This window comes from Lactuca saligna, chromosome 4 (assembly GCF_052625555.1).
Source record: "Lactuca saligna cultivar CGN05327 chromosome 4, ASM5262555v1, whole genome shotgun sequence".
Classification (NCBI taxonomy): Eukaryota; Viridiplantae; Streptophyta; class Magnoliopsida; order Asterales; family Asteraceae; genus Lactuca; species Lactuca saligna.
In genome coordinates, this window is record NC_136420.1 from 15,167,015 (window position 1) to 15,239,103 (window position 72,089).

Genomic DNA, 72,089 nt, shown 5'->3' on the forward strand with positions numbered 1-72,089 from the left:
GGGCTGTTATGTATATTCCTTTTTCCCTATATATATATATATATATATATATATATATATATATATATATATATATATATATATATATATATATGTGTGTGTGTGTGTGTGTGTGTGTGTGTATACATGCATGTGTATATATGTATCAACATGTGTATATGGTTTAAGGTTTGGTATGTATATGTGTGCGTGTGCAAGTGAGTATAAGGTTTAATCACAACAAAGTTAAATAATAAAATAATAATAATATGTGTATATACATGAGCATGTGTATTATATGTATATGTATCTATGAGCATGTGTGTATGATTTAGGTGCATATGTATGTGTGTTTATGTGCATTGCTTTGTATCTATGTCGTACGGGCGGATCTTATATAGGGCTACGAAAGATTGTGGCCCCCTGGTTTTCTTCGCAGAATTAGTCTCAATACTTTAGTTTTAACATATTATGCCCAAAATATAAAATTTTGACTATGACCCCCTCTGTTCACCATTTTTTATACGAATTATATCCCCCCCCCCCCCAACCCAATGAAAGATTGAAGCTTCGTCACCGGTATGTCGGATATGAAAAGTGGGAGTGGTACGTTAATGGATTAGGATAATATTAACGAGTTTAGGACATGTTGGTTCCCTGTTAAACCTTCTTCCCATTTTTTGTATATTTACATGTGTTGGGATTTTGTATGTTTGTATCTTATTTACATATCAAAGTATATCAAAGTATGACCTTATGGAAATACAAAGTAATTTGTGGGTCAAACCACAAACCATTTTGGTTGTAGACAATTTAGATACATGGATATATATTATATTCATAAAATATTTTTTTGTTTTATAATGTTTTTTATCATCATCAACTCTTTACTCATGGAGATTTTATATATATATATATATATATATATATATATATATATATATATATATATATATATATGGAAAGATACACGTAATTAAATATGTTTAGCAATTGATACGGTGGAGGATACAAAATATAAACCGAAATAAATAGATAAGAAAACAATAGTGATATGTACAAATAAGAAAAGGATATGATAGTGTATAATGTCCATAAACAAATGTGTGTTTTCAAGGTAAACCTACTTTAAATTAATGATTTATAGGTTTACTAAAACGGTAATCGGCTGGTTAATGTTTGTTATTGTATGATTTCATAGATTTCGATATAGAAGATGTTTTACAAAATAGTTATTGAGTTCACAAGACTAATTAACGAGCTTATATTAAGTGTTGTACTGTGGCAACAACATATTGAACTTTGGTGGGAGCCATGTTGACATTTATATGTCCATCTAAGGTACTTTCGATATTGACATTAATTATAAATACTACATAATTTTTAATCACAAAATAGTTAGTAGTCACATTTTTTAGGAACTCATTGGTACACGAGAAGATGTAGTTATCCCCATCGGTCTTGGTTTATATGGGGAGGGTGTAACAAAGATCATATTGATGCCATAATATTGGATTAGGCACCATTATAGCCACAATGTTGCCATGTAGGTTGAGCTAAATATGAAAATAAATATGAAAAGGTTTTCCCGAATAAGGGAGATGAGATCATTTATGGGTTGAGGAAGCACAGGTTGAGGTTGAGGATGATGATGACAATGCGGACACGAAAAAGTATGTAAAGATGGTAGGTACCACATACGATAATTTTTTAGTTATCATTCCACTTAATAGTAATATATTATATTTTATATTTTAAGATAAGGATTTGATGTATGAGACAAGATTGCAATGTATTTGTTTGTAGAAGGACAACAGTGTTAAGTAATGATAAATTCACGGTGGCAATGAAATCATTAGTACCAGCTAACATAAATGTTGAACGTTTTTTATATCATAAGCAAATAACTAAGATGTTCTATGCACATCATGAACAATTATGATGTGTTTGTGTGTGTGTGTATTTGCACCTTTTATTGTATAAAGGAAACTAAGTTAGATATTGTTGAATCTATATGTTCAAGAGTTAGTTTTCAATGATGTTTGCCAATAATATATGATTCTATAGCGTCACACATTTAGCAAGTTGTCACTTATTTATTATTTATTGAGAATTCGATTATTAATAAATATATTCAATTCTTGTTTCTAATTTTGAAGTAAAATTATCATTTTGTGAAAATAATTTTAGGAAACTATTATTTTATGAAAAATAATATTTTAAAGAGTATAATTAGTTATTTAATCATATGCTATGATTAAATATGTTATGCACAAGTTTTTGAAAACTTAGGATTCCACTAAACTTCTATATACACTAGTTTAATAAGATGTGTGTAAGACACTTAACCATCTTATCTCTCTCCTTATTTTCAGCCATAACTCACCAAGGGTGGGTGTGTGTTGTTTATAAGACACTTAACCATCTTATCTCTCTCCTCATTTTCAGCCATAACTCGCCAAAAATGGGTGTGTGTTGTTTGTTTGACTAGTTTTTACATGCATCATGCTTCTAAGTTGAAACCCTTTTACATTAGTTGAAAGCATGGGTCTTAGATAGCAAGTGTAAAAGTATAAAAGATAGAGTAAGGCCTCCATTTTGGATTTGGTGTTTAATTTTTCTCTATTTTTTCTTATAAAATTCGTAGCTTTCCCTATCAATCCCCTTCTTGCTCTCTTTGAAGCTAGTAAAGAGTTTTGTTGTTGTGGAAGTGCTTCTTCTTTAGTACTTAATTGTAATAAATACTTAAAAGCTTGAGAAGTATTTTTACAAGAAGAAAACTAACATTCTTTGTGACTTAATCTTATTGGTGGATAAATTACAGAGAAGCTCTATTTTGGGCTTTTGTCATCTTGATCAGCTTCTTAATTGCTATGAGGAATCAAAATCTTAAAATGGTGTATTCTAAAAATCTTATGTGTTGTTTACAATCTTTATATAATCATGCAGTTGGATTTTTTGTGGTTTTGTTTAAAATGGTATTAAAATAATAATTATTTCAAAATTGTTTTATAAAAAAATATATATATAAAAATCGTTTTTAACTTCTCAAAACTCATCAGAAATATTACACCGCATGTTACATTAATTAGAATATAATATTTTACCACCAATGAAATCTTGGCATTTTCTATATCATTTTCAATATTGTCTTGGGCTTCAATAATTTTAAAGTAGTATATAATGGCATTAGAAATTCGCTTTGCTCCAATATTTTTTTAATATCTTCAGCTCATTTCATCATTTTGGAACTCTACTATGAGAGCATTTTTACTTGCCTTAATTGCCCAAGATCGTTTTGCATTCCCTCTTTTTGTTTTCTTTACTACCCTTCATTACTTCAAAAATATAATTGGGCATCTTAGGTTGATATGGTCCACCACGATAAAAGTCTAGATAATCTAAGCTGACATTAGGAAATGAGTTAAGATCAGAACAATAGTATTCTTCGTTTTTATTTTAATACCTTTCTTAGATTATGTTGATAGTTTAATACAAATTGTCATTGTCTCCCTGACTTTTTTGTTTTTAATGTTCTTTGTTGTTTATATAAACCTTTGAACAACACTTTATATTCACATATGTTTTTTTATACTTGTTATTTCATCTTTAGAGTGTTCTTTTTCTAGTAGCGTTTTTCTAGTTTTGCAATGAACTTTCTATCGCTCCAAAAAGAAAATAAAAAAGTAAGTTTTTGTGGCCGAAATTAGGTTACTGTTAGAGGTTGTTTATTTTTTTAGAAAATTTTCTTCAAACCATTATCTGTTGTGCGACACAGCGTATGTTCAATACTTGTCATTTCGTAATAATTTGTTTTTTGGAATGATTCAAACTACAAAACATCTACAGGTATTCAAACCTCTTCAACTTTCATTTTTTTCCAAGTGATTTTTTTAGAAATTTGGTATAACTTTTAACTTCGAAAAAATAAACATGTATCTTAATATTGTTTAATATTCACTGAAATATTCTAAACAACAAATGCCAAGATTTCCTACAACATGTTTCAGTTAATTAAAGGAAGATCTCGTAGCATATTATTATTACAAACATACCCAGAAAAAGTATGCATACTAAAATGTGCATATAATTCCACTGTTAAGATCAAAGAGATCTCAAAACTATGATACATATAGGGGCTCAGGATCCACATTCCTTCTAATCCTGAAATCAAAAACCTCATCATCACATTCAAGATTTTCATCCTACATAAAAACTTCACAAAAATGTCGTATTTATAAAATTTTAAAGATTTATTCTAAAGAAAAAAAAACACAAACCAGTTATCTGCAGCCCATTTGCAATCTTCTGTATCGATTACATGCAAACTATAAGCATGCCTTGATTTTGAGGATTGATTCTCAAAGCTGTTGACAAACAGCAATAACAACAACCAAGATTAAGAGGTTATATACATAAACCATAAATGCTTTTTATTAAGCTCAATAAGTTTTAAAAAAAAAAAAATATCTTCTTGTAATTATTAAAAAAAAACAACCTTTGATGAATAAGATCACCATGAATGAGCACCAAAGATCCAGCTTTCACTTCAATGGAAACAAAGTCATTTTGGTCATAAGATGGGGAGGGCTTGTCAAAGTGAACGCCTTTATCATCTCTCAAAAATCGTCTCACAAGGCCATCTGGAATTTTTTTTTTTTTTTTTTTTAACATTAAAATATTACGAATCGATTTTAAAAAAGATTTTAAAAAAATACGCACTTTTGTGGGACCCGGGAATTGCCCATAAACAACCGTTAACAATGGTGGCATCTTCTAGAGCCAGCCATAGCCCTGTGCAAGTTTGTGGATCGGTGTATAGAAATGAATTGTCCTGGTGAGGAACCACTTCACCACCTATACCTGGTTGCTGAAATCACAAAAAATTAAAAAATTAAAAAATTAAATACTAAATGTGTAGAAAAAGTTCTTAATGGATAATATACCTTGAATATGTACATCGACTGAATGATTACTGGCCTTTTGTATCCCAATGATTGTAATATGCCTGACATTTTATCTGAGCAAGAGACTTTTTTGAAAACGGGATCATGATCGTGTAGAGCTACATAAAGGGAGATTAAGAAACATGATATTTAGATTAAAAGTGGTGAATTTACATGTTTGTTTAAAAAAAAAATTTTTTTTTTTTTTTTTTTTTTTTTTGCGGATACCATGGCCGACTTTGTTTATAGAGAGCTGCTTTGGTTGCTTTAACTTTCCATCGTCATCGAATGCTTTTTCTGTCAAAGAGAAACATGTTTAGATGATTTGATTAATAGTTAGAAAGATCAATTGAATCATGTATATACCTTCAAAGAAAAAGGAGATCTTATCAGCGCTGTCATAGAAGTAGTCATCGCTTGTCCTTTGCTGAAGGACAAATAAACAGCGAAAGGTTATTCAATTGGGGAGAATACGGTTTTATCGAATAAGTCATGTTGACCCAAAATTCAATAGGGTTTTATCATGATTTGAATCAGAAACATTGTTAATTTTTGGAATATTCCCTAATTCAACATAGCATGAAGAAAGTGGAAGTTAACAATGAATGTTTTTTTAATCTATGACGTCAATCAAACATGTTGATAAGTTTTGAAAAACTTGAAGCAATAAAATGGACCTGGTTCTTGGTGGAGAAAATTGAGGCGGAGGAAGAGCAATCAAAGCCGTCAAGCAATTGGTCCATCCTCTTTCGTAACGCTTCAACCTCTTCAGTACTCGAGAAAGATTCGATAACAAGATACCCTGCGATATTAGCGCATATTGAAGTTAAAATCCAACAAGGGAAAAGAAGTTAGGGTTTGGGGGAGGAAGAAGAAGAAGCAGCTAGTACCTTGAGAATTGAAGAACTGAAGCTGGTCAGAACTCAGATTTCCGACGATTCCCATAGTTGACTCTCTTATTGTTCTTGTCTAAGCAATCCGAAATCGAGATGTAAACGGAAGTATCAAAGATTCGGATATCAATTCAAGCCGCAGTTTTCTCAATTTTGTTTCTCAAGATGAGTTTATGCCTTTATGGCTGACGATTGCTTCTTGAGTAGAAAAATATATGCCTTAAGTTCTAAGTTTTTTAACATTAAATAAATCGTAATTTGCATAACGAACTATCGTTATATGTTTATCACGCTTATTAATAAACAGTTAGAAATTAATATTCACACACATTAAATAATAAATTTAATATCAACAAGATTTTTATAAGGCTAAGGGGAATACTGATCTTTCCACTCTAGCAAAGAAGATGAATATCCAAGAGACAAAGAAGTGAGGGGGTGGGCTACCCAACGGGGGACAAGAAGCAGGTATTAGAAAGACTTGGCTAGCTGAGAGCTGTTTAGATTAAAAATTTTCAAGGGTATATTCAAAAATCTCAATATTACAAGAACAGAGAATGAGGATCGAAGAAGATGATATGATATTATGTGTATCAGAAAATTGATAAAAAAAAATAAAAAAAAAAAAAAAAAAAAAAAAATCAGGCATATAACCCTTGGTTGAAAACTGGCAAGCAAAATTATCATAAAAGTGTCATAAAACAGTTTCACGACCACCATAACCTGTCAGGGCTCTGCCCCTTAGACCTACCTCATCAGGGATTGCTACCCCTTGGACCTCGCTCCTAGGGTGTTGCTTCCAGACCCCCATTAGTTTAAAGGTTTCGTTCCTAAATAGCAGTGTACTTTCAACCAAAACAAAATTAAACAAATATGTACTTTGCACCAACCTAACTTGTTTAATATTTATCATGCAACATTAATCAACAAATTAATCACATTACACTTAAATAATACTAGTGATACAAATCACCAACGGTAGTCGTGTAAATTAGGTTCAAAACCGAAAACTAAATAAATCATAAACTAAGAATTGAGAATCGAACCAAATACCAATATTTGGTTCTGGTTCGGTTTGATTCTACTAAGAAATGTGCTATCTAACAAGGTGTTCGGAACCAAAAAAGCCAAAAACCAAATTGAATACCACTGTTCGATTCTAGTTCGGTTCGATTTTTCAGTTAAAAAATTCATCCCTAAGAAGAAATCAAAGAGGAAAAAGACTCGATAATTGGTCAACAATAAGGGCTTCTCACCTCATCATGTCGAGGTCAAGGGGGGGCGGTGTGCACAGAGGCCACCTTAGCCATGTCGAGGCCATAATGCCACACCCCCAGCACAATGACATCCTATATTAAAACCTATAGTACATTAAATTTTTAGTTTTTGTCGTTGGTAGTTTTTAACATTCTTGGTCTTTATATTGAGTTTTAACACCGATGGACCCTATTGAAAGTATTTGTAACAATCAGATATTTGGGGACTTAATCTTGTCATTTTCCATCGTTAAAATGCATGTGAAATTACCACTACACCCTTTTTTAATTTCTTTGCTTTATTTTTCATAACTTCGGGGGTCATTCTATAAAATTGTTAACAAATGCCCTAGCAATGTTAGGTCATTGTCTGTTTCCACCTCCATTGTTCAATCTCCATTAAGATCACCACCACCCTTGTACCTCCTACCACAAGTAATGGGTATGCTCCTAACAAGGCGATCACCCATCATTGTTGGTAGTTGAGCAGGAGGCTACCAGTAAAGGGTATGCTCTATCGTCGTCTTATCTTCTTTCCCCCAATCGTTTCCGACTCCAACATTCACCTACAGACATCCCAAACCCCTACCCCACCTGCTTCTCTGGGCTCTGGAAAAGCCCAAACCCCAAAAGTTTCTTTGATATGTCAATGACTTTAGGCTCTTTTTCTTCTTTTGTTTATGTTTCTCATTCTGATAGCAGAATATCTACACATCTTAATCATTGCACAACAATGTTAGATGTCGGAACGAATATGGTGTTTTGTTGTTCAAATCTTTCTTCAGAAGAAAAAGATTATAATTAGGGTTATTTCCATAAAAAGCCCCCAACTAAATAAATAATAATAATAATAATAATAATTAAAAAAAAAACATTATGCCCAATGTCTTTTGTTTTACACAGATGCCTCACGTTTTCCTCTTTTAGTCATTTAATGATTTTCATCGGTTTCCCTTTACCAACCTACATTGATCCTAATTTAAAACCCCTATCACACATCCATTTACATTGATCCCAAATTCACACCCCCTTTTTGTAACGCCCGTAGATCCGGGCTAGTCAATTTAGGGACGATAGGTGTCAAAAATGAATTTTTGATGAAATATTATTTAGAATGAATAATCTTAACTAAGTTATAGTATATGTTACAAGGTTTCTGTGCATATAAAGAACGCCAAAATCTGAGTTATAACGAAGAAGTTATGACCTATCGAAGTTTCGCGACAAAACCGGCACGAAGCTGAATGACGTAAAAAGTGAATTTACGTTAGAGTGATATTTAGCCTTAGCAATCTAAACGAAATTCGTAGAGTTCGTTAAACCATGAGCGTGCATAAAAAGAACGTCCAAATCTGACTTCGTATGAGGATGTTATGATTTTTCTAAGTTTCGACTTTGCGGTATGCAGCCTGAATACTCGATTTGAGACCAAGCGGTTTTTAGCCGAAACAATCTAAATGACAATCTAAGATCTCGTTAATAGTAATGAAACGATAAAAAGATAGGCGAAAACGGACATCGGATGAAGAAGTTATGAATTTATAACGGAGTTTTCCTGGCCTACTAAAAATAAATAATAAAAATAAAGTCAAAATTAGCCGACGGAGTCTAAACGAAAGTTATAGATCGTAGTCTCGCCTACACGGGGATATAAATAACATTGAAAACGGAGCTCGTATGAGGAAGACATGAATTTTTGAAGTTTATTAAATAATTAAGGTATTTAATTTAAATAAAAAATCCGGATATTATCCAAAGGGAGGGAGTCACCGGGCTTATCTAGGTTACGCCGAGCGTAATCGAAGGTTCTAGTCCCTATAAAAGGAAGTCGAGGCTGTCGAGTTTCTTTGCTCATTTATTCCCTTTCTCTCGCGTTTTTGCATCGTTCTTCATGCAAGAAATATCCCGAAGCCCTAGTATCATTCCCGAGACCCAAATCAAGTCCCGAAGCCCCGAAGATCCCGAGAAGTGCGATTCCTGAGTCGAAGCTCTGCCCTCAAAGAGCCTGGTTTTTGTGAAGATCTTCCATATCTACCGAAGAATATTACTTTTACAAGTCGTAATATTGTCTAGTCATCTTCTAATCAAGTGAGTGTGTGGTTATATTCTTCTAACACATAAATATGAAGTATTTGTTATAAAATACGTGTTATGTGTTTATATATTGTTGTATTTTATTTGAGATTAGTGTGGAATGGATGTTTTATATAATTTTTAAATGAGTTAAACTGTATATGTATTTTTTATCTACAAATATGTTGGGTAGAACATGGGTAGATGAGATAGTTGGTGTGTGATAAAAGGATGAGTTGGATAATGAGATCAAGAGGCTAGTTTTAGATCCGTGAGTATGGATTAGACCAAGAGTTTAGTTTTAGATCCGGGAGTATGGATCAGGTAAAGAGATAAAACTTGTTATTAGTCCGGGAGTATGGATTAAGACTAAGTTAATTGTCCCTAGTCTGGGAGTATGGATTGGGCACAGTTATTGATCCGGGAGTATGGATCAGATCAGGATTAAGGTATAGTTAATTGTCCCTATTCCGGGAGTATGGAGTGGGTACAATTATTGATCCGGGAGTATGGATCAGATCAGGAGGTTAGTTTTAGATCCGTGAGTATGGATCAGGGGAAAAGGTTAGTTTTAGATCCGTGGGTATGGATCAGGTGAAAAGGTTAGTTTTAGATCCATGAGTATGGATCGGGTGAAGATAATAGTTTTAGATCCGTGAGTAGGGATCGGGTAAAGAGGAAAATTTTAGATACGAGAGTTTAGATCGTGTAGTTGTGAGGATCGATGGGGTGGGATAAGAGTTGCCTTTATATGGTGAAATTGTACAATTTTGGATGTTCTATATTTATAAATATATGATATAACATTGTGGGATGAAAACCCTATATGCTCACCAGGCTCCCAAGTCTGACCCACTCAGTTTTCTTTGTATTACAGGTATCGATATGAAGACATATTTCACAGAAAGATTTAAAGGAGATATAAATCATTAGTGTAATTGAATGTAAGTTCTGTTTATGCTTATATGTTTGTATCGGAACATGATATCCCGAGGTTTTATTATTAAATAAAAATACATTCTCTTTGAGAAATGTTTTGATAAGTTATTATCATATCTTGTTTTGTGAACAAATTCCGCAACTGTTTTCTTTAAAAGATTACTTTGATTTTAAAAACAAGCATAAACAAATCGGTCTTTTCTGGCCGTGAAATTGGGGATGTCACAGTTGGTATTAGAGCATTAGTTTAAGTGAACTAGGAATTTTGTAGGAAATTTCTAGACTTAAACTTAGAATGCTCAGTAATGATTCTGAGGAGTGTGTCTAAAAAAAAATGTTAGGTAATACACCTAAATTGACAAAAGCACTAGTTTATTTTAGGAATGATGCCTAAGATGTTTTTATGTGCTAAATGTTTTGTGAGATAGCTATATCAATGCTATTATTTGTTCAGATCCATAGTTTGTTGCCGACCAGATCTGGAAACCTTGTGTGTTTAGGATTCTAAGCTTACGACTACGATATTAGAACTAGTATGTAAACGTTTCGGGGTGATAAGGAGGAATTAATTATCTATCGTGATTTAGGATCCGAATTCACCATATTCGGTGTGTAGATCAAAAATGGTAAGAACCAGAAGTGGAGTTGGAAACGTGAACGAAGACAGGAATCAACCACCTGTGATTAAGCAAGCACCTGTTGTAGCAACAACACCAGAGCCAATGATGATGGCTGGGGTGCAAGCGATGATGCAGATGATGTTGGATCGCCAAATGGAGGAGACAAGGAGATTACTCCAACATAATGTCACTTCAAGTGGAAGAGCCCGAAGTGAATGGAGGGCCATCGAAGGGAGGTAACTACAGCGGGACTGTTGGACAAGCAGAACCCCTAGTGGCAGAAAGGAATGACCCGGAAAGGGAAAGAAACAGGGATGGACGTATGTATAAAAATTTCTTGGGCGCCAAGCCGCCAAGTCTTTCTGGAAGCCCAAAGCCTGTTGAGATTATGGACTGGATCTCCGAAATGGAGATTGTGTTTGAGAGTTGCGACTGTAGTAACAAATAGAAGACTATCTTTGCAGTTAGACAATTGAAGACCGTAGTCTTGAGCTGGTGGAAGTTACTGGCAGATATGATGCCTCGAGGGGAAGCCCTGAGGATGTCTTGGGAATCATTACTGGAGAAGTTAAAGATGCAATACTGCTCAGAGATAGATCTGATTGATCTGAATAATGAATTCCAGAACCTTAAGAAAGGTAAATTGAGCATTGATGATTATGCTATTGCATTTACCGAAAAGATGAAGTTATTTCCATACTTAGTGCCAACTGAACTCTCAAAAATTGAGAGGTTCTCAAATGGACTGCCTGCCGACTTTGGCCCAACAGTCAAGATGGCAACTACTTTGAAGACAGCAGTCCGAGCAGCTAAAAATGTGGAGACCCAGTTAAAGGAAAGGGGTCTGGAGAGAAACGAGGTGGGCGAGAAAAGAAAGATTGAAGGATCTTCAAGGTATGATGAGAAGAGAAAATTTTCGAAGTTTGATTTGAAGAAGCTCGAAGACGGAGCACAATGGTATAACAAGTGCAAAAGGAAGCACATTGGGGAATGCTCTAAAGAAATGACTTGCTTCAAATACGGGAAGACTGGTCATTACGCCAACAAATGCCCAACCAAAAGAGAAGTCTGCTTTAAGTGTGGCGAAGAAGGGCACTTCAAGCAAAACTGCCCAAGAAAAGAAGAGGCTATAAGGCCAAATGCACCACCATAGCCAAGAGCATTCCACATGATCCTCGACAAATCAGAAAACAATGCGAGGATTCAAGGATGAAGAATTCATATCAATATATAAAGTCTGTATCAGGAAGTGTAGCCTACTAGAGGCATAGTATAGGGTGAACTTGAACCTTTGTGTAATCGTTTCAAGAAATAATATAAACCCTAGTTTTGCTATCTGATGTGTTGAATGATTATGTGGTTTTCTTGTATGGTGACTTGGTTGACTGCAAGACAATACTTGGGACGAGTATGAGTAGGTGTGAAAGGTAGTAGATGCATATACTACAAGAAGCACAGGACTCGTACTTGGATCAGGGAGAGTCACAAGGTTACCAAGAAGCTGGTGATTGATTCCATTTTATTTTGGTATGTCATTACCATTGTTTCGGTAATGACTAATAAGATGGTTCTTGTTCCGACCCTAGTGGTCATATCTAATTGGAGTCCGACTACGGTGAGTATGTTACGTGGTTCGGAGAACCTAGTTCGAAGTAACATCGGACGTAAGTCAGAAGATTGAAGTTAATGCGATCATTGGTATCACACTCATTGTTCATAAAGTTTGTAGCTAGAAATGCTACATGCTGAAATGTGATTATATCACATTAGAATATGAAGGGAGGTATATTCCATTCTGGAATATAACTTTAAAAAGACCGAGTCTAAGCATCGCATCATGCGATGAAGGGTTAGTAGAGCACAACCCATCGGTCTGTTACAATAGATAAAGGAAAGTATTTATCCTAAGAAGAAAGAGGAGTCCACAATAAGGACTTATTTGGTAACTTGAAGGTTACGATTGAAAGTACAACATAGTACGATAAGCAGATGCAAGATTGAGCATCATCTGCGGTCAAGAAAGTCATAGAGGTAAATACCCTTTTTGGGAAACATAGAAGTTACGGTAATTACCTAGGATGAAGAAATAACGAGTGGAATCATTATGCAAGTCCTATTTCTTTGATGATTTCGGGCTAGTCACTTTAGAGACGATAGGTGTTAAAAATGAATTTTTGATGAAAGATTATTTAGAATGAATAATCTTAACTAAGTTATAGTATATGCTACAAGGTTTCCGTGCATATAAAGAACGCCGAAATCCGAGTTATAACGAAGAAGTTATGACCTGTCGAAGTTTCGCGTCAGAACCGACACGATACTGAATGACGTAAAAAGTAAATTTACGTTAGAGTGATATTTAGCCTTAGAAATCTAAACGAAAGTCGTAGACTTCGTTAAACCATGAGCGTGCATAAAAAGAACGCCTAAATCTGACTTCGTATGAGGAAGTTATGATTTTTCTAAGTTTCGACTTAGCGGTATGCAACCCGAATACTCGATTTGATACCAAGCGGTTTTTAGTCGAAACAATCTAAATGAGAATCGAAGATCTCGTTAATAGTAGTGAAAGAAATATACCAAAGCCCCAGTATCATTCCCGAGACCCAAATCAAGTCCCGAAGCCCCGAAGATCCCGAGAAGTGCGATTCCCGAGCCGAAGCTCTGCCCTCAAAGAGCCTGGTTTTTGTGAAGATCTTCCATATCTACCGAAGAATACTACTTCTACAAGTCGTAATGTTGTCTGATCATCTTCTAATCAAGTGAGTGTGTGGTTATATTCTTCTAACACATAAATATGAAGTATTTGTTATAAAATATGTGCTATATGTTTGTATATATTGTTGTGTTTTATTTGAGATGAGTGTGGAATGGATGTTTTATATAATTTTTAAATGAGTTAAACTGTATATGTATTTTTTATCTACAAATATGTTGGGTAGAACATGGGTAGATGAGATAGTTGGTGTGTGATAAAAGGATGAGTTGGATAATGAGATCAAGAGGCTAGTTTTAGATCCGTGAGTATGGATTAGACCAAGAGTTTAGTTTTAGATTCGGGAATATGGATCAGGTAAAGAGATAAAACTTGTTATTAGTCCGGGAGTATGGATTAAGACTAAGTTAATTGTCCCTAGTCTGGGAGTATGGATTGGGCACAGTTATTGATCCGGGAGTATGGATCAGATCAGGATTAAGGTATAGTTAATTGTCCCTATTCCGGGAGTATGGAGTGGGTACAATTATTGATCCGGGAGTATGGATCAGATCAGGAGGTTAGTTTTAGATCCGTGAGTATGGATCAGGGGAAAAGGTTAGTTTTAGATCCGTGGGTATGGATCAGGTGAAAAGGTTAGTTTTAGATCCATGAGTATGGATCGGGTGAAGATAATAGTTTTAGATCCGTGAGTAGGGATCGGGTAAAGAGGAAAATTTTAGATACGAGAGTTTAGATCGTGTAGTTGTGAGGATCGATGGGGTGGGATAAGATTTGCCTTTATATGGTGAAATTGTACAATTTTGGATGTTCTATATTTATAAATATATGATATAACATTGTGGGATGAAAACCCTATATGCTCACCAAGCTCCCAAGTCTGACCCACTCAGTTTTCTTTGTATTACAGGTATCGATATGAAGACATATTTCACAGAAAGATTTAAAGGAGATATAAATCATTAGTGTAATTGAATGTAAGTTCTGTTTATGCTTATATGTTTGTATCGGAACATGATATCCCGAGGTTTTATTATTAAATAAAAATACATTCTCTTTGAGAAATGTTTTGATAAGTTATTATCATATCTTGTTTTGTGAACAAATTCCGCAACTGTTTTCTTTAAAAGATTACTTTGATTTTAAAAACAAGCATAAACAAATCGGTCTTTTCTGGCCGTGAAATTGGGGATGTCACACTTTTCTTCCACCCTCTCTCTTTTTGTCAAATGTCAAGTTCTTCTGCCAAATCGAGCTTCCAAGGTGGTTCAATATCAAGAAACAAAAGAGTAGTTAGATGTAGTTGTGGAGATTTGTTTAAGGTATATGTTGCATGAACGCCTAAGAACTATGGGAAAAAATTTACGGGTGCCCTAATTTTTTAAATTTCTTGAGAAACCCTGATAAAATGTATGTAATTTATCCCAACTATGTTTTTCCTATGTAGAAGGAGAGGACTTTTGTTTTTTTCAAATGGTACAATGAAGAAGATGGTCATATTAATAACGACCTATCTCATACAGAGTGTGGACAGATGAAGACATTGATAGAAAATTGTAGGGCTGTTAGTTCTTATTTTTTTCATGTTGACAATAGTTGTTATGAAGATGTAAAACATTTGGGAATGTTTAGATTGACTATGAAAATGAGCTTATGCTTATGTAATTGTTGTTTTGGTATGTAGTTGTTACTTGCAGAAGTTATTTATGTAACACCTGTCTCCTTTAATGGATCAGTGTATGGCATTAAGGAGTCAACGGTATGATTTTTTAGAAAAACCATATGTCACAGCGTGACAAGAAGGTTGTCACGACGTGACATATCAGATATGAGAATGCGTTTTAGGATGGCTCTCACAATGTGACGAGGGTATGGTCACGACATATTTAGGGCATCATTTCCAGCCACTATCACCTTCTATAACCTTGAGGCAAACCCTAATACCCTCTTCTCCATTTTTTAGCTCATCTTGGTGCTTTTGGTTGCTTTTGAAGAAAAAAGAAGGATTTGGTAGTGTTGGGTGCATCTTGGCAAGCTTTGGACTTCATTTGGGCATCTTTAAACCTATGTAAGTGTTCAAGATCCAAACTTTATTGTTCTAGGTTTCTAGATCTAAGTTTTTGTCCCTTTATCTTCATGTTTGAGAAAGTTGGAATGGTGGGATTCTTGAGAAACACCTAAGAACTATGGGAAAAAATTTACGGGTGCCCTAATTTTTAAATTTCTTCAGAAAACCTGATAAAATGTATGTAATTTATCCCAACTATGTTTTTCCTATGTAGAAGGAGAGGACTTTTGTTTTTTTCAAATGGTAAAATGAAGAAGATGGTCATATTAATAACGACCTATCTCATACAGAGTATGGACAGATGAAGACATTGATAGAAAATTGTAGGGTTGTTAGTTCTTATTTTTTTCATGTTGACAATAGTGGTTATGAAGATATAAAACATTTGGGAATGTTTAGATTGACTATGAAAATGAGCTTATGCTTATGTAATTGTTGTTTTGGTATGTAGTTGTTACTTGCAGAAGTTATTTATGTGACACTGTCTCCTTTAATGGATCAGTGTATGGCATTAAGGAGTCAACGGTATGATTTTTTAGAAAAACCATATGTCACAGTGTGACAAGAAGGTTGTCACGACGTGACATATCAGATATGAGAATGTGTTTTAGGATGGCTCTCACAATGTGACAAGGGTATGGTCACGACATATTTAGGGCATCATTTCCAGCCACTATCACCCTCTATAACCTTGAGGCAAACCCTAATACCCTCTTCTCCATTTTTTTAGCTCATCTTGGTGCTTTTGGTTGCTTTTGAAGAAAGAAGAAGGATTTGGTAGTGTTGGGTGCATCTTGGCAAGCTTTGGACTTCATTTGGGCATCTTTGGACCTATGTAAGTGTTCAAGATCCAAACTTTATTGTTTTAGGTTTCTAGATCTAAGTTTTTGTCCCTTTATCTTCATGTTTGAGAAAGTTGGAATGGTGGGATTCCATAAAGTTGGTAATTTTATGGGTCCTTGAGGTCCTTTAAGGGTTGTATATGTTGGATTTGAAGTCTGGCTAAGTTTTGAAGACATTCATGGGATTGTGGTTCCATTTTCATCATTTTGACTTGATAAGAGATCAAGCCATGCATTGGACATGCATGTCTATAAAGAATTGATTTTTAGAATGTTTTTGAAGTAACAAGGCTCAATGAAAAGTTGGAATGGATGGCTTAAAGGATTAAGGATTGAATGCATTAAGTTGTCCCAAATTGCAGTAGTCACGACGTGACCATATGGACATCACGACATGACGATAAGATTTCCCGCTTGATTTAGACGGACTCTCTCACGATGTGAGGCATGATCATTACGACGTGACAATGGTTTTGAGCACAACTGAGCTGTTCAAATCTAGAGTTTTGGATCGGGGTTGAGTTTGTTAGCCACGATGTGACCATAGGTTGGTCACAATGTGAGTATCAGCTATTTGTGATGTTGACTATTGACTTTGACCTTGACCGTTAACTTTTGGCATGGGTTGACTTTTGGTTAAATTTCTAGTTTTAGAAGGTAGACTAAGGGTTTACCTTGTGTGGTTTATTAGGAGGTGTATAGCACCCATTCGTTGGCTGTGAGAGCTGTTAGTTAATGATTACCTCGACAAGGTGAGTCTTCTCATTATATTGTATAGGATACTAGTTGTCTTTGTGACTTTTTCATTGTATGATGGGTTGGGCCCGTTTGTATGCTAGGGTAGGCTCATTTATATGTTGGGCAGGGCCCGATGTTATGTATGGTATGTGGTATTTTGGAAACTCACTAAGCTTTATGCTTATAGTTTTTTGGTTAAACATTTTCAGGTACTTCTAGTTCCAAAGGGAATGGACCAGCTTGACTGCATAGCTTCCCCTGATGGCTTTTTCCGTACTGATTATTATTGTTTTACTTTGATGTTTGAAAGATACATTTTACTCTCATTGGTTTTGGAACAAATGGTTGTATGGATTTGATGGTTTAAAAATAAAAATTTTATTCATATTTTCAGAATGTTACAATCTATGAAATATTTATGAAATTATTATGCATATGGTATAGTTTATTACTATAATGGTAAAGTACAATGCTGAAATTAGTTAAATGTAAATGCAAATGGTATCGTTGATTACTCTAATGGTAAAGTACAATGCTGAAATTTGTTAAATGTAAATGGAAAATGGTCTGATGGAAAGTATAATATTGTAATGATAAAGGCAAATGACCAATACAAAGTATAATGCTGAAATGGTAAATTATACCATCGATAATATAAACATAAAAAGCATACCATAATGTAAAGATAACATACCATAATAGGGGATTCATCACATCATCCAAGGTCCATTACAAAATATTAAATAACAAAAAATCAACTAGCATGTATCATCTGTCCATTTATATCAAATTCCCTGAAATATATCCCAAAAAAGAAACACCCAAAGGTACATGAGAAGAACCGGATGAAAGGTGCACTTAGTGGGTTTATAAAGTAAGATGTACAAAATGTACCAAAAAAGGCTTCATATACAAATACCCAACTATACCAAGAAACATGAACCAGTTGTCTGCAATTGATTTGCAATCTTCTATATCTATTAAATGCAAGTTATAGCCATGACTTGATCTTTGAAACTGTTGAACTAAAGATTAAAGGGTTGTTTCTATTTTTTTCTCCATTAAGTCATGTATGAGTACAGTGATTGAATGTGTAATGATATACATCAGGTTTTTTTCTTTTCTAGACTGAATAAACTAAATAACCATTTTACCTTTATATTTCAAAAAACATTTTTTCACAATAGTCATCAGTTTTAATGTGAGGAGAAAAGAAGAAAGGCAAAATGTAAAGGGTTAGTGTCTTAATAGTTTGTCACTCTCTTCAGAACAAATGCTTAAACCATTAAGTTCATTAGGTTAAATAAATAAATAAAAACCTTCAGGTAGGCTTAGTGTGGGACTTGATTGTTATCTAAACCTCCGATAAAGACCGGTGGTGTTAAAATCGCAATAGAAAGACCAAAAGCGTTAAAACTGAAAAACCATAAGGACCAAGAATGTAATTTCCTCTAAAATCTATCTTTAGCCATTATATTTATCTAGATGTAATTTTTATGGAAAAATGAATTTAAAATGTAACATTTTTTTGTGTTGTATATGTTAGTCATTAATATTTTTTATTTTTATTTTTATTTTATTTTATTATTATTATTAATTATTGTTTTTTTTGCAAAATAAATCCATTAACTTGTTAGGTTTGTCCATAAGATTGATTTTCTACACGACTTTCGTTTTGTAGGTTTCCAACCAAAAGATTGATTTTCTAGGGGACTTTGGCATCTCCGACGAGCCTCCGGTCATCTTCGCTAACATTTTTCCGGTCACCGAGCTCGCATAGACATGTGCACCTATACTAGCATCGGTGTGTGTTCCATCATTACCCAACAACCCTCTGGTACTCTACTGATATCCTTTGAGTAGACCCACCGACGACATATATTTTCCCAGCAACTACAGTCATCACTAATTTTTTTCTCAACACAAACATTTTTTATCTAGGTATATCCGCTCCGATCTAGACGTCGCACCAAAGTTGTTTTTCCCAATAATGTGGATCCAACGGGCTAATCGCAGCAAGTCTTGCGTGTGAAGACTCGTCAAATATATCAATCATCATAGTTATTAAACAAGGAAATTGTCTTTTGATGGGTGTCATTACCCACTTGATGGTAAGATAGGCAGAAAAAAAAAAAAGTGGTTGCAATCAAAAGAGAATAATAGAAGACTTCATTAGAAAATTCATACTATATTATTAATTGAAGATGATAGGTGTCAGAGATACTAAAAATCGCTGAAAACAGATTTTTCCTTGGAAACCTACACTAGTTATTATGAAATAAATTAAAAAAGAAAAATCATTAATGACTAACCTTGTACAGCAACTTTACCTTTTTAAGTCATTTTGTCAATTTTTGTACTAGTAAACTAAATTAATGTTTTTTCATTTCACACTTCCTTATCAATTTAGGATGCAGTTGTCAAATATGATTTCTTAAATAACTTTCTAAAGGATAGTATCTATTTCCATTTTCAAACATTTACCAAGACAAAGAAAGAAACCCATGAAAATTTAACAAAAAAACAAATATTGTCACTATTGTACACACACAAACTAACAACAACAATGAGGTTAAAGATATTTGCAATCCAACTTTTCCTTCCTTAGATACACATACACCAACTATCTGGTTCTTGAATCATGTACAAATTCCTGTTCTAAACCACCCACCACCTTTTCATTTTCCTTCATCATTATCGGAGGCTCCAAATGTTTTGATCAATCATTGGAGGAAAAAAAAAATAAAGAATTTCCAATGTTAGCTATAGCTCACAAAATGCAAAACGCAATCAAATCAAATCAAATCATCAAGAAGTGGACCCTACTACTGTTCTCGAATCTTCTGTTTTATTTGCACGACACATGCAATTTGGACACGGAAATGAATATATGGAGTCGTTTGGCCTTTTCAGTTCAATTCCTTTCGAGTCGCTATGAACTCGCATGCTTAACATGTGCCTTTTAAACGTTCTCCACCTATAAACAAAACAATCAAATTATATATAACTAAATCGTATAATAAAGATGTATAAATTCAAATTCATACCCGATCTTGGGGTTGTCAAAATATACTGCTAACTTTCGTTTATCGGGTCTAATTGTCTTTGAATGTCCATTAAAGAGATATCTTCTATGTCCCAATAAAAAATGAGGGAAGTTTCCACCTTGTGTTGTCACAAATACTTCGCTATGTAGACACACAGTGTAATCTATAGCAGCCATTCTAGAAGAATAGTTCTACAACCAACCAATCAAAAGTCAAAACTTAGTCATACAAAAAGAAACCTGAAATAAGACAAACAATCAAACCTTAAACGGCGCTAATTCCTCGGAAGATGCTAACATCTCCTTGGTTTGTAAAAGGGGAAACATTTCTAGAAGCGGAGCCATGTGTCTTTCTGAATCATATATTCTTCCGGAAGCAAGAAAAATGGATGTGCTTTTATCAAATCCCATTCCTCTAAGCATCAACCCAACCTAATAATTAAATTAAATAACCCTTTTTAAATTATTAAAATTTTCAAGAAACTTTGGTTCATAAACGTGAAGAAGGAATAATGATATTTATTTTAATTACCTCTAGAGGTGTGAGGGGACATTTTCCATTTACCCTATTGGCTCCAGGCCGAATAACTCTACCAGGTTTTGTGAATTTACCTTTCCACCCCCTCTCTCTTGCAGCTACCATATCTTCACTCTCTTTTGATCCACCATCATATACACAGCAAGAAAAAGCAACCATGTCCTATACAATTATTTTTGTCACATCTCACTTCAATGATACACAACTTACAAAAATGGTCCCTGTGGTATGTTCATTTTACCAGGTTAAGTCCAAAAACAAAACCTTTTGCAACTTTGGTAATTTTACAGATTTAACAAAAAGGCTGTTAAAAGTTAGACACAGGGACCATAATTGATATGAAACCTTCCAATAAAGACAAAAATGGCAAAACGATTCATTTTTGGACTACACCCAGTAGAAATCATATATCGCAAAAAGGAGAAAATGGTCATTTTTACAAATTTAACAAAAGGGTTGTGAAAGCTAATGACTAAAGGACCAAAATCAATACAAAAACTTGCAATAAGAACCAAAACTGCAAGATGGTGGTGAAAATCACGTACCACAAGAACAAAAAGGGCAAAATGGTCATTTTTAGAGATAAAGAGTACAGACCTCCTCAAAGCGTAGATGGACAGAAATGTATTTTCCACCATTGATTTTACTCCGTTCTTTCATTCTTGAAACTAAAGTTTGACCCATTGTCAATAAAGGGCTTGAAAATCTTAAAGCTTCATAATTTGCTAAACATCGAAGGCGTTGAACTTCAGGAGGTGCATCAAATGATAATCGGTTTGCAAATGGGGAAATCCTTATGAACCTGACAATTTACCACATTAAAATATGATCAGATGATTAAAAAAAAACAAAGTAGTTAAAACAAAATAGGCTTACTTTTCTTCTAGAAGCCTTGGAAGAACTGTATCCCTGTAGTACTGAACAGGTGCCCATGCTTTTATTCTGAAGTTGAAAACATTGGTCAAATTCCGGTCAAACCTTTCCATTAGGTATCCAGGTACAGTGTCAACTATCCGTACGTCATTTTCCAATGTTTTAACGAAAAATTCTTCATCATATATGTCACTAAACTTACTGAAATACAACCAAAAAAACACATAAATACTTTAAAGTATATGTACATATAACATTAAGCAGATATATTAATTAGTAAAAGATCATGTTTATGTTTACAAACCTGGGATCTCTCCAAATGCTATGGAAATGAAAATTTGGAATGACAAGTGTCGCGTTAAGATAGCCTGCCACAGCAACTGCATTGCAAATCTAGAGAGAGACATGTAAATGTTAGGTAATTGTAGATGATAATGAAATTGATATGAAAACATTTAATGTAAATTACCGATGTTCTTTGTTGATTCAAGCCACCATTTGCTTCAACATATATGTATCCATTTGACTCTGGCAAACCTAAAAGAACAAAGAAACTTTCAAAACAAAATCTTTCGAGATGCATTGTTACAAACAAGATGAAAAGATTTTAATCAGTTGAAGAGTAAGAGTCGGTTGTAGTTCTGTGTAAAAGTCTCTTAATTTCAAGCCCCATTAACATAAGATATAAATCAGTTTAAAAAAAGTCAAAATTGGATGAGCAATGGCATATGTTAGAGTCAAGGAAGCATCAAACAAGCTTTTCATGTTTGAAAGAAAGTTCAGTGTTCATACCTCCTGAAAACTTGTTTATACAAGGCCTCCAGTCACCACCTTTAGCATGTTTCCATATGGTTGACATCTACATTAAGTTGAGTGTTATGAATCAGAAAACGAGAGCAGAAGAAAATTTTTCATTTTTTAATCCAAACCCTAATTTAATTTGGTAGGATATGCAAATCCTCCCCAATTGAAACCCTAGTCTATCACATTCTTCTCAGTTGGTCTTCCTCAAGGAGACAGAGGTTCAACTTAGCAATGGTGGATTAAAGCCAGTGCAGGTGATGAGGTGATGAAATTATTATTGGTACAGATCTAGAAAAAGCAAATGAAATACATCATATCTGTCTTGTTTCCCAAATTCAATCCGTATGTGTATAGTATAGTTTGAAATATAAGCTACTTATGCCTCCATAGCTTGTAATTCTTCACAGCGTGGCATCAATGCGGTTCAGGTGCAGTGGGATTGTAATCGGTGCTATAAGCTAGAAGCTAACCATATCCAATCAAGTAAATAATTGTTCATGGTAGATTGCAATAATTCAAAAACAGGGACAAGATCTTAACAAAAAAAAAAGGATCAACGTCACATTAGGGCAAACTTTGGAAACTACTAACCGCATCGGATGACGAATTGTCGGCATCCATCTCGTGTCGAAGCTTAGCATAGAGTTCTGGACTCCTGTACACTGACCCTGGAGCCCTCCGAGACTTGATTACATCGGGAACGACGTCAAAAGAGACAGTCCCCATGTAAAACAGCATACCAGAGATGTAGAGAAGAGGGGCGAAAAGGAAAACCCCCTGGCGACGTAATAGAAAGGTTAGTACGATCCACGCAATACGTTGTGTGATTGAACGATTAACACCAACAACAAATCGAGCGGCGGTTTTTCCGGAGCGGGGATGTCGGAGACGAGGGGAGCGAAGGGGGGAGGCCGGTGGCGACGGGGTATTGTGTCCACTGCTGGGGAGCCGATTTTTAGCGTGCATCTCGCGGCTACAAATCACATTATAGGGGTAGGGAATCCGAATCAAGTGGCTTCCCCTTCGCCCCTTTGTGTGCCCGAGATATAGATATACCGTTACAGATGTAGAAAGTGAGAGAGTGTTTGCGTGAAAAAACACAGAGATGTATGTGTATCAGAGAATGTAATGTGTGTTTGTGTGAGATTGGAAGGAAGACAGTGAGATAGAGAGAGAGAAAGATGAAGATTCGAAGAGTGTTGATGCGGTGGAGTGCACGTGCACGGCGGGAGGAGACGGCGGAGGATGGTGGCTGGAGTTGACGCAATGTAATGGCGCATTCGTGAGGGACAAGCGAGGTTTGCTCCGTGTTCTACTACTTTCTTTCTTTTGTACAAAATATCCAATTTTTAACCCAATTTGATAATATTTATTTTTTATTTTTTAAAAAATATATAAAATCATAAACTGTAAAATTATAACTAAACAAAAAAACTAATTCTCAACACAAAATTTAAAATTTGCATGATTGGATTTCATTTTGCTCATATACGAGAAGTGTGGGAAAAAACATATTAAAGTTAATGTACTTTGCTTGTATAATTAGATCTTATAATTACATTTGACTTGATAATTAAAAAAAAAAAATTAATGGTTATTTTGTCATTGCACTCAAATTAGTTACATGCTTTGAATCTGAATTTTCAAATTATACACATACATGCATGTGGTCTTCTTATTCATCTTCAAAAGTTGTAAAATAAGCTTACGTAGTTAAAACATAAAAGTGTTGTGTTACTACTTACTAGTTTGCTAATTTGATAGAACTATGATGAGAATTAACTCGACTATTTAGATTTATTATTTGAACGAGAAAAGGGTAATCTAATAATAAGTAGTAAAAAGTTTTGATGGTCGGTATTCATACTTTTAAAACGTATAAATATAAAAGAGAATAATTTGCCACTTTAACGTGTAGCTCGTTTTTAATAAACATAAGAGCATAAGAAAAGTATAATATCCTTTTTAGTTTCCACAAAAATACTTCGTTTTTAATAGTCACCACCTCAAATTCTCAAAAAACATGTCCAACGTTTAATTAGAAACGTTAGAAAAAACATTTTAAATATTTAAGACCATAGGGTATGATCATTACATGTTAATTAGAAAAATTAGAAAAGTGATGTCTTATATATCTTACATCATATTTTCACTAGCTTTTTGGAAATAATTACCACTCTATATTGTTTATCTTTTTTTTTTTTATATTTAGATTAAATAAAAAAAATATAATTAGTAAACATAAATAAATATTTCATATTATTTAAAAACACCTTACATAATGTAAATTACTAAAAAAACATAAAAACATAAATTTTCAAACCTAAATTACTAAAAAAAAACATAAAACCATACAAATTTAAACCAAAATGACTTAAAAAACATAGAAAATTAAACATAAAAATTAAAAACGATAAAACCTAATTTAAATACTTATCACGAACTTGTTGTTGGATTTTTAGAAATGCAGCTAGATTTTCCTAGTTGATATCTAGTTGTGGCTTTGCATTTAAAATTTGAAAATCGGTAAGTGTCAGTTTCCGAAATATGAGCTGCCTCCGTTGCTTCATATTTTTTTGTAAAAAAACTTAGAGTGTTGTCAATTTTTTCCGCAAGTACATCTTCACTACTCGATTTTCCGCTTGCAGCCATCATACTTTTCCTTTGTTTATTCCCGGTGGTTGACGAAGTTGCACTTCCGGTGGACCCTCCCCCTCGGTGTCGTGGAACTCTTCATTGAGGTCGACACCAAAACCCACATCTAACTCAAAAGTTGTTGACTTTTTGTTAGAGTCGGTGGTCGATTCCAAATGTGAAGTCTCTGATTTAAGGATCCATTTTAGACCCGCACGATAAATTTCTCATGCTTTTTGTTTGTCAGATATTTTACCACCGTTGGTAACTTTGTATTGTTGGCAAGCGGTTAATAAAATATTGAGATAGTTGTTACCACTTTTGTACATATTTTTCATAATTTCAAATATGTCATTAAACTTTGTGCAAGCCGTTTGTAATCCGCGCCATTTTTCATTGACTGTGTCGTATGTTCGATTTGTTTGTCTTCCCAAAAGCGAGTGAAAGTGGTCTAATCCGTTCCTCATTTTTTGTAGCTTTTTCTTTTGGTAGCATTCTTCTAGATGGTTGTGTTTCTTGGACTCGTTCTTCTTCGTTATTGTTGAGGTTTATAGTTTAGGATTTAGATAATGAGACTTGTAATTGTTGTGTTTGGAATTGTTGAGATGGTTGTGTTTAGAATTGTTGATGTTGAAATTGTTGAAAAACTTGGAATTAAGATTGATTGAATTGTTGTGGTCTTTGTTGTTGGAAGTAGTTTGATTCACATGGAATGTTGGTAAATAGTGGTTATTGTTGGATTAGGGATGTTAACACTTTCATGTAATTAAGATGTTGATAGTGTTTGGGGTTGTTGGGGTGTTTAGACTCGTTCGGGTATTATGATTTTGATCCATACTTTGAGAAAAAGATGAGAAAATAAAAAGAGATTTGAGTGGTTTTGAGGTGTGAAATGATACAAAAGTGTTGGGGTTTAATTTAAAGTTAGAAAGTAAATTTTTATAAAATTGGTTAACGGGACAGTTTTTGACCGTTTGTGAGATTGCTATTCTATTGGTCGTAACTGAGCGTAGCCGGTACCAATCCACATCACATTTACGGGCTAGGGACGGTGTTCATGTGTGAACAGACCTTCCACCTCATCATTTACGTGTCAAAAGCTACGCCATACCCGATGGCCTAATAGCTAATCAGTTATTTTAATTGGCCGATTATGGGTTAATTAATTTGATTTTTAAGATATGGTGTTAGATCCTCACCAAGCTAAATCATATATAAAAAAAATATATGATATTGACATGGTGTCCTTCGGCCAAAGAATTTATAGATTCAAATCTAGTTTAAAAAATTTATAAGTGTTATCATGGTTCTAAAAATGAAGTTAAATAATATTTGGTTATATTATTATATATTATTGTGACATCCCCATTTTCACGGCCAAAAAAGACCGATTTGTTTATGCTTTGTTTTATAAAATTAGAGTAATCTTTTAAAGAAAACGGTTGCGGAATTTGTTCCCAAAACAAGATATGATAATAACTTATCAAAACATTTCTCAAAGAGAATGTATTTTCATTTAATAATAAAACCCCGGGATGTCATGTTCCGATACAGACATATAAGCATAAACAGAACTTACATTCAATTACACTAATGATTTACATCTTCTTTAATCTCTCAGTGCAAAGCAGCTTCGTATCAATACCTGTGATACAATTAAACTGAGTGGGTCAGGCTTGGGAGTCTGGTGAGCATATAGGGTTTTCAACCCACAATAATATAATTATTATATTCAATCATCAAACAATCAACCCAATAACCAATCCCCGTTATCTCCATTTATTTCTTAAGTACCTTCCCTAAGGAATTATCCTAAGGGTCATCTCCTACATCATATTTACCTCCCATCTCCTTACATCACATTTCCTTGTATGATTGTTCCTAAGGACTTTTTCCTAAGGATCATCGCATGAATACGTAGTCACAACATCGTCTGGACTAGTAAGTCATAATAAGGGTTAGACTATCATCGCATGAATACATAGCCACAACATTGTCTGGACTCGTAATTCATAGTAAGGGTTAGAGTATCATCGCATGAATACGTAGCCACAACATCGCCTGGACTCGTAATTCATCACCTACAGGTTATGAGCCTGCTGGTGTTTCTACGGGGTCATCTAGAATAGTCCGTGGTCGCCATCTATACTCTGGTAGATGACTACATCGCCAAATTTCCACATCGCCGGTCAAGGTTATGGTATCTCCTCTCATCTCACATCACCTATTTATCATTACCTAACTATCATCACCTTTCTATCATCACCTATTTCTCATCACCTAATTATCATCACCTGTCTCTTATCACATTTGTTCAACACACATCAACTATTTCATCTACCCATGTTCTACCCAACATATTTGTAGATATAAATTACATATATAGTTTAAATCATTTAACACCCATATAAAAACATCAATGCCAAGCCCATCTCATATAGACAATTAATATATATCGCATAGCACGTATTTCATAGCTAATACTTTATATTTATGTGTTTAGAAGAGAGTAACCACACACTCATACATATAAACAACAATATATATACACATAACACATATTTCGTATAAAATACTTCATAATTATGCGTTAGAAGAAAGTAACTACACACTCACACATATAAACAACAATATACTTAATACACTCAAACCATACTTGTATTATTATTGTGTTTATGAAAGGTAGTATACACTCACTTGATTAGAAGATGATCGGGCAGCACTACGGTTTGCAGAAGTAGTGTTTCTCCGTAGATCTGGAAGATCTTCACAAAAACCGGGCTCCTCGCGGGCAGAGCTTCGGCTCGGGAATCGCACTTCTCGAGATCTTCGGGGCCTCGGGACTTACTTCGGGGCTCGGGAATGATATCGGGGCTTCGGGATATTATTGGCACGTAAAACGATGCAAAACTTAGAGAGAAGGGAGGAAAAATCGCAAGGAAAATGGCTGATCTCGAGTTCTATTTATAGGCTGTTGGGTCTGGGATTACGTTGGGCGTACTTTGACGTCACTGCATGCGTCAATTGGTGGCACTTGAGTATTGGTCAGACAGGTTGCACCCCTCTGAGTACGCTGGGCGTACTCAAATTACGCTGGGCGTAATTTGACTCGTCGAACTTCTAAATTGCGTAAATTTTGCATACGAGCTCCGTTTTCGACGTTATTTATATTCACGCGTAGGTCAGACCATACTCTACAACTTTCATTTAGACTCCGTTGGCTAATTTTGACTTTTATTTTTATTATTTATTTTTAGAAGGTTGGGACAGGAAAACTTCGTTATAAATTCATAACTTCTTCGTCCGACATCTGTTATCGCCTAACTTTTCATCGTTTCACTACTAACAATGAGATCTTCGATTCTCGTTTAGATTGTTTCAGCTAAAAACCGCTCGATCTCAAATCGAGTATTCGGGCTGCATACTACTAAGCTGAAACTTAGAAAAATCATAACTTCCTCATACGAAGTCAGATTTGGACGTTCTTTTTATGCACGCTCACGGTTTAACGAACTCTACGACTTTCGTTTAGATTGATAAGGCTAAATATCACTCTAACATAAATTCACTTTTTTTACATCATTCAGCGTCGTTCCGATACTGTCGCGAAACTTCGACAGGTCATAACTTCTTCGTTATAACTCGGATTTCGGCGTTCTTTATATGCACGGAAACCTTGTAACATATACTATAACTTAGTTAAGATTATTAATTCTAAATAATCTTTCATCAAAAATCCATTTTTGATGCCTATCGTCTCTAAATTGACTAGCCCGGATCTACGGGCGTTACAATTATATATATTTAAACTGAATAAATCTTTTCTATAGAAAGTATATAAATTATATCATTTGAAAGGGATAATTGTCGTAGGAAACCCTTTGGTATTAATCTATATTTATAAATTTACAATACAAGATAAGATATAACAAAAGATCTAACAAACTATATCCTATCTTTATAACAAATACATATTCAAACTATTATATCTCTTATCTACTATGGAACACGTTTACAGTCCCCTTCAATCTTAATCTTTACCGGGTTGAGATTGTGTTTTAGATGTTCCAACATGTTCTTAGTGGCAGGCTTAGTTAATCTATCGGCTAGCTGATCTCTAGAAGATATAAGCCGAACATTAAGAGCTCCTATTACTACCTTTTCTCTAACGAAGTGAAAGTCTACCGATGTATGTTTTGTGCAGGCATGGAATATCAGGTTTGTTGTTAAATATGTTGCACCTAGATTATCACACCATAGAACCGAAGGTCTCGACTGTCAAATTCCTAACTCTTTTAGTAGAGTTTGCAACCATATTGCTTCTGTTGTACCATTTACAAGTGCCTTGTATTCAGCCTATGTACTCGAACTTAACATTTTAGGTTGCTTGTGTGAACTCCAAGAAATCAGATTATGTCCAAGAAATATTGCATAGCTACCTGTAGATCGACAATAGTCCGAACACCCTGCCCAATATGCATCTGTGAAGAAGATACTTAAGAGTGTTGGATTTGAATAAGTTTGATTTCTGTATTTACTGTGCCCTTTACATATTATAGTTCTTTTAACTACCTCCCAATGAATGTTCATTAGTTTTAAGAGATATTGACATAATTTATTCATCACAAAGGAAATGTTTAGTCATGTCAACGTAAGATATTGAAGACCTCCAACAATACTTCTATATTTGAATGCCTCTTCATCATTTAGCGGTTTTCCATGATCTCGATAGAGTTTTTCCGTTACTTACATCGGGGTTGAAATGCTTTTACAATTCTCTATATGAGCATGATGTAAAAGATCAGTGGCATACTTGTGTTGCATAAAAGTGATTCCCCCTAAATTGTGAAGAACTTCAATCCCAAAAAAATAACTTAACCGGTCAAGATCTTTAATTAGAAAAGAATCGGATAAGACATGAACGAGTTTGTTAACCACGAAAAGGAGACGACCCTGTGATGACGATATCATCAACATACACAACTACAAAAATATGTAGATATTGATATACTTATTGTGAAAATATAAATAATAAAATGTTCGCTTTGGAAGGTCGAAAACCGAGGTGGAGCAACTTATCACAAAGTCAAGAGAACCAAGCGCGGGGAGATTGCTTGAGCCCATAAATGGATTTTTGCAATTTACACACATAATGAGGCCATTGGGGATCTTCAAAACTGGGGGGCTGCTGCATATAGACCTCCTCATGTAGAAAACCATGAAGGAAGGCATTACTGACGTCACTTTGTTGAAGTGGCTAATACCGTGAAATAGCTAAGGCAAGTATCAAATGCATCGTACTTGGTTTAACCACGAGACTGAATGTGTCTGAATAATACACACCATATTATTGTGTAAAGCCCAGAGCCACAAAATGAGCTTTATGTTTGTTGATGGTGCCATCAAGGTGTTGTTGTACTTTAAAAGTCTAATTGCAGCTGACTATATTAACACCAGGAGGTCGAGGAACTAATAACCATGTTTGGTTGTGTTGCAAAGCAGCAAATTTGGCTTCCATAGCTTGTTTCCAAGTTGGATCAGATAGAGATTTGTTGTGTAAAGTAGGTGCAGCTAGAAAAGCTTGTTTGTAAGGATCATAGATAACTGTTCCATCTGTAAATTTGTGTGGGAATGATTTACAGGTACAACCCTGTGTTTGAACACCCGGTGGGGGCGTGGGAGGAGATGCATCGATAGGAGAAGTAAACATGACTATTAACCTAAGGTTGGGCTACACCAGTGTCTAGACTACCTAGATTGGGTTGGTTCTCATTTACGAGATGGCTATCGGTACTTGGTTGTGCCTCACTAGCTATTGATGATGATGGTGGAGGAATGGTCTCGTGACTGGTAATGATATTGATGTCGGGGCTATAGCTACATCACAATTGTTAGACAAAAGCATGGATAAATCATATCTATTTATATGGTCATTTAAAATTTCTGGTTCATTTTGTGGGAAGGACACAATTAAAGATGAAAGCAAGGGTGTGGTAGCGTCATAACCCTCAAAGGGAAAATAAGAATCATCATAGATGACATCTCGAGAAATATATATACGTCATGTATCTGATCTAGACATTTGTAGACTTTATGGATAGAACTGTGACCAAGAAATATGCATATTTTGGAACGAAACTCAAGTTTTCGTGAGTTTTACCTGCGAAGACTTGGCCAACAAGCACAGCTAAAGCTACTAAGAAATGAGTAATCAGGTTTGAGTCTGAGAAGACGGGTAATAAGTGACACAGTGTTGGTTGTACAATTGGGTAGCCGATTGATAATATAGCAAGTTGTGAAAAAAGCTTCATCCTAAAAACTAAGAGGATGGGATAAGTGAGCTAACAAAGATAACCATGTTTCAACTATATGATGATGCTTGCATTCAGCAATACCGTTGTATTGAGAGATGTGAGGACATGGCATACGATGGGATATTCCTATATGTTGAAAATATTGGTGAAGTTTGTGATACTCTCCTCCCCAATCAGATTGAAAAGTTCAGATTTTTGCATTCATACGACGTTCAAAATGATTTTGTCAAGTATAAAAAATTTGATCAACATCAGACTTATTTTTAATGAGATAAATCCAAGTGTAACGACTATAATCATCCAAGAATCCGACATAATACTTAAAACCACTACTTGAGTTGGTCCCCAAACATCCGTGTGGACAAGCTCCAAGGGAGATGAAGTAATATGAACACAAGTTTTGTAAGCTAATTGATGACTCTTAGCACGTTGACATGTATCACACATGAAAAACTTATTATCAAAAGAACAGTCTAACTTATTTGACTGTAAAATAGACTTGGCTACTGTAGAAGTGGGACGACCAAGTAGTTGATGCCATTGGGAAGAGGAGACTCTAACACCAGATGCATCATGGTGAGGAGTACGACTGAGTGGCACCAGGTAAAGTATGTCTCTACTTTTATCAAATAGAAGAGTTCTCTTCGTTACCTTGTCCTTGTCAAAAAAGCATGTTTGTGAATTTCTATGAAAACACCATTATCAGACACAAGTTTGTAAGCAGAAAGTAAATGCTTGTTAATATAAGGAACATGAAGAATATTTTTAAGATTAAGAGATGTGACTAAACCATAAATTTTTGTATGGATAATATGAGAAATAGGCAAACCTGCTTCATCTGCAACTTAAACTTGGTCCTTGCATTGGTATATTTCTTGATTGATCATGAGCCGATCAAGATCACTAGTAAGGTGGTATGTAACACCGGTATCAATGTACCAAGCTGGGTCACTATTGTAGTTACCGATTGTGACACTGTTTCCTATATGACACTCTTCAAATTGATATGCATGATTGAACCTGTTTCTGAATTTAGTGATGGGTAACTCGAGATTCCACATACTTGACACCTTGGTCCTCCATTACTTCTGCCATGGCCGCAACTGCTGCCATTACCCATATAGTATGATCTTTGATTATTGTTGTGATTGTTGTTGTAGTTTCTACGAGGAGGGCCTGAGTCCTGTCGGGTTGCATTGTTTGCTGAAGATGCAAACTCAGTGATGTTGGTGGTTGCACTAGCTGATACCTCATGAGCGATCAGTTAAGAGTAGAATTCAGGAAGGGTAACGATTTGTATTGTTGTAAACAAGTCATCATGACCAGGACCCAAACCGATTATGATATAGCCAGTCACTTATTCTTCTGCCATGAGGTGTCCTATGTTTGTCATGGTGTCTGCATATCCAATCATCTTCTGGTAGTACTCTGATGCTGTGAGATCTCCTTTCTTAGTGATGGACAATTGAGTTCGAATCTAGATGGTGTTTCCCTTGTGTTGGGCAGAAAACATCATGTGGAGTGATGTCCATAATTCTTGGAATGTATTGGTGCAGAGTAAGCTAGGCGATTACATCTTCAGTCATGGAGAATAAGAAAGCTCCAATGGTAGCTTGATCCTAAACAACCCACATATTGAACAGTGGGTTATTGACTTCTCTTGCTTTAGCACCAGCTTCGGTGATAACCTTGGCGACACGAGCAGTTGTTTTTCCATCAAGGTATCTAAACAGTTGAACACCTTTCAGAATTGGGACAACTTGAGTCTTCCTCAATAGAAGTTTGTTCCGGTTAATTTGCAAGAGATGGTTGTAGTGATTTTGGAAGAGTTGATATGGGAAGACATGATGAAGGCGTAGCTGAAAGAAAGATTAGATAGCCGAAGAAGAACAAAAAACTCAAAAGCCCTAAGATTGGCTTTGATACCAAGTTGAAAAGGATAATTTCCGCAGGACCCTTTTGTGTATTGATCTATATTTATACATTCACAATACAAGATAAGAGATAACAAGAGATCTAACAAACTACATCCTATCTTTACAATAAATATATATTCAAACTATTCTATCTCTTATCTACTATGGAACATGTTTACAATATCTCTCTTGCCAAGTTTTTGAGAGCTACCTACCATATTAAATAACAAGTAAAACCTAGGCATAATATTAGATGTTGTGTATATATTTGAAAATAAGTATTACTTATTCTTCCTATCCATCTTCCTACCACTTTTAAATGATGATAAGTGTAATAAAAATTTATTAATTTTATTAAATATGACAAATGTTACAATCTTAAGTGTGCAGGAGGATGGTATGAGAAATAAGTAGAAGGATATTTGATTTCTTATAGATAAAGTCGGACAAGTCAAACATACACAATATATTATAGGATAATATATCACAAATTTTTTTATTGAAAGATATGTCAATTGTAGAAAATAATTGAAATAAAAATTGTGTTGGTTCATATATGTGCATGTGAGACGGTCAATAGTTGTGATTAGGACACTGTCGAATGCAAGGAGAAGAGGACATAGGATGTCAGAAAAAGAAGTAGTGGAGGGTGTTATATTAGACTTGAAAAGGATAACTCTTAGTAAGGACATGACCTCAAATATGAAGAGAAGATGTAGAGGATTAAAATAAAGGCATGATATTGTATATGAGCATTAAAGGTACTCATTTCATTTCAATTGTCTGTTTGCCTTACAGTTTGTACATTCTTGTCTAAACTTTTAATTTCATCTTTAAATACTAGTATCTACCTCATGTTGTATTTTCTAACATCTGTTTTTAATGTTTGTAATATCCTAAAGTATTTACATGTCTATTCATGTCATCTTTTTACTTTAATATGTATTACTTATATTTCCATTAATAAGACACTGATGTTTATTTTTTAGATTATCGGATGATGTGTCACAAGCAAGAAATCATCCAATATGGTATCTTGCATTCTTGCTTTTCTTATATATGACATCATCAATGGAAGTTAGCTTTCTATCTTGGGGATATACGTTCGATTATTCATATCTTACCTCCTTTCATCTACACGTGTGAGATGTGAATATTGTTTTTATTAGCTAAAAAAAGGGAACGAGTTAAATGGATTGACTTAATTATAAATAATCAAAGTATAATTAAATTTATTTAAAAACGATTATAATTTCTTTTTTCATAATCATATTTTTATATTAATTAACTTATAATTTTTAAAATCAATAAAATTGAAAGCCAATTCAAGATCATTCATTTTGATATCCACAAGCTTTATATCAACCATGGTGTTTTCATCTACTTATTTTACCACCTAATATTTGCTTATACAAAAACAAAAACAAATAATTGGGCAATTGGGCAACTTAGGCACTAAGCGATTGAATGACTGTGGGCCAAATGCACAAGCACCTATTAATGAATTCTTTATGTAGGTGCCTCCCGTACATAGGCCCAATAGTATGTACAATTAATCTGGGACTCTGGTTGATGATTTCGAGTGTGGTTTAATTTCATTTAATTGAAGAATCTCTCAGTCGTGTCGGTTGTTTGTTTAATTTCATTATTATGTAATATATATGGACCCTTTTAATTCAAATAATATTGCTACCCTCTTAAATAAATAGCATGAGCAGGTGATTGTAAAATTTTATGGTTCAAAAAAAATAAAATATTTAATTAGTATTATAAATTCATGAAATATTGTCAAATTCTCAAAATATTTGATTAAAATAATATAAAATAATTTTTTGAACCGTTATAAAGAATGGTTTAAATAATGGTTTTATCCGGGTTCCAAATAATCTGAGTTAGGTTCCAACGTGTCCGCGTGAACCGGGTTTAAGAACCGAAATCAATGTTAGGAACCGGAACCAATTTTAGGGGCTAGAACCGGTTTTTGTGAAAAGTTTAAAATATGCATATCTTATTCGTTTGGAATCAGATTGACATGCGGTTTTTTTTCCAACGTGTAACTTAGAGTTTGTACATGATTTTTGACTATAAATTTGCCATTTTTAGTTTATATTCATTGACTTACAATCCCCCACAATCGAAAAATTAAAGCAAAGAGTTTTTCAGTTTTTTTGTATTATGTGAAAATTTTAAAACATTTATATTTAATTTGTTCGAAGTCGGATTAATATGTTGTTTATTCTAACTTGTAGTTTAGAGTTTGTACATGAGTTTAGACTATAGTTTTGTCGTTTTTGATTTAATAATGACTTAAAGTCCTTCGAAGTCGGGATATCAAAGTTGAAAATTTTAAACTTTTGAGTTATTTGTATTTGTACTTTGTATTCTATAAAAATATTAAAATATGTAGATCTCATTTGTTTAAAGTGGTTTTTCCAGAGTGCAGTTTAGAGTTTGTACATGATATTAGACTATAATTTTGTCAATTTTTGTTTCATATTCAATGATGTCTTACAGTCTCCAAAGTCGAGATATCAATATAAAAATTTTCAAAGTTCAGCCACTAAGTAGTAAGTAATTACCAAAAACTTTATGTTTTCGGGTTTTTCGGTTCTAAACCAACTTTACCCGGTTCCACTCTACCAACTTTGATGTTTTCGGGTTTTACGATTCAAGGCCCACTTTACCCGGAACCGATTCATATATACCGGTCCGGTTTTCGGTTCTACAAAATCCTGTTAACCGGTTCTGAGCTTTCCGGGTCCATGTTTGAAGACTTTGGACCCACTTTCATCCTTAGTCATGTGTTATACTTTGCTTGATGTCAAAGTTCCATTAATTAATAATTTCTTAATCTCCAAATGATATACTTTCCTAATTATCGGATAAAGGATCGATACGTAATACATGGTATCTTCATGTTTCAGCCAAGTTTTTTCTTTGAGACCTCCATGGACAAATTTCAAGTAAGTTATACGCCTCTATAATCCTTCTTCCTATGTCAACATAAGCTCAATATATTATGTATATAGACAGTTCTTCCTATGTGCATTCATGTACATTTAATTTTACTTTATGGAGTAAGAAAGGAGGCAAGATGGTCGGCACTCGTAACCGTATGGTTGGAGAAACTGCATATGAATAAAACATTAAAACCTCACAAAACAAAAATAAACAAATACAAATGAGTATATAAAATAATAAAAGAATTGTAATCACGTCCACCCGAGATGAAAAAAAATATATGGTGTGTCGGAGACAAGATATTGAAAAACGTAGTTGATTGTTGAAAGTGAATAACAAAACAAGAAAAACTCCGACAAGCACACACACAAGATACGGCTATAGACCTTATACTATACAAATATGACTATGATCACGGGTGGAACTCAAGCCTTATAACCAAGGGGGCCAAACCCAAAATGTTAAAACAATAACATATAAACAAATTTTTATTTGGTTAAATTTTATGAACACTAGGCATAATAAGCATTCAAAAAGATGGTGTCTATTCATGTATTTTTTTTCATCAATTTTGTTATTCTATTTCGATGTAGACTACATAATATAATTTATTAATAGTTAACAAAATAACAATTTACAATTGCATTTTGACCACACTACTTACATTGACTTTAATATTGTTTATACAGTTTGTAATTATACATTAAAGGTAATTAAAAGATACTAAAATTTACTAACATTTTAACAATCAATAAATACTAAAAATTTAAAAAGTTACCATATCGTTACTATATATTAAATTACTATTATAAGTTACTAATTGAGTTTTTCTGCAACTTTTATAAGTTTTTTTATACATTAAATTAGATTAAAATATTTAGAAACTAATAAATTAAATAATATTAAAATTTGTGTATCTTTTAATACTTGTCAGGCTAATATATATCTTTTAACATTTAAAAGAGTTATCTTCTCACAAATCTTGTTGAGTAGAGCGATGAACACCAATGAGTCGCTCGTCGGAGTTGCAGTTCGACGGAAGGCGAAATGGAGACACAGGAAGTAACAGACTGTCGGAAGTGTTCGTCGGAATTGCAGGATGTTGAAACAGTAGACTAGAGAGACAGAGCGACATCAGTCAATAATGGCGGACCGGAGAGATGTGGAGTGGTGAGTACTCCGGCAGAGGCAACACGCAACAACAATATCTTCCGGTGAGAAGTCCGACATATGTATTATGTTTTCCGGTGATAAGTGTTGTTTTTCCGGAAGATTGATCTAGGGTTTGTATTTTCTAAATATTGAGTTAATAGGTTGAATATTAGAATGAGTTTTTATAGAATTTTTGTTTCTTAATCTATAAAAATCTTAATTTCGTTAGAGTTCGTTTGGATGTATCCTGCAATTTTTTGGATTCTTGTTAATTATTTATTACTTTCCTAATCTTTATATTTCCTGTGAAATAATCAAATCAAATAAGATGTATATTTTTGTTTTTTATAGTTGATTAGTTGTTTCTATAACTAAAGGTGAGAGGCTAGGAATTAGACAATAAATAAAATCAATTTTATATTACAGAATCTGGTATTAAGCATGGCAAAAATCAGGGGGGCCATGGCCTCCCCTGGCCCTCAAGAGGCTCCACCATTGACTATAATATTCTGATTCTAAGCATTCACACTTTTTTATTTGAGGTCATGTCATAAGGTGAGGATCAAAAGAGAACTGATATGGGTCAATGAACTAATGAACCTATTAAGATGGTTGGATCAAAAAAATAATAACCATTGGATTTGAGCTGTAAAAATGTAAAAAACAATATTGAGAAGTTGATTATAACCACACACAGAACTTAAAAGAGCATTTTCGTAAAGCTGAAACTTATTAACGATCACAGTGAATGAATGAATGTCATCTGTGTTCAACAATATCATCTTAGAGAAATCGATTTTAATTACCCTCTCATTGAAAGTGATCTTTTACTTCACTGAAGAATATTGATTTCAACGTATCTCTGACAATGACTCAGTCGATATTAACCATGAATCTTGCTAGAAAGTTCGTAAAAATGAATCTAGTAGGTATATTCGACTGCTATTCATTTTCGATTATCTTATTTAATTCATTTTAAACATCAAATTCTTCGATTTATAAATTTCAAAACCTAACATCTAAATTATCTAACGAAAGTTCATTTCTCCTCCGACCCCCTAGGCCACTTCTGACCTGTATCCATCCTTCCATTAGAACTTGATGAGCGTGACTAATTTCACCCCTGCTTCTTGGTCTCTCTCTAATCAGGGTATCTACCAGCTCCCCCACCCCGTGCATCACTCATCAACTTGCCACTTGTCCATCACAAAGTAAAAATGATGGAAATGAACCCTAGAGTTCTTTCCTCACAAAACAGGCGTACTCTCACACGAAACATGTAACTCATATATGCTTTTAGCGTAAAGAATCTCAGTCTGACTAGCAGACAACCAAAACATACCAATGACAACATCGAACGACTTGATCTTGATCGGAGTCCAAGTCAAAGGGAAAGAGTGTGTTCAACCATCATATTTCCCAATCCTGAAAACAAGATTCCCTACAACAATCACAATGTCTAACACAAAAATTCTGAAAAACTATGAACTAACATAAACAAACACAGAAAGTGGCAAATACAAATGATCTACCACCGTTATCATTAAACATAATTACACATAGCAAGCGAAACACTTAGATCAAAATTTTATAAATGTACCTAACCATTGTGTCTGACCTTCTTGCGGTCATCTGAAATGCTCACGCTTGCACCTTTGGTGCAAAAGTCTTCTTACTACCGATATTTGCTTCATCATTCGCATTTGGGCACATGCGACTAATGTGGCCAATTTTTCCACAACTATAACATACTAAATTAGGACACTTACAATATATCTTCTTGTTTCTCGATTTGAAACAGCGTCTACAAGCAATAATTCTCCTGAAACCGCCTTGTCACCCTTCTCCTTATGTTGACTATTATTCTTCTTCCTCGAACAATCAGACGAACTGTCCCATATCCTCTTTTCGCATCCTTTTCCCAAGGTACCATAACGAAATGCAACACCTTTCTTAATTTTATGGGCATCATCCATAGCTTCAATCAAAGTAGCCTTCAACCTAACCATAATGTAACGCCCATGTTTCTAGGCTAAAGCATTAATCATGGTGTAATAGTCTAAGTCAAACTTTGTAACTCATTTTGACGTAATACAGAGGAATTATGTAAATATTATGTGAATTATGTGCTTATTTGCTTAATTATTATGATTAATGAATTAAGGATAAAAATAAGTGTCGAAAATAAAAATTAAATAAAGCCGGCATGACACTGTGTCACGTAAAAAGTGAATTTACGGTAAAGTGCTTTTTAGCTTTAGTGATCCAAATGAAAGTTGCAGTATTTGTTAAACCGAGAGCATGCATAAAAAATGCCCAAATCTAACTTCGTATGAGGAAGTTATGATTTTTCTAAGTTTCAACTTAGCAGTAGACAACTAAAAACTCGAATTTTAGATCGAGTGATTTTAGCCGATATAACCTAAACGAGAATCGAATGTCTCTTCAATAGTAGTACAATGGTAAAAAGAAAGACGAAAACGGACGTCAGATGAAGAAGTTATGAATTTTTAACGGATTTTCCTATCCCAGTCTGTTGTAAATAATAATATTAAAAATAAAGTCAAAAGTAGCCGACGAAGTCTAAACAAAATTTGTAGAGCATAATTTCACCTACGCGTGCATATAAAGAAAGTAAAAAATGGAACTCGTATGCGAAAGTTATGGATTTTTGAAGTTTGGGGCACAAAATCCGAGAAAATCCCAAAAATCCGAGAAATTTCGCATGGATAGGGATCGACCATGTCACCCTCGCCCGCGAAGAGCCCCGTATCCGAAGCTGTTGCGTCACAAAGCACAACCTCTCCTTCTGAAGCCTGGACCCTCGCCTCGCTACCACGTGCCTCGCCTCGTTGTCGTGTGTCCTCGCCTCGCAACCCCCCCCCCCCGGTATGCGAGCCACGTGCTCCTTCCTTCTCCCCCTAGGTCCGAAGCCTCCCTTATATAAAGGGAGGTGCGAGATCTCCCGGTTTTGGTTGGAATTTCTCACATTTTGCACTCCTAAACCCTCTTTTAAGCTACTTAGCATCCCCCGAAGCCCCGGGATCATACCCAACACCCGAAAATACGTTCCGAATTGCCCAAGGAGCCCGAGAAATTTATCTTTTGAGTTTGAAGTTGAACCTTTGCAAGTCCCGATTTCTCATTAAAGTTCCCGATTACATCAGAAGCAATCATTTTAAGAAACGAAGTGTTGCCCAATTATCATTAAATCAAGTGAGTGTGTAGTCACTTTCATCTTACACATACATATGAAGTATTTTCTATAAAAAAAACGTGCTATGTGTAAATATATTGTTTGTTTATTTGAGATGAATGTTGAACGAATGTTTTATACAGGTTTTTAATTGTATATGTATTTTTATCTACAATAATGCTGAGTAAAACATGGGTAGATAGTTGATGTTTGATGAAATAAAATGATGAGAGGCCTCGATGTTATTGTGATCCAGTCATCTAGCGGAGTATGGATGACGACCACAGACTTTTCTAGATGCACTTGTGGAACGCTGGTAGGCTCGCAACTTGTAGGTGTTAATGAGCTTGGGTGTTCATTTGTTGTACTCCATCCCCCACATGGTTGCCTTATTTGACATAAATTGCTGGGAAACCCCCAAAGCAGTGTTATCGCCCCGATGAAAATGCTTAGGCTAGGTCACTTGTGATAGTTGTTTTAGGGATGTAAAGTTTGGATAGTGAGAATAGGTAATCGGTTTATTGTTGTTTGATGAAATCAGTAAATTTATTTATTGTGGGTTGGAAACCCTATATGCTCACCAGGCTCCCAAGCCTGACCCACTCAGCTTTATGTATTACAGGTAGTGGACCCAAAGCATAGTTGGACGGTGAAGAGAGAATTTTGGATTATAGGTCAGTAGTTGTAAATAACCGTTGTAAGGCTTATAATGTATTGTTTATGCTTTTGGTCTATATCGGAACATGACATCCCAATGTTTTGATATATAATGAAAATATATATGTCGTTAAGAAATGTTTTGATAAATTTTTATCATGTTTTGTTTTGGGGACAAATTCCGCAACATCTTTTAAAAGATTACTCTGACTTTATTTCAAAAGCATAAATTAAATCGGTCTTTTCTGGCCGAGAAATTAAGGATGTCACACATAGCCCGATACTCATATGGTAATCCCTCCACATAGTGTCGCACCATCTTCCCTTAATAGGGCAATAATTTGTGTTGAACTCTGACTTTTCTGTAAAGGTTGTATTATATTGAGCTATTAACATGTTTCCCTTTTTCAGTGTGAGAAACTCCAAATCGATCTTTTTGTTTGTTGCCCTCTCTACAAAAACGTTCTCCCACCTTCTAGATGAATATTTCCTAAGTCATAGCATCCCGAACAACATTATTAAGTCTCATGTTAATCGTATTCTAGCACCGTAATGCCTCATCCTTGAACATCCTCGCATCATAATTAACGTTAGGCACTCAGTAAAGTCCCCTGACCAGAAAGTTTGTTCCATCTTCATAATATAGTTTAAGCACTTCAATGCTTTTTCACATCCGCGATACTTTGGCAGCTTGTAATCCATGAACTCCTTGAAGGTGTTGCCTTGGTGGCCTGCAGCCGCCCCCAAACAGTTCTATGACATCCCCAATTTCACGGCTAGAAAAGACCGATTTGTTTATGCTTTGTTTTAAAATCAGAGTAATCCTTTTTAAGGAAAACAGCTGCGGAATTTGTTCCCAAAATAAAATATGATAAAATAAAATTTATCAAAGCATTTCTTAAAGAAATGTATTTTCATTAAATAACAAAATCTTGGGATGTCATGTTCCGATACAGACCAAAAGCATAAACAATATAAAATAAACCTTACAATAGTTATTTATAACTACTGATCTATAATCCAAATTCTCTCGTCAAGTCCACCAACTTATACCCTTGTGCCATTACCTATAATGCAAAGAAAACTGAGCGGGTCAGGCTTGGGAGCCTGGTGAGCATATAGGGTTTTCAACCCACAATAAAATAATTATTATACTCAATCATCAAACAATCAACCCAATTACCCATCCCCATTATCTTCGTTTATTCTTAGGTACCTTTCCTAAGGAATTATCCTAAGGGTCATCTCCTACATCGTATTTACCTCTCATCTTCTTATATCGCATTTCCTTTATATATATATATATATATATATATATATATATATATATATATATATATATATATATATATATATCCGTTCCTAAAGCATGAATACGCAGTCACAACATCGCCTGGACTCGTAACTCATAGTAAGGGTTAGGCTATCATCGCATGAATACGTAGTCACAACATTACCTGGACTCGTAATTCATTGTAAGGGTTAGAGTATCATCGTATGAATACGTAGTTACAACATCGCCTAAACTCGTAATTAATCACCTACAGGTTATGAGCCTACTGGTGTTTCCACGGGGTCATCTAGAATAGTCCGTGGTCACCATCTACACTCTGGTAGATGACTACATCGCCAAATTGCCACATCGGCGGTCAAGGTTATGGTATCCCCTCTCATCTCACATCACATATTTATCATCACCTATCTATCATCACCTAATTATCATCACCTTTCTATCATCACCTATCTATCATCACCTAATTATCATCACCTATTTCTCATCACCTATTTATCATCACCTATTTCTCATCACCTAATTATCATCACCTATTTCTCATCACCTAATTATCATCACACATCATCTAATTCGTCTACCCATGTTCTACCCAACATATTTGTAGATATAAAATACGTATACAGCTTAACTCATTTAACACCTATATAAAACATCCATTCCACACTCATCTCAAATAAACAACAATATATAAACACATAGCACGTATTTCATAGCAAATACTTAATATATATATATATATGTGTGTGTGTGTGTGTGTTAGAAGAAAGTGATCACATACTCACCCAAAACATATACTTAATACATTCACACAGTACTTGTATTAAAATCGTGTTATGAAAGGGACCATAAACTCACTTGATCAGAAGATGATCGAACATCACTACGGCTCTTCAAATAGTGTTCTTCGGTGAAACCAGAATATCTTCACACACCAGGTTTCTTGCGGATAGAGCTTCGGCTCTGAAACTCTTTTCTTCTCAGGATCTTCAGGCTTCGGGACTTGCTTCGGGTCTCGGGATGTTATCGGGGCTTTTTTTTGGGGGGGGGGGTAAAATAGGGCTTAGAGGGTGTATCGGGAGTGGGAGAGAAGAGATAGAGCAACCCTAAACGGCTGGCCCTTCAAATCTATTTATAGGGCAAAATTTTCATTTTCCACATCGTGGGCACTGTTTCCACGTTGTGGGTTTAATCATCACTGCATGCGTCATCGCAAGTTGCATCTGGGGGACTCCAGTAGGTGTTAGAAGACTTGCCACGTCGCGACACTGCTTGCCACGTCGTGGTATCTGACAGTTTTGGGGTTTCGCGCCCCGAACTTCAGAAATTCATAACTTTCGCATATGAACTCCGTTTTCGACGTTCTTTATATCGATGCGTAGGTAAAAACAATTACTACAACTTTCATTTAGACTCCGTCGGATAATTTTGAATTTATATTTATTATATTATTTTTAGTAGGCCGGGACAGGAAAACTACGTTATAAACTCATAACTCCTTCGTCTGATGTCCATTTTCGTCTGTCTTTCTGTCATTGCACTATTATCGATGAGATCTTCAATTCTCATTTAGATTGTTTTGGCTAAATATCGCTCTAACGTAAATTCACTATTTATGTCGCGCTGTGTCGTGCCGGTTCTTTCGCGAAACTTTGATAGGTCATAACTTCTTCGTTATAACTCGGATTTCGGCGTTCTTTATATGTACGGAATCCTTGTAGAATATAATATTATTTAGTTAAGATTAATCCTTCTAAATAATCTTCCATCAAAAAGTCATTTTTGATGCTTATCGTCTCTAAATTGACTAGCCCGGATCTACGGGCATTACAAGTTCCCTCCTAATCGGATCACTTGCAACCGGCACCTGGGCAAGCGAGCGACTCTCGACAACCTCCTCAGAAGTTCCCTCTACAACATCTCCTTCTATAGGTAATAGTCATGTGACCCGCATTGCTTGCTGCAACTAAGAAATCTGGGCATCCGTAGCCTCCATCTCATCCTCATGTCTCCTCAACTTTTCCTTTAGGTTGGAAACAATGGTAGCACTCCATACACTGTGCTCCCTCCGTGATGGCTGGCTACGCTCACTGTGATTCTATGGTGCCTGTGGCAGATGATCATTTGTTGGGGTCTAGAAAATGAAAGGAATACGTCCCTCTTGCGCATTTTTGTTATCGTCTGCTTCGCTCGGCTCTTAGTTTGCAGGTGTTCCAGACATTTTCCTGAATATAGGAGAATTTTATTTATTTCACAACATTAAGGAAGGTAAGGAAAATAAGATTTAGGCAAATATGCTAAAACTCTCAACACCCCCCCTAAGAATCATAGAGCACCTAATTGAGCCAGTCTACACTGTGAGTTTGAACATCGACCTATGTATTCAGTTCATTCACAACTTGGTTCTGATACCAACTTGTAACATCGTGATTTTCACCCAAATTTTATTTTTATTTTTTGAACATTTATTTAGCAGAATAGGTTAGCAGAAGTCTTATTTTGACTTTTATGAAAACATCACCAGTGTTACCTTATTACCAAACATCCTTCATCAAAATTAAAGTTCATTAAACTAACCACAAACATGTTCTCAAAACCGTAAGTAAATGAAAACTCTATGGCATGACCAAAGTGGTATCAATGCTAAAATATAGTAATGAAACTACCCCAAAATGTTCCTATCCTCTCCAGGCATCATAACACACTACCTGTTCCAATGGAAGCCAAATAATAAGCTAAGAAATAAGTTTCAACATAAGCTAAGTGAGTCAATCATAGTACAATGTTATGGAACACACATATCCTAAATGGTTCAGACAAGACATTATATAAACATGCATTCAAAAACTCACATAACATGACATCAGATACATCATATAATCATCACATACATTACTTACATCACATACACCACTTACATCACAATGAAGTTCATTAATAGAATTCATCATTAGAGCCTTTTAGTTACTTTTCATAGTTCATCTTTATAACTAGTTATTACTTTATACATCGCTATAATATTATAAGATAATATTAATATTGATTTTCATCATTAACAATTACTCTCCTCTTAATCATCTTTGTAATTGTTATTATAATACTTCCTATTTATGAGTCTATATATTCAGCCGTAACCCTAAGGTAAGTATCCCATTCACTACTAACATGACCTATATGACCCAATGCACTACATAAGGCGTGGCTCTCATCCGTAACATTGCTCCCGGTTCGCTGCATTCACTACTCTGATGTTGCATATACTAGTACACATGTTTTCGTTAGGGTTCAATCGGTGCCAATTCCATCGTGTTACACCTATTGGATCCCACATGATGTTTGCAATGGCTTTCCTCATAGAGCCAACATCACTCCAGTTCATCTGTATTTAGGTGAACAATGTGTCTAACTAGTCGTCTAGAATAACCATCCCACTAACTTTCATTATAGAGCCAACCTTAACCGACCTTCCTCGTAGAGTGAGCCCTAACCGGGTATCCTCGTTGAGCCGACACCACTTGTCTTTCCTCGTAGAGCCAACGCCTATTAGATTTCCTTGTAGAGCCAAACCTAATTAACTTTCCTCGTAGAGCCAACACTACCCTTTGCCCCGTTACTGTATTCCTATTTTAATTAATTTATTACTAATTCATCTTTTAAGGAATTACAACTTTGACCTCCCTAAGCAATCATGCATATTTCTTAACATCTTTTTCTAATATATTACTTTTCTTGTAAACATTCAAACAAGTAAATACAGGTTAAAACATTTTATATCACATACAAGTTCATGCTCATATCATCATTATCGCCTAACAACATCACTAGCATGCTTTATCCTAATCACCATAGACAAGGGTTTCCAAGAAAACATGGCATGAATACATCACTTAAATTCAACACAAGGCACTCTTTTTATCATGGTCCTAACACACCTCTCACATAAAAGAATAAGAATCTAGGATATAACATCCTAAATTCTTATACACATAAAGAAGCATATCAACCAATATCATATCACACAATAGGGGTACATGCAACCTAAAAAACCTAGGTTCATTCTAATCCATCTAAGATATGGAATTCCCTAACAACGTACTTTAAAAATCTACAAGATTAACTCACCTTTGTCAAAATTACATCCTCTCCACACTTTAAACCTTGTAGGAACTAAGGTATCCCCTAGTAAAACACAAATATACGGATTACTAGAATTTTAAATGAGAAAATAATAACATTTTACTACCCAAACATGCAAATTAGTTATTAGGCCAAAATTTTAGATTTTGACCTTAAAAAGCATGTTCAAGGCCACTTTAGCACTACTTAAATGTGTAAAAATTTCAACTTTTTCCATATTCAAGTAGTCATACATTTAGCTTTAAAAGTCCTACTCACACACGTCCAACCAATTTTTCTAAAATGTTCTATGATTTTTACAAAACTACATATCCGTGCAGCTAATTTCTGATCAGTCGGTAAAAATGACAATTTTCACCTTCAATAGAGACAATTTCAGGACCTAGGAAAAATCATGGACAAACTAGACCCAAAATTCAAACTTTAAGAGTTTATAGATCACTAATCTGATTTCTGATGATATGTGATAACTGTCAAATTCTGGTCAATTCAACGTCAACTAAAGTCAACAGGTCAAACTGGTCAACTCAGCTAACCCTTGCGTTTTAGGGCTTACGTTATGTATTTACTAAACAACTCCCTATTCTAATGAGAGATCATAAATCAAAAAGTGCGAACATCTAGATCTCCTTAACCTAAAACTGTGGTACGTGGCGAGCCAAACCGATAAAACACTGTTGCATACTCATAGGGAGTGTGTAAGATCCTTAAACAAGGCTTAACAGGGTTTACAAACCTTGCATTGCGAAGCCGCACACTCATAAATGCCACACATGAAACCACTCTCAATCGTTTTCACTCTACCTCTTCTTATCAAGAATGTCTCCCAAATCTCTTTAAGAATGTCAAATCTCTCCCAAATCTCTCTAAGAATGTCAAATCTCTCCCAAATCTCTCTAAGAATGTCAAATCTCTCCCAAATATCTCTTCGTATGAGAAATCTCTCCAAGTATGTGAAATCTCTCCCAAATATCTCTTTGTATGAGAAATCTCTCCAAGTATGTGAAATCTCTCTCAAAAGTTTCCGTAACTTTTTGAAGTCATTTGGGTCATTCCGACCCTTAACCGGGTCAAAAACGGCTTAAAACGGGGTTAAAACGAGTAAAATAGGCTTAAGGACCCAAAACCCTTCCCTTGGGGCCGAAGCCTCTTAGCACCCGAAAGTCCTCTTAGGGACCGAAACCAAGAAGACCCGAACCCTCCTGAGCCGAAGGTCCACTCAGGGCCGAACCTCGCCCAGGAGGAACCGAACCCGAGCCCTCCCTTCGCTTCCTCGCCTCCCTTCGTTTCCCTCTATTTCGCTTCATTTCGGATTCGGCCATAGCAAGGACCGAACCTCGGCCTAAGGATCGAACCTCGGCATAGGACCAAGAGTTCTCGCTGGAAACCCATTTTCTCCCAGTTTTCGCGTAGTTTTGCGTTTAAGGCCCGTTTTTAATTATTTTAATGCGTGATTTTCACCAAAAATCATATTTTAACATAATAAACCCTAAATATTCACAATTTAATCATATTTCCATGAAAATCTTTCTTTAAATAATAAAAGCTAGTGGGTAAAGTACAAAGAGGTGGAGTGTTGACTTTGTTTTACCTTATGACACAAGCAACCACTCCCACACCCACTCTATGACCAGTCACACCTCCCCACCTTAACTAGGTCACATCAATGTCCTTTCCACTCAATTATCATCCTTTCCCACGTTCTTGAGAGCTAGATATTCATCCTCTCTCCTCATTTCTCCCATTTTCTCTCATTTCACCAAGAAGATCAAACTCTTTCCTCTCTCACTTCTTCTCTCTATAAATTTGAGATTCAAGGGCTGATCTTGGGTTTTTCCTCCACATTTGGTAAGCATAATTCATTCTCCCTTTGAATATCTCACTTCTTTCCACTCAAATCATGGATATCTTACACAAACTCCATCATATTTGTGTTAGAGCTTCGAATCTTCAAGTGTTCTTGGGTTGAACACTTCTCTTCTTCAACACTTATCTACTGAAATCACATAAGGTGAGTTCATACCCCTACATTTTAATATTTTCTCAAGTTTTCAGGGGGGGAATACAAGTTAAAACACCAAGAACATAACTAAAATTTTCTAACAGCCTTCATCAGAAAATTTCAACTCCATTCACGGACTGTTTTGGGCTTCTTAAACATTTTTGTTTTCAAAACTATACAAGGTGCAAATATTTCAAGTTCTTAGCTTTAAAATGACTACTTTCACATCTCCATACGATTTTTCTACAATTTATGGTGATTTTTACAAAACTGCCTATCATTTCAAACAACAATCCAGACCAGTCTGTGATTATGGACTTATTCACCCAAGTTGGAGGTCATTAAAAATCGTAATAAAAATTATGAGTAAACTAGATACATTTTGGGAACTCTCAGAATTTATGGATCTAGTTTTTGACTTTGTATGATTTTCTATGATTTTTCTAAAACAGTGCAGAAAGAGTAAGAATTAGTTAACAGCTTCTAACTATCAAAACACTTTGTAACATGTTGAGCAAAGTGTTAAGTCTTTGATGACTTCATATATTTCATGTATTTCTTGTTATGATATATTTGTATAATAGGAAATTACTTACTGAATTTATAAGAATCCTCCATCATAATCGTTAGTACAAAACAAAGCAAGTTAAACATAGCTATATTGTACTATACATTTGACTTACATAGAATGGGATTCTTAAACACCACAAAGAAATATACTAAACTATAATAGGTATAGTTAGGGTACATATACATTTCAAACATTTTAATAAACTATGATAGGTATAGTTTATGATCATTTACATAACATACTCGTACAAAAGGGGGTACAAATACAAAGTACCAGGTTTTTATTCTAAAAGGGGTACAAATACAAAGTGCCGAATTTATACACAAAAGGGGTACAAATACAAAGTGTCGGGTTTATATATAAAAGGGGTACAAATACAAAGTGCCGGTTTTTATACAAAAAGGGGTACAAATACAAAGTGTCGGGTTTATATATAAAAAGGGTTACAAATACAAAGTGCCGGTTTTTATACAAAAAGGGGTACAAATACAAAGTGCCGGGTTTATATACAAAAAGGGGTACAAATACAAAGTGCTGGTTTTTATACAAAATGGGGTACAAATACAAAGTGCCGAGTCTTTATACAAAAAGGGGGTAGCGATACAAAGTACCAGGTTCACTTAAAATAGTTATTATGATATTAAAACTATATTTCATCTAGAACTGTTAGACTTCAACTATAATCGCTGAGCGTACATGTTTGAGTCATATAAGAATTTAGTCTTGATTGGCCTAGAATTGGTGGTGCCCGCCTCATCTCCTGTTCCTCGTTGGGTTGTGGACCTAGGGCAAACTCACTACATTCAACGTTTTATCTAATTTAAACCTTATATAACTTATATACGCTGGACGATTATAGAGGAACTCTACGGGTCATTCTAGGGTTCATTAATGCATCATATAGGCATATTTCTATCACACTTAACTAAGAAAATATTGGATTTTCTGGAAATCAAAATATATCGATTTTACAAGGAAAACGGTTTCTACTTCAAACAATACTCTTATGAACTCACCAACTTAATTGTTGACACTATTCAAAACTACTTGTATTCTCAGGAAATCAGTGAAACAGGAAAACTTCATCGCTTTGAGGATGGGACGTTAAACCGTCAACAAATTATTTTTGTCATCATAATGTAATTGATTTTGAAACATGTAAACATATACTTTGGTGTAACTTTTTCAATTATATTTATGATGGTTGTATTTACTTTGAGCACTATTATACACGTTGTTGTGATACTGTACATGAAGTTCTCCACCCCCGGACGTTTCCGCCATCCTTGGTTTGGGGGTGTCACAGATTGGTATCAGAGCATTGTTTATAGTGAACTAAGTATATCGAACCACATAAGATATACAAACTATAAATGCATTGGGACTAAGGTCTCTGATTTAAAGTTTTCAAAACAACTATACCTTTAGAAAATAAAAAGCTTTTTGTTAAAAGTATACATGCATGCATACATACTAAGGTCAGCATCATTTTAGGATAAAACAAAAGTAATGATTGTTGGATATCACAGGTAAGCTTGGTGATGTATGGTCAGTCTTGGGAGTGGCATAGCCTGATCAACTATGCTGGTCCGAGGAGTGATTAGCATATGCCCAAGAATGGTTGTGATGTGGCAATAAGTCTAAAAACTTACCAACACTACCACAATGAAACCATAGGGGTATTTTGGCATTATTATAATAACTTATCTGAGAACTAAATAGATTTTTATCAATAGGTCAATAGTTGCTTAGTGGATACATTAAAATTTTATGTATCCAGGACGTCATAGACTTAGAATCTGTGGATCTTTGCTCTACTTCCTGTTCTTGTTGGATTGGGGATTTAGAGTTAGGGTCGCTTATTCAAAGGTCTATCCTTTCCCGAATACATATGACTAGTATGCATTAAACAATGTGTTGAAGTACTTGATAAAGATCATCATATAATTATCTAATTAGTACGTCTACTTAGTTATTTCTTATATCCCCATTTCTCGCATGGATATCATGACTGGATTTCCTTCCCCACGACAACCCGTACTACCCTAACCACGACGATACTGAATGACTCGGAGAGGAGCCAGAGAATGATCACCTAACCCTTGTGGATGGTCACCAAGCTGAAGGCTAAGCTGATGGTTCTGACCCCGAACCTGAAGTGGAGAACCTACCCCCCGATGACTCTTGTTCCGAATCCTAACCCTCGTCCGGCTTTTCAAGGCCCGATGCCTCCTTCGGTAGAGTGCTTGGAAACCTGGAGCGAAGAACAAGACCAACCTATGCCGTTTAATAGAGACCAAAGCTTCTACAACATAAACGAAGGAAGCTCAGCAGATAGAATTTTTCCAATCCTGGTCCGTAGAGTTGCTCGAAACGAGATTCAGAGCAGAGCAACTCTCCATCGTACTGCAGTGGTTGATGCAAATGCGTGAATGCATACGATCTGCACCAATCGCCTTTAGCACGATCGCGAAAAAATCTGAGAGAGACCACAAAACCCTGCTGCAGGCACTGACTGAAACACGAACCGAAGTCATAGATTTCTGAGTACGCCAGAGGGTGTACGAAAGGCCCATGCTTGATATGGAGCGGCAACTAGCTGAACTGAGGGTTCACCAGAGGGAAGACCGTCGCCAGTAGTAGATGCCTTACTTTCTTTCCCTATTAACAAGGAATTTTTCTTTTCCCTATCTATGTCCTATGTGGCATTCTCTATGAAACCATCTTGTACTGTAAGTACTTTTAGTTAGGCCTTTAGGCGGCCAAAACTCTCCTGCTCCGGATGTGATGTAAGACCCTCTCAAAGGTCAATTTTCCCCAATTTGCTACATCTTAAACATCAATGACGTTGTCAGTCGGATAAATTCTGTGACACTCTTTGTTCAAATACTTCCATAGGAGTCTATTTGAAACCCACTCTAGTCAAGTTGTTGAACTAGAGTAACTTAGATCCGGGATCGTACCCAATTCTCTTTCAAAGGTTGAATCATGTTATTCACCAACCAATGGAACCCGGTTTGAATGACAAATGTCATAAGATCATTCTCTGAACTTACTTCTACTCCGTAATAGGACTGCATCATAGGGATGTAGGTCAAACCTTCGAGAGCATACCTCTACTCTATAGGCGAATAGTCGAAATACATCTAGGTTCAATGATAGCCCTTACTAGGAATTCTAGTTCATCAAGAAGGATTAGTAAGAATGTTATTTGTTATGATTTCCTCACTTATACATTCCCCAGTTATATATAACGAAGACTTGGTAGACAATAGAATGTGAGATTTCTAACCTAGTTTCTTTTCCTCGTTGGGATGTGAAACTGAAGTAGAATCACACATTTTACTATCCGCCCAGTCTTGGTTATATCATAATGTGTATAAGCTAAGTTTTCATGTATAATAACTTATCTCTTAGTCAGAATCAAAATAATACAGAGCCAACCTTAGTCACTCACAAACTCCTTGTCTTTCGTATTATAGAATCATGTCATCATCCGGAAATAGTCAGCCGAACAATGAAGCCCCTATCCTTCATATCGACGCTGCAACATTTCAAGCCGTGGTAACAGTTGCCGTGACAACTGTCCTTACAAACCTCAACACTAACAACGCAATCACGACTGACAAGGGAATTGAAAATTTCGATTGTTGTATCGATCCAGGAACCCAACATAGGACAACAGTCACAGACATACAAAGTCGTAAAACTGAGAAGAGGAAACGAAATCGCCGAGCTCAAAAGGAGCGTCAACGATCCCAAAGACTTGACATGCAACAACAACAAGTGGCAACTCCATCCCCTTCAGCAACAGCACGACCAATTCCTCAAATCCCTGGCATCGGGACAAACCCTGCACACAAGGCTGATGGTAAAACCGGACCCCATAAAAGGAAAGTTTCGAAGTGGATGAACGAGGAGGGTACCCATGTCCACGTAACTCTAACTAAACACCTCACTTCCACCACCAATGCTAGTGCAAGCCAGATATGTCACCAATGCGGCGAGATTGGACACCTCTGAAAGGACTGTCCAATCATAAAGAACTCCGGTGCAGATGGGAGGATACTAAGGATCACTACCGCGGTAGAAACTACTCAAGGCCTCGTTAAAAATATCTAAAGCATTCGTTGTAACAGACTTATAAACTGCTTAAAACTAGTGCAACTAGAGTATTATCTTTGGCGAGACCCCGTCCATAAAGGGACCCTCGTGTTGCTTGCACTTATCTTTTGTAGTATACCTAGTTCGCAGCAATAGTCTTGCAGTAAATCTATAGTACTGTAACTCTGTTAAAAGTTGCACAGTGGTGTTTTGTCTGTAACGACTTTATGATCAAATCTAGTACTTTTATTACCAAGTGACTTTGATTTTTTTTTCTTTTCCCATACGGCTAGAATACCAACCCAGGACCTGGATTCACGTGAGAGCGTGAGAATCAATCGATTAGGAAGTATCCCCACTTTTTGGCTCGATTGTTCATGCTTACTCTGTGCCTAAATTCAAATTTCGGGACGAAATTCCCTCTAACGGGGGGATGATGTGACAACCGTCAAATTCTGGTCAATTCAACGTCAAATAAAGTCAACAGAACAAACCGGTCAACTCAGCTAACCCTTGCGTTTTAGGGCTTACATTATGTATTTACTAAACAACTCCCTATTCTAATGAGAGATCATAAATCAAAAAGTGCGAACATCTAGATCTCCTTAACCTAAAACTGTGGTATGTGGCGAGCCAAACCGATAAAACACTGTTGCATACTCATCGGGAGTGTGTAAGATCCTTAAACAAGGCTTAACAGGGTTTACAAACCTTGCATTTCGAAGCCGCACACTCATAAATGCCACACATGAAACCACTCTCAATCGTTTTCACTCTACCTCTTCTTATCAAGAATCTCTCCTAAATCTCTCTAAGAATGTCAAATCTCTCCCAAATCTCTCTAAGAATGTCAAATCTCTCCTAAATCTCTCTAAGAATGTCAAATCTCTCCCAAATATCTCTTCGTATGAGAAATCTCTCCAAGTATGTGAAATCTCTCCCAAATATCTCTTTGTATGAGAAATCTCTCCAAGTATGTGAAATCTCTCCCAAATCTCTCTCAAAAGTTTCCGTAACTTTTTGAAGTGATTTGGGTCATTCCGACCCTTAACAGGGTCAAAAACAGCTTAAAACAGGGTTAAAATGAGTAAAATAGGCTTAAGGACCCGAAACCCTTCCCTTGGGGCCGAAGCCTCTTAGCACCCGAAAGTCCACTTAGGGACCGAAACCAAGAAGACCCGAACCCTCCTGAGCCGAAGGTCCACTCAGGGCCTAACCTCGCCCAGGAGGAATCGAACCCGAGCCCTCCCTTCGCTTCCTCGCCTCCCTTCGTTTCCCTCTATTTCGCTTCATTTCGGATTCGGCCATAGCAAGGACCGAACCTCGGCATAGGACCGAGAGTTCTCGCTGGAAACCCATTTTCTCCCGGTTTTCGCGTAGTTTTGCGTTTAAGGCCCGTTTTTAATTATTTTAACGCGTGATTTTCACCAAAAATCATATTTTAACATAATAAACCCTAAATATTCACAATTTAATCATATTTCCATGAAAATCTTTCTTTAAATAATAAAAGCTAGTGGGTAAAGTACAAAGAGGTGGAGTGTTGACTTTGCTTTACCTTATGACACAAGCAACCACTCCCACACCCACTCTATGACCAAACATGGAACCGATTTATTACTTGTTACTTATTACCAGTTGACAAGAACAATTACGTATTCTATAACTGATTAACTGGAATGATAAAACCCTAGCTAGGTGATCAAACTAACAGGAATCAAAATCAAACATTCATTAATAACAAAACTGAAGAATCTAGATAGAAACACAAATCAGAAACCAAATCTAATGATCAATCACATGAAAAGTACTTGTCTTTGCAGAACTGAAAACTAGGGTTTAACCAGACATGTCCAAAATCTGATAAAAATAGATGAAAAGAGACATCAAACAACTAATCTTACTAATCTACTTGAAGGAGATGATCCACAGTCTTCAGATCTTCAGAAATTGTTGAAATCAGAGAAGAAACGCCTCCAAAATCGTATTTTCGTCGTCTGATACCTCTGGAAACATCCACTTAGGTTACTGGAAGGCTATCAGGGTCTTTTTATACGTCCAGCGGCAAAAACAGTTCACCTGCGATCGCATGTACACAACCTGCGATCGCAGGTTTTGAAATAAACGCGTCTGGTACCTTTTTAATGAAGTAGGATGCTATTTTGACACTTTTTGGTCAACCTGCGATCGCAAGGAGACAACCTGCGATCGCAGGTTTTGAGTTTTCACTTCCGGATGAATTTTGGGGCACAAAAGAACCTTGAAGGCAACCTACGACCAAACTTGCAATCGCGAAAAGGTCACCTGCGATCGCAAGGAGACAACCTACAATCGGAGGTTGTGCCTATGAGTTCCGAAATTTCGTCTACTTTTCAAATCATTTTGAATCGTGTAAATCGGAGTTATGGTTCTCGAGATATGGTCAAAACACTGACAGGGGGTCAAAGCTGCCAACAAAATCCTTTAACTTTGAGATTGTATATTCTATCTTCGTGTGATCAATTCAATTGAATGTTTCTTCACCAAAGCATCTTCCAAACATTCCTCAATATACTCAAGAAGTTCCAAGCTCCAATTTAAGCTCCAAACGCGCATCCAACTTCTCCCAAAGTACTGCTCCACTCGAACTATCTGAAATCAACATAAAACATGAGCAGTACGGGAATTCTAACGAAATACATGAGCTGAACATTATTTATCTAAATGACATGAAAATGTACAAAATATGATGCTAAAATGATAATGAAAACTACCCTATAAGATGCATAAAATGGCATCTAACAAATCTCCCCAAGCTTGAGCCTTACTTGCCCTTAAGTAAGAAAAAGAATAAAACATTATAAACAAATGGAAAGATGTAAATGACATAAAAAGGAACTTAGAATAAAATAAAACAAAATAAAAACTAAAGCACTTCACTCTTTTTTTTGGCACATGATCAGATTTCACAACAAGGAAGCTCTAATGAAATCACTACCTAGACAACAGTCTTAATACTTTATATTAAGATTCACAGTTATATTTAATAAATTTAACCGAACTTGAGCAAATAATTTTTACGCTGAATTAAATTTGTGAAAACAGTGTATTTTTAAAAATAATTTCACGAAAATTCGTTTATAAAAACTTAGCTTGACCAACCCCTTCTTTTTTTCCGAACTCGTCCAGTAAACGCGGTAAGCTCCATTATGGACAGAAAATCCAAGCTTACCCATATGATTCCACTATCGAGGGATCAATCTCATTATACCACACATCTTCTTCGTCTTGATCAACTCTTTAGATTTAAATTGCTTGCTTCTTGATTTTGACTTGAACTTGACTTGGATTTGACTTTAATTTGCAGATTTCTTCAAGTTGCTTGATATATCATTTCTAACATATATTGACTAGGCACATATTTTACTTTGAGACCCACCATATCTTCAATACTTCAAAAATGATAACTATTTTGTGGGTATAATGAGAGTTCCCTCCCAGCCTCAAAAGGCGTAGAAACTATAGGGTTCACTACTTTAAGGAATGATAAGGGTTATCCAATCTAGGTTCTTTTTAAGGCATTCAAGGAAATTATTTTCAAAACACTGTTCGTTTTTCCATCCCACACTTCCATTGTAAAAATTATCTGACTCTTATGTTGGTTCATATTGAAAACATTTAAAACACTTGAAAAGATAATTCTTAAATTGATTGTAATGAAACTGTTATTTTTGGTAACTATCACACTTCATCTTAACAGAGCTATCGAATGTAAAAAGATATCCTCATCTCATGTAATTTTTTTTTTTGGAATGCAGAAAATGAAAATAAAAATAACTAGAAATAAAATCTTTTTGGGGTTTTCTTTGTTATGAATGCAGAAAAATAAAAACAGAAAATAATAATTTTTTGATTTTCGAATTTTTATGTGCAAATGGAATAGAATAAAATGCAAACAGAAAAAACAAAATTTGAAAATTTTAAATGAAAAGCTGAAAAAATAAATTTTTTGTAACAAAAATGCAAATAAACTTGTTTACACTAACCCCCTCCCCAAACTTAAAATGATGCATTGTCCTTAATGCTCAGAGAGGGATGAACGGCTCAATAAAGAATATAAGCAAAAATGTGCAGCCAGAAAAGAATGTACCTGATAAGTTTGCACAAATCTAATTTGCACAATGAATGTTGACGAAAAATCTGAATTTCAGCAACTCTATCGATCCTCTGATTTCCCCAAGCTTGCTTGGAACTGTGATCATCTCTTTATTGAAAGCATAAAAACTAAAAACTACTCATCGGGTTACCTCCCGGAAAGCCGCCCTTTTTAAGGTCGTTGGCTCGACCATGCCTAAAGACTAGATTACCTGTGAGTTAAGATTTTGGCACAAAACAATTAGCAGTACCGAGTCCCCGGCAACGGCGCCAATTTGTTAACACACTGTCGCACGCGTATTAAGCAAATAAATTATCACTACTGCTTGCACTAAAAATATAGCACAGGGAAGCAGGGTCGAATCCTCAGAGACACAACCTAATGGTCAATGCCTTTTTGCATCAGGCACAATCTAGTCAAGAAGAAACAGATAATATGGAAAGGGGGTATTGAATTAAACTAAAAACTAAAACTACAGTGATATTAAACTAAACGAAAATCAATATAAAAAAACGATTTCAATTCTGCTGCGACTTTCCTAATCATGTAACTAATCCATATCTGATTATTAAAGATGCGTTCTATCTAAGCTGGTACTGAGAAAAACTAACAAGCTCTAGTAATTTCTCTTTTACCTAAATTAGTTAATCAAAACAGGCTCTTCAATTAACCCTAACTTTTTACTGTTCAATTAAACAAGCTCTTAATTAAATCAGAAAAGGAGCTTTATGATCTGTGTAAAATTCCCAGCAATACTCAATACTTCTCACAAGCTCGGAAGCATAAAGATATGATTTTTACAGTTTATAATAAAGTCAAATCCCAAACATGGAACCGATTTATTACTTGTTACTTATTACCAGTTGACAAGAACAATTACGTATTCTATAACAGATTAACTGGAATGATAAAACCCTAGCTAGGTGATCAAACTAACAGGAATCAAAATCAAACCTTCATTACTAACAAAACTGAAGAATCTAGATAGAAACACAAATCAGAAACCAAATCTAAAGATCAATCACATGAAAAGTACTTGTCTTTGCAGAATTGAAAACTAGGGTTTACCAGACATGTCCAAAATCTGATAAAAATAGATGAAAAGAAACATCAAACAACTAATCTTACTAATCTACTTGAAGGAGATGATCCACAGTCTTCAGATCTTCAGAAATTGATGAAATCAGAGAAGAAACGCCTCCAAAATCGTATTTTCATCGTCTGATACCTCTGGAAACATCCACTTAGGTTACTGGAAGGCTATCAGGGTCTTTTTATACGTCCAGCAGCAAAAACGACACACCTGCGATCGCATGTACACAACCTGCGATCGCAGGTTTTGAAATAAACGTGTCTGGTACCTTTTTAATGAAGTAGGATGCTATTTTGACACTTTTTGGCCAACCTGCGATCGCAAGGAGACAACCTGCGATCGCAGGTTTTGAGTTTTCACTTCTGAATGAATTTTGGGGCACAAAAGAACCTCGAAGGCAACCTGCGACCAAACTTGCGATTGCAAAAAGGTCACCTGCGATCGCAAGGAGACAACCTGCGATAGCAGGTTGTGCTTATGACATCCACAATTTCGTCTAATTTTCAGATCATTTTGAATCGTGTCAATCTGAGTTACGGTTCTCGAGATATGGTCAAAACACTGACAGGGGGTCAAAGTTGCCAACAAAATCCTTTAACTTTGAGATTGTATATTCTATCTTCGTGTGATCAATTCAATTGAATGTTTCTTCACCAAAGCATCTTCCAAACATTCCTCAGTATACTCCAGAAGTTCCAAGCTCCATTTTAAGCTCCAAACGCACATCCAACTTCTCCCAAAGCAGTGCTCCACTCGAACTATCTGAAATCAACATAAAACATGAGCAGTACGGGAATTCTAACGAAATACATGAGCTGAACATTATTTATTTAAATGACATGAAAATGTACAAAATATGATGCTAAAATGATAATGAAAACTACCCTATAAGATGCATAAAATGGAATCTAGCAATCCTCCTCCTTGGAAGTTATACCACTATTTTACCAGTGGTCCCTCTAATATATCAATTTATTTCCATGCCGCCCTAGCCCTAATAATCTAACATTAAAAAATTTCTTTTATGACACATTGGCTCGTCACTTCATAATGAACCTTTTAATGACTTGAAATTACCTTAATTTCCTACCAAAAATCATTTAATTTAATTATCTTCCGGTTAAATATAAATTACTTGTCTTAGATAACAGTTAACATATATTTTATAATTATTCCTCTTTAATATGTGGAGAATCAAAATAGCTTTATTGCAATTATTCCTCAATTTCCTACCAAAAATCATTTAATTTAATTTCTAGACGCAATGCTTTATTTTGAATCTCATACCAATAAGCTTTTTATTTAATACATTGATTCTATGGATCCCACTCCTATTGGTGTTTTTCCTAAGAATATAACTTTTGAAGCTACAAAGGGATTTTCAAAAGAAACTAAGGGTACAAAGAAGAAGAAGTCAATTGCGAAACCTAAAGCAATTGAGAAGGTTGTGTCTCAGAAAAATATGTATCGAAAGTTAGAAAATGGAGTTCTTTAGAAAACACATAAATCTGTTCTAGAGAAATCCACAAGTGTTGGTTCTGAGAAGCAGCCTGAGAAGGTTATTGAGGAGGTTCCTACTCAAGAGAATGGAAATCCTGATGGGTTATAAGCATAACATCATTCATATGGTGTTCATGCAACCCTAATTGCTTTGATCTAAGTTTTCAAATTTGAACATACAACATTGAATACCAAAGCAATAAACCCTAACTAAGTAGCATACAAATCTGAAAACCACATATGAACAGGGTTAGGAATATTACCTTGATTGTTATGCAGCAATAACAATCACAAACCTACTTGATCTTGACTTCTAAAAGCCTAGTGCCCAAGTGTTGCACCTCTAATGGAGTCACAAACATCACAAGCAACACGATGACTTAAGAAAGGGAAGAGGAGAAATAAAATTTGTCCAAGGCACTCTTGAGAAGCATAGGGCTAAATTTTGGGATCCTTAGGGTTCGTTTTATAGGTGAGTTGCTAGGGTTTCAGCCAAAACCCTAATTGGATTGCTTAGCCACCAAGCAACCCTTTAGATCCTTCCAGAATCAAGGTCTGGACGATTTCTAAGTGGGCTTCCACCTTGCATTCGTCGACCTTATTCCTAAGGGATCTACAAACCAAAAACCAATTATCTTATAATTGCAATTCCAGTCCCCTAAGTTTAATTAATCTCTTTTAACCACAAAATTAATTCTATATTAATTCTTGATCAATATTAATTAAACAATATGATTTCTCTTTTAATATATTATTCATATAATATATTAATAAATCATAATTAATCCTCTTTCTCCTTAATTCATCTTATCAGTTGCTATGGTGAAGGCAGCCAAAAAGGACCATGCTCATAATCGGGTCAAGTACATACCAAAATAGTTATGGGCTTAGACATCTATTCCAACAAATCCTACTCAAGAGGTTATCTCTATGAAGCCTAAAAAGATAAAGTTGAACGTTCAAAAGCAAGGTGTGTTGACCATAGGTGTTTCTACCCCTGATTCTCCGAACACAGAAGAGAAAAGCATTAGAAGTCTTACAGAGACTTAAGAAGTTTAAGCCTTCTCCTGATGAAACACTAATGATGAATGTTATGTTTGAGGTGGATTATGATAGTGAAGCTACCAAAGATGCATTACATTGTTCTTTTCATGTTTCACCTAGGAAGGATACCTTTTTCAAATCAACTTTGAAGGAGACACATATTCTTGATGTCAATGCGAGCATAACTGATATGGATGCAAACATAATTCTAGTGGACAATTAATCACATCACTCTCAGATAAGAAAAATGTTACATCACCCGAGGTTTTTCCTTCCAAGTCCAATATGAAGGAGGACGAAACTTCAAACATCAATGCAAACTTATCTAATAAGGAAGCAAATGTTAACATGGGTGATGGAAGTTTGACATCAACCATCGATACTACACATACTCTACCACCACCACCAACATCTACCATTCCACCTACATCCACACAAGCTGTATCACCAACTTTTCAAAGCATTTTAAAGGAACCAATTGCAACTTTATTTTCATCTCAATCCACAAAGGCTGAGAAAATTGTTAACGAAGAAAAATAAGATATCATGGCTAGTTTTGTAGAATTAGAGGTTAATCCAGTAGAAGAAGATGTTCATGATAATGTAATAGTTTTAGGTAAACAATTTAAGATTCTGAATTCCAAACTTAATTCCATCCTTTAATATTTGAATGACAGTGTTGGGAGATCATCGATTAGTAGGAAAGAGGTTGAATATTTTCTAAATTCACAAAGAGTCTAGGACTAAGACTTTGATTGAAGGTGTTGATAAGCGACTTGATGAAAAGTTGAATCTTCATTCTTGAAATTTCAATCATAATATTGAGAAGTTGCAAGATGTTGCCAAATATAGACATGAATTGTTTAAGAAGATGGTGATTTTTTCAAAACAGTCTATCGAGTTCAAGATTTGTGAACTTCATGATATGTTATCTCAAGAAGTTACAAAGCTGGATAAATTTCACACAAAAGTCTAAGATAAAGTTGATCTTTTGATGGGAGCTTATCAAAAATTGGTCCAAGATCTTAACTCCTTTACCAAGATACATTATCAAAGTTTGATTTTCAATCAATGAGTTCGATTTCTCAAGACTCAATTTCTTCTATGGTTTCTTATGTTGGGAATTGTTTCAAGACAGAGTTGGCACCAATCATTGACCTATTTCTTCGCCTTCCAACCAATGCTCCACGTTCTACAAACGTGTCGTAAGGAGGAGAAAGGGGGATTGGTTCGTCTAAAGGAACCGGTGAAGAAAAAAGCATGGTACTGGGAAGGGTCATGTATACTCAAATTCCTACTTCCCTTCTGATGAAACATGTGGTGACAACTTCAACAACAACAACGAATGCTCCAAATGTCAATGTTGACTTATCTAATTTGCAAAAAAGGGATATGTATTCGAAAAAGAGGTTTGAGTTTTGTTGTAATTAAGAATATATCAACTATTGGTCCTAATGATAAAGGGAAGTGTAACGCTCGTGTTTCTAGGCTTGTCATTAATAGCGATGTAATAGTCTAGGTTAACATTTGTAACCTGTCTTGAAATAATAAAGATGTATTATTTGAGTATTATGTGTTTTGTGCTTAATTGTGTGACTTAAATAAATTAAGGATAAAAATAAGCGTCAAAAATGAAATGTTAGATAATCCCTATATCTATGAAGGATTTCCGAATATATAAAGAATGCTGAAATCCGAGTTATAACGAAGAAGTTATGACCTGTCGAAGTTTCGTGACAGAACCGACACGACGCTGAATGACGTAAAATATGAATTTAATATAGAGCGATATCTAGCCTTAGTGATCTAAACGAAAGTCGTAGAATATGTTAAACCGACAGCGTACATAAAAAGAACGTCTAAATCTAACTTTATATGAGGAAGTTATGATTTTTCTAAGTTTCGACTTAGCAGTAGACAGCCCGAAGTTCGAATATGAGATCGAGAGATATTTAGCCAAAACTTTCTAAATGAGAATTGAAGATCTCATCAATAGTAGTGCAATGACGGAAAGACAGACGAAAACAAACATCAAACGAAGGAGTTATGATTTTCTAACGGAGTTTTCCTGTTCCGGCCGACTAAAAATAATATAATAAATATATAACAAAAATAAAGTCAAAATTAGCCAACGGAGTCTAAACGAAATTTGTGGACTTGTTTTTACCTACGTGTGGAAAAAAAGAACATCGACAACAGAGCTCGTATGCGAAAGTTATGAATTTCTGAAGTTCAGGGTGTGAACCCTAAGGTTGTGTCAAAGCTCACGAGGTGAGCATTAGTGGCTCACGAGGTGAACAGATGATGGATGTCTTTCAGGGCAAGTGGCCATGACGAACGCAATGACGTATTGAGCTCACGAGGTGAGCATATGTGGCTCACGAGGTGAACCTAACATTTTTGCCCTATAAATAGAATTCTAGGGGTAGCCGAGTTTGGTTGCTCATCTCTTACTCTCCCACTCCCGATACTCTCTCTAAGCCCTATTTTAACCCCCCGAAGCCCCGGTATCATCCTGAGACCTGAAGCGAGTCCTGAAGCCCGAAGATCCTGAGAAGAAAAGAGTTTCTGAGCCGAAGCTCTGCCTGTGAGAAGCTCGGTGTGTGAAGATCTTCCAGATCTACCGAAGAATACTACTTCTGCAAGCTGTAGCATTTTCCGATCATCTTACGATCAAGTGAGTGTATATTCCTTTTCTTCTAACACATAGATATAAAGTATCTCCGAGTGAATACGTGTTATATGCATATAGATATATATTATCTGTTACTTGGAATGAATCTGTATATTTGGAATGAGTATTAAAGGAATATCTTATTAGTTTTTAAGTTGCATATGTATGCATGTGTATATTGTTATCTACAAAATGTTGGGTAGAACTTGGGTAGATAGTTGATGTGTGATAAATTGATGAGAGGCCTCGATGTTGTAGTTTTTTTATCTAGTCATCTAGCGGAGTATGGATGACGACCACAGACTCTTTCTAGACAGTCCTGTAGAACACTAGCAGGTTCATAACCTGTAGGTGTTGTGAATGATGTGTTCGCCGGTGTACTCTATCCCTCTCATGGTTGCATTTAGGGCATCTATTTCTGAGGAAACCCCTTGCAGTAATGTCCATCCTGATGAAAATCCTAGATTAGGTCCCTGGTAATAGATGTTGTTTTAGGTACGTAAAGTGAGGATAACGGGAATGGGTAATCGGGTTATTGTTGGTTGATGAAATTAAATATAATTATTTATTGTGGGTTGAAAACCCTATATGCTCACCAGGCTCCCAAGCCTAACCCACTCAATTTTGTTGTATTACAGGTAGTGGCGCGAGAGCATAAGTTAGATGACTTATCAAGATCTTTTGATATTAGACGAGTTGTTATATGTAACTATTGTATGATCTATTTTTTGTTGTTTATGCTTTTGGCCTGTTTATCGGAACATGACATCCTAAATATTGTTATATAATGAAAATGCATCTCTTGATGAAATGCTTTGGTAAACTTTATTTTATCATATTTTGTTTTGGGAACAAATTCCACAACTCTTTTAAATCAAATGGATTTACTCTGAAATTGTTTTAAAAGCATAAATGAAACCAGTCTTTTCTAGCTGTGATTTTGGGGATGTCACAAAAAGGGTGTTCGAGTTGAGCCATCAGTTGAAGAAAAGAAAATGTTGCAAGAGATCGAGATGGAGATGTTGAGGCAAGTGAACAGTATTATGGCTCAACGAATTAATGATCCACCTGGTCTAAATAAGGGTGATCCAAATAATGCTTGGTGTTACGAAACGATAGAACTTGTAGTGCTTGATAAAGTTAAGGAAATCATGAAGAAACCCAAGAAGAGTTATGACACTAAAAATACGAACTTCAATAAAATTGATTTTCTCATAAATCATTTGATGTTTGCATTTATCTAGTTCAAGGTTTCTGAATACTTCAAAGACCAAAAAGAGTACAAAAAGTTGAAGATTCTCTTTCACGATGTACTTGGAAAAAGTGAAAAGGAAGTGTGGTCCCTTGTGATGATTGTGAAAGTTCTATCAATAGTTCCTGATGTTCTGCTTGAAAGATTGATACAAAATTTCAATTATATAGTTGTTCAATCCAACAATGTTGTGTTCAAATTTACGATTGCGAATTCCCCGTTGATAAATCCCAGCGATCTTATCACGATGAAAAAGATTTTGTGTGAGGTGGATAATTCTCAATTTCCTGAGGAGAGTCAGAGTGCATTTATCTTTGGATATGCTCATGTCAAATCCTTTTTAGAATGATACTATTTGTACTTGGATGAAACAAACATTGATCTCGCCATAGAAATCAACAAAACATTGAAAGTTCCAAAAGCCTTATTGAAGGACAAGCTCAAAATAGAAGAATTCTAAGACGAGGAAATTATTCATAACCATTTGTTGTTGTTTTTTAAAGGAAGAATAACAAAGTAAAGAAGAAGAAATTCCTTCTTCATACTGATGATTTGGAGAGGTACACAAACTCTCATTTCTTGAATATTTTGCTTCACATAAATACCTATCAGAAAAATGATAGTGAAGATAGAGAAAAGATGTTCGAAAAGTCATCTTATCATACAAGGAGATAAGGAAGGTGTTGTTGTAGACGATGAAGACACTTCCTTGAAGATTCGTCTTTTCTCACAAAGGGGGAGAAATCTAGGTCTTAATTTGTTGTGAGAATTGTTAGTGTCTTTAGCCGAAGCAATTGTAAATAGCGAAGGTCCACATGACTTCACTATCTAATGTATTTACTAGGAATCACTGTGGTTCTTACTATGATGTATAGTCCTAATATTTTTTGATTTTGTGAGTACCCTATAAATAGGGTACGTAGTTAGAGGGTAGAGTAACTTTCGCATTAGCTTTTTATTGGTACTCAAACTCTTTGTGCTATTCTGGAATATATGTGCTGAAGCCAGATCTTATTTAGATCATCATGTTCTTACTTTCTTTTTCTAATCGAATGATTAAAACACTTTTCTAAACAATTTATCAGGAAGACTTGAGGAAAGTTAGAACTTTGATCGATACTTCGGATTCCCTTTTAAAACGACCTAAACATGAATACTAAATAGCTTTAGTATTTATTCATATTTATAAAGTTTAATCGTTATAATATTTTTATCATATTTATCAATTATCCGAAAAGAACACCGACATATAGATGATAATGAACAACCAAGTAAGATCGTATCAGAGGTAGGACCCGTTTGGTATATAAAGAAATACTATTTGGAAAATCCACATTACACACCTCACACATCTGGCCTAGACATCACTCTCATAAGTAGATTGGTCAGGATAACGATTGGTATCAGTAATAAATCCTATTTATAAGTTCATAATAAAGTTTACGAACATAAATATAAGTTATAATTAAAGTACGATAAGTATAACTTAACTTATAGGTTGTTTAACGAAAAACCGGACATTGCACGAGCATAAATTCAAAACCAAAAACTCTATTTCTATGGGCTCTGTAGAGATCCAAAGCTTCGTTACTAACACATGAGAAGTAATAGAACTAGACCTCTCGGGAGAGTTTGGGAAAGATTGGAAAAAATTGGCAACCAAATGAGTAGAAAATCGACCATATTTATAGTATTTCAGGAGGGGTGCGTCGTGCCTGGTGATGTGGTAGCCTCTTCTTAAGACATGTGTCTGCTTCTACATGCAAGTCTCGGGGAGGAAGGGTTCAACCACATTGTGCCATGTGTCATCCATCTGATGGTCCGATTTTATTATTTTTCTAAAAATCATAACTTTCGCATAAGAACTCCATTTTCAATGATTTTTATATCCACACGTTGTTATCAACGAGTAATACAATTTTCATTTAGAATTTGTCCGGTAATTCACATTTTATTTTTATTTTTTTACGATCTGAGAGGGCATTGACTGTAAATAATGTTGCGAAATTCATAACTTTTTCATACAAGCTCTATTTTTCGACATTCTTTATATAACTGGTTTCCTATTGAAGAGTACTACCACTTTCATTTAGATTTTTCCGAATAACAATCAATTGATTTTCATTTCGATTTATGTGTCGCACAGTAATGTATTGATTCGCTCTCTAAACTTCAAAAAATCATAACTTTTCCGTACAAAGTCAGATTTAGACGTTGTTATATGAACGTTTTCCTAATTATGATTAATACAATTTTTGTTTATATCACTTAGGCTAATAAGCAACCTATCCCTGATTCACTTTTTATAACACACATTGTCATATCGGGTTGAACGTGAAACTTAGGTAAATCATAAATTCCTCATACGAAGTCATATTTAAGCGTTATTTATATCCACACGCTCTTGATCACGACTATTACAACTTTTTTTTAGCATTATTTATCATAAATAATATTTTATTTTTATTCTTTATTTTATCTCTTCAATGATAAATTTTATATAAAGATTTTCTACAAATATTATATAATCATAATATTTGACCACATAACGTGCATACGATAAATAATTAAACAATTACTATAATAAATTATTTTAAGTTTTCGATAAAATATATAATCATTATTATACCCTATGCGTTTAGCCCATAATTGTGGACGTTACACACAAGGACCTAGACTCGGTTGTTATTTTAGTTGTATTTCATTGTTCTTTTAAGATGGGATTTTAATGTAAACCCGTGATTATTTCCTAGGATATAAATTTTTATTTTTATTTTTTATGAGTTAATAGAATTCTACAAAATTTTAAAAATAACTCTGATAATCTCATTAGATTGTACGTAATAAAATTTGGGTCGTTACACGAAGATTGTTAGAGATTTTAGACCTATTATCCAAATCGGTTGCTAGTCTAAGATTATTGGTAAACTTTTAGTGAATAGGTTAGCAGAGGTCATTGGTTTTATTGCGAGTTTGAAGCAGTCTAATTTTATCAAGGGCAGACAGATTTTAGATGGCTCGTTCCTTCTTAATAAGGTTGTATCTTGGTGTAAGGCTTCTAAAAATCCTTTATGGGGTTTTAAATTGGATTTTGAAGAAGTATATGATTCTCTTTCATGGGAATATCTTAATGAAATCATGTTCATTATGGGTTATAGTTCAATGTTGCGATCTGCTAGAGCTTCAGTTTTGGTTAATGGGTCGCTACATTGGAATTTCAAATTTAAAGAGGTTTGAGACATGGAGATCCAATTTCTCCATTTCTTTTTTATTTAGTTGGTGGAGGGATTACATGTTGCCTTGGCTAAGTCCCATTCGGCTAACATTTCTAGGTAGATTTCCATAAGTGGCATTGAGATCTTACATATTCTTTATGCTGATGAAGCTGTGTGTGCTTTCTCCTTGCAACTTGGAGAATGCAATTCACATCGTTTGTATTCTTTGCTACTTCTTCTTGGATTAAGTTCTTGTAATCAATTTGCATAAAAGCAAAATGTTTAGTGTTTGAGTTCCTTCTTCCCATGTAGTGGATGTTGCTGAGTGTATAGGGTGTGCCTTATATTCTCTTCTTTTTTCTCACCTTGGTGTTTTGGTGGATCAAAACATGTCTTGGGTTAATGCTTGGTCTTCCATTGTTGATAGATTTTGGAGCAGACTAGCAGGCTGGAAGGCTAAATGCCTTTCATTCAATGGTCGGCTTACTTTGATTAAGTTGGTTTTGGGTTCATTGGGTAGTTATTTGATGCTAGTGTTTCCTACCCTGATCATGGTTCTTATACTTCTATAATCGTTAAGGGCTAGGTTCTTTTGGGGTGCTGATTTGGATGACAGACGCATACATTGGGTTAGATGGGATAGAGTTTTGGCTTCTAAAGGAAATAAAGGTTCGTGAATGAGGAGTTTGTTTTCTTTTAATAGGGCAATGGTTTTTCGATGGCATTGGAGATTTTTTCATCCTCTAGATTTAATTTGGGTGGGGGTTGTCAAAGCTATTTATGGTACTGATGGGGGTTGTGTTGCTTTGACACCACAGAGATATGAGACGAGGCCTTGGAATAGTATTATTTGGTATCTCATCTCTGTGTTCGTGGGATTGATTATCACTTCCTTTGTCCGACTTGAGTGGGTGATAGGGTTTCTACTTCCTTTTGGTAGGATGTTTGGAAGGGAGATTTTCCTCTTTCAGTGGGTTTTCAAAAGATTTTTTCTCTGGATAACCGTATGCATGCTTTTATCAAAGATATGGTGTGTTTAGGTTGAGGTAAGGAGAATTACAGGTGTTTTCCTAGGGGTGGTATTGAGTAGACTCAGCGGGACAAATTCATGGTGTTGATGTAGAATCTTCTGTTGCATGCTAGACCAGATAGATTTGGGTGGCTTTATAATGCGTCATACACTTTTACTATTTCTTCGAATCGTTCTCTTCTTGATAGTAGTCACATTTTAGTGGGAGGAATGGAAACCATATGGAATAATTGGTTTCCTATTAAACTCAATATTCTTATTTGGAGGTTGACATTATAGAATGATCCCACTCAAGAGAGGTTATCGTATAGAGGTATTGCGGTGGAGTCGATTATGTGCCTTGTTTGTAATATTGTTGTGGAGACTATAGATCATCTGTTTGTTGGTTTCACTGAGGTGCTTGACCTTTAGACTCGTATTGCTATTTGGTGGGATGTGCATCTTCCAGATCAGATTTCTGTTCAGTCCTTACTTTCTTGCACGAACGTTGTTCCGTTAAGGGGAGGTCAATAAAACACTTTTGATGTTGTAGTTTTGAATAGTTTTTGGTGTCTTTGGAATTTTCTTAATCCCACTCTTTTTGGAATGGTTTTAACGTGGAAACCTCTTTTTTATGATGTCATAGATAAGGGTATTTTTGGATTTCTAATAGGTATATTAAAGCTAAGATTGGTTGGAGTGTCTAGATTCACAATGCGACTTTACCTTGTATTTTGTTGTAATGACTTGTTTCTAGCTTCTTGCTAGTTTTTTTTTATAATATATATGTCACTTCCAAAAAAAATCAGTACATATTTATTAATCTTATAAAAATAAGACAAAACTTCATAAATAGTCCCTATGGTTTTCAAAAAGTAGAAAATTTAGGATAATTTTGAAAAATACCACGTCGATGGCCCTTATAGTTTCAAGTTTTGCATGGTTAGTTCCTATGGTTTAATTTTGTTACAAATTTGATCTAAAATTACTATTTTACCCCTAATTAAATAGTTTATTGGTTTTTATGTTTATTTTAAATTAATTAAAAAAATCCCTTTCAATTGTAAACAAAAAACTATTAAACCAAATCCCCGCCCCCCCATCACCCTCTGTTGACTCCCACCTTATTGATTTCAACTTCCCAATGTCAAACCTCTGTCAGAATTGATCCCCGAAACCACTAACTACAAGGGACCTCTGTCGTCGTCTTTACATCTTCTAACATCACAAGTAACCTCTTTTCTCCATTATCTTGCCGTTGCCATCATCTCCGGACAAAAATTTTGTCGAAAAGATAGTACTCTTCTTGTGTCTTCAAGAATCGATTGAGACTTAGATTCTTATACAAATTGATATGTATAAATTGCTTCTTATACAAAGATGATCATATGTCTAATTGTTTGTTATCGATTCCCCTTTTTCATGTACAAGTTCAACAAGATTCTCGACCCAAACCTCCATCATTAACCATTCGTGACATCTTGAAACAAAAAAACTATTTCCCAAGTTTAATAGAAAATTTTCTGTGGACTGGATCTTCATTTAAAAACATTTGCTATAGCTATCATATAAGGATTTGAGGATGAAATCGAATCACCGAAATTATAGAAGTGCGTTAGCAGTGGATCTGGTTTAGCGCTGACGAATACGAAAAAGGGAAATAGAGGTGAGTGGTGAATGGGGAACGACGATTATTTGTTTAAGTGGTGTTGAAACCACAATCTCTGGATGGTAGAAGGTGGTAGAGGAAAGGGCGATAGAGCGAACGGAGGAAGGGGATGGAGGGAGCTACATGTCTTTCTTTTCGTCTAAGAGAAAAGAAAGTGAAATAGGATGTTCATGGTGGTGTTAAAGTAATGAAAGGGGTGGGTGTTCATGGGTGGTGATCGATTGCCACTATAAGGGTTAAGAAAGAGGAGTGAAGACAAGGGGGTTAGGCATATGAGTTCTCCAATTAAGAAAAAATGTGTGTGTGTGTGTGTGAGAGAGAGAGAGGGAGGGAGGGAGAGAGACAAAGAGAGAGAGAGAGAGAGAGAAAGAGGGGGAGAGAGAGAGACAATATGAATAGGATTAGGTTAGAGAGAAAGGAGAGGTGGGTATATTTATTATTATTTTCTTTTAATTTTAATTGTAATTAATCAAAAGAAAAGCTAAAATAAAACAAAAAAAGTATTAACGTTATTTTACATGGCTCAGTGACCAACCATGCAAAATATAAAACGATAAGGACCACTGGTGTAGTGTTTTTAAACGTTATCATGAACTTGTTACTTTTTGAAAACCACAAGAACCCTTTATGAATTTTTGTCTAAAAATAATACACACTACTCCATGTTACAACTTCTATACGAATAAAATAAATAAATCTAAGGTGACATTTGTTTGGTTAAAAATCCTTTGTAATTAGAAAAAATTGAAATCAAATTTCAATACTTTCTTATAAGCTTTCAATTTTTTTTTTCTAAACGAGTTAAACTTTCCTTCCACGGAGGACAAATAAATTCCGTCCAAAAAATGAGAAAATGACAATATGTTTCAAGTGGGATGTTGAAAATTACCTTATTATCATTTTTATTTTTAAAACTACATATAAAACCCTTGTAGTATTATCATCCACCATGACACAGTGCCACTACCGTTCACCAACTTTGAACCTCTATCATCACCAACTTCATACCACTACCACCACCACCTCTATCATCACCCACCACATTTGCCACAACCCAGCATAAGATTTTTACTCTTATTGAATGTTGTTCATTATGAAATGTCATTGCCACATATGCATAAAAACCTTGACATACATACCTAATATTGTATGTGATGGGCAAACACAAGACAGGACGGATGACGACAAAAGAAAAGAGAATAAAATTTAGTATTTATTAATAAAATTATATT

General features: G+C 35.2%; 2 protein-coding genes across 2 annotated transcripts; both read right to left on the reverse strand.

Annotated features, from left to right (window-relative positions):
* Positions 1-3,915: 3,915 nt before the first annotated feature.
* PAHX (phytanoyl-CoA dioxygenase (PhyH) family protein) lies at positions 3,916-6,012 on the reverse strand. Its single transcript, XM_078989295.1, has 9 exons — positions 5,816-6,012; positions 5,603-5,727; positions 5,292-5,352; positions 5,154-5,222; positions 4,926-5,044; positions 4,702-4,849; positions 4,478-4,622; positions 4,260-4,346; positions 3,916-4,143 (listed from the first exon to the last, which is right to left on the reverse strand). The coding sequence occupies exons 1-9, from the start codon at positions 5,868-5,870 to the stop codon at positions 4,101-4,103; spliced, it is 852 nt and encodes a 283-aa protein (XP_078845421.1). The 5' UTR covers positions 5,871-6,012; the 3' UTR covers positions 3,916-4,100.
* A 13,537-nt stretch (positions 6,013-19,549) lies between these two features.
* Positions 19,550-23,648, reverse strand: LOC145041288 (O-fucosyltransferase family protein). The gene is made up of 10 exons (XM_078989296.1): positions 22,923-23,648; positions 22,320-22,386; positions 21,997-22,064; positions 21,832-21,920; positions 21,531-21,728; positions 21,252-21,456; positions 20,649-20,816; positions 20,381-20,548; positions 20,118-20,308; positions 19,550-20,047 (listed from the first exon to the last, which is right to left on the reverse strand). Exons 1-10 carry the CDS (start codon positions 23,295-23,297, stop codon positions 19,879-19,881), a joined length of 1,698 nt encoding a protein of 565 aa, XP_078845422.1. The 5' UTR covers positions 23,298-23,648; the 3' UTR covers positions 19,550-19,878.
* Between the last annotated feature and the right edge of the window lie 48,441 nt (positions 23,649-72,089).

Bases quoted from the DNA above. Each gene is read 5' to 3' on its own strand.
- PAHX (XM_078989295.1), bottom strand. From the start codon at position 5,870: ATGGGAATCGTCGGAAATCTGAGTTCTGACCAGCTTCAGTTCTTCAAT. The intron at 5,728-5,815 runs GTACTAGCTGCT...CTAATATCGCAG, and splicing joins TCAGTTCTTCAATTCTCAAG to GGTATCTTGTTATCGAATCT. The intron at 5,223-5,291 runs GTATATACATGA...TCTCTTTGACAG, and splicing joins GATCTCCTTTTTCTTTGAAG to AAAAAGCATTCGATGACGAT.
- LOC145041288 (XM_078989296.1), bottom strand. From the start codon at position 23,297: ATGCACGCTAAAAATCGGCTCCCCAGCAGTGGACACAATACCCCGTCG. The intron at 20,549-20,648 runs GTAATTAAAATA...TTTAATTATTAG, and splicing joins GTCCCCTCACACCTCTAGAG to GTTGGGTTGATGCTTAGAGG. The intron at 20,048-20,117 runs GTATGAATTTGA...TTTTGTTTATAG, and splicing joins TTTGACAACCCCAAGATCGG to GTGGAGAACGTTTAAAAGGC.